This window comes from Cupressus sempervirens, chromosome 5 (assembly GCF_028749045.1).
Source record: "Cupressus sempervirens isolate cs-2001-9-10 chromosome 5, ASM2874904v1, whole genome shotgun sequence".
In the NCBI taxonomy this organism is placed as follows: domain Eukaryota; kingdom Viridiplantae; phylum Streptophyta; class Pinopsida; order Cupressales; family Cupressaceae; genus Cupressus; species Cupressus sempervirens.
Window position 1 is genome coordinate 358,485,751 of NC_143122.1, and position 72,089 is coordinate 358,557,839.

General features: G+C 33.5%; 1 pseudogene; it reads right to left on the bottom strand.

The window, feature by feature from the left end:
- Window positions 1-11,239: 11,239 nt before the first annotated feature.
- Window positions 11,240-24,604, bottom strand: LOC149556209 (tRNA (guanine-N(7)-)-methyltransferase-like; annotated as a pseudogene).
- Between the last annotated feature and the right edge of the window lie 47,485 nt (window positions 24,605-72,089).

The following is a 72,089-nucleotide window of genomic DNA, read 5'->3' on the forward strand; positions in this document are numbered from 1 at the left end:
AAAAAAATCATCATGTTTATTAAAATTCATAGTGTTACCTTGTCCAACTTCCTCCAAAGATACACGTAGGGTGTGGTCAAAGGAAGGTAAAGGTTTAGATGAAGATGCAGGCTAAGAAGAAAGAGAACTAGCTTGAGCCTTAGCTCTATATTGAAGGTTCTTATGAAATTTATAATCATGTTGATTAAAAACAATTTAATGAGGAATAGTATAAGGATCAAGATGAACTACCATAGGCTCCACATAAGGAACATTAATGGGTCAAGATACAAGACCTAAAGAAATGGATATAGAAGGTAACATAGGTGTAGAAGAAGTAGGCAAGATAGGTGTAGGCAAACAACCCTTAGGAAGGCTAAGCTCCATAACCTTAGCTACTTTATGTCATTAATAGTTTCTATAAATATGATTAGGATAAGTAAGTGGTTTTTCAAGACAAGATGACCAATAAAAATCAATCTCTAGGACATTATAATATATAAAGAGAATGATTAACATTAACAATGTCTCCATCACAAGGAAATTTAAGACATTTATGAATATAAGAAGCAACAACTCACATGGAAGAAAGTCATGGCATACCAAGCTTAACTTGAAATTGATCAAAAGTAGGAATAACTAAAATGGTAGTTAAAATAGTTTTCTCTAAAATAGTAATAGATAAAGTGATAGAACCTTCAGGTTGATAAATAAAACCATTACAAGTATAAATCCATATAGGAGTTGAATCATAATTATCTCTATGAAACCCTTTACTAAAAATGTTATCTTCAGTGATAGCATTCATGGTAGAGGAAGGATCAACCAAAGTAACACAAGAAGGAATGTGAGAAACTCTAGTAGTGTCGTAAAGAGAACTGTTAGGTTCCTTAAACATATCAGTTTGACTAAAGCTAATAATAGGTGGTGTTGGTTGAGGATTAGGTGGAGAAGAAATCAGAGGTTGAGACTCTAACTTGACATGATTAACCACATGATTTTCTTCTTCTATCTTCTCATCATAAGAAATATTGAAATCATAAGAAGAAGGTTGATTAATGACACTCATCAAGTGTGAAGGAAAAGGATTAGTGTAAATCTACAAATTCAAATTAGATGGCACAATAGAATTAATCATATGATTAACTTGAGCATTAATAGAAATAACCTTATAATTAATAAGGTGTTGAATAACATGCTCCAAACCATAACAATTTTGAGTATCATGACTTAGTTGATAGTGATATTGACAAAAAGCTTTATAATTAAAATACTTAGGCAGAGGTTTATTAGGATCAATAAGACAAATATGAGGAAGATTAAGAATATGAGTGTGAATCAACTTAGTCATCACCTTAGACAAAGACTTAGACAAGTCAATATATTGATGATTAGGACAAAATATAGAGGAAAAAGTAGTTGTACCTTGAGATGTATTAGTCGCTTTATCACCATCTATATGTGGAGATTTTAGTTTGATAAAGTTGTTAGATTTAGAGAACTTGTTTGATTATCAGGTGGTATCACTCTTATCACTAGAAACATGAGTCATCAAAGTAGATCCCTTGAGTTGACTCATTTGTAAGTAGTAATGGCAAAGAACTCCACATAGTTGTGAAAAGGATGTATACTTAGCATAGATAATCTTATCCTTGATATATTTTTTAAAATTAGAAATAAAAATGCATTGAATATAATGATTAGGCACATGATAAGAAATATGAGCATATAGATGTTTAAATATACCAATAAAATTAGTAACTTTCTCTTTAACATTCTTCTTACAATGCATTAAATCAGTTAAAGAAACTTGTGTACCAATATTATTCCAAAATTGTTGAATAAAACCATTAGCGAGAGCTTGAAAATAATCAATAGAATGATGAGGTAGAGTGTAATACCATTGAAAGGATCTATCTATAAAGGTGCATGGAAAAAACTTAGCCATAAGCCTATAAGCATGAGAAAAATCACTACATATAGTTTGGAAAGTTTTAACATGAATCACAGGGTCTCCCTCACCATTATAAGTCTCAAGGCAAGGTACCTCAACATGTTGTGGAACAACAACACAAGGGATATCTAAGGAAAAGGGATTCTCCAATCACATTTAGGAATATTATACTTAGATTAGATTAAATAAGTAAGTTGTTGTAAAGTAGAGATAGTTTGAACCAAAGTACTAACAGTGGGATCAAAAGACATGCTAGAAACCATAGGTATACTAGATGGATTAGGAAAGGTATAAGAAGCTTAAGGAATATGTAAGGATTTTAGTGGAGAATAAAAGGAATAGGTAAAGGGTTTGAAGAAGTAAAAGGAAATGCATTATATAAAGGCAATGAAGAAGGAATGGAAGTAGGAGAACCACTTACAGGAAGTAGAAGACTAGGAAGGCTAATACTTAAAGGAGTGGAAACTTGTGTAGAAGTAGTCATAAGAGGTAAAGAATATGTCGGTATGCTAGAAAGAGTGGTAGAAATAAGGATAGAAGGTTCAACAGTGATGGAAGAAGGAGGAGGGTATCCCAACTCTTAAGCATATTCTATCAAAGAATTAACATGAGTATTAATAAGGTGAGATATACCATGCTTACAAGATATAAATTGTTATTTATCATTGTTATTAACAAGGTTATTAAGAGCTGCAACAACAACGACGTTATTGAGATTTCAATTTTCTTGAGCAATCCAAGTTTCCAATTTATCAAATTCACTAGAAAGCTTATCAACTTGTGAAGAAGGAAATCTTAAAGCATCATTCTCATCATGAGATGAGTGTTAATAGTTATACTTCATGATAGAGTCATGAGAAAAAAATGAGAGAACCATCAAATGAACCCATGAGTCTATGGCTTTGCCTAGCAAGAATCCTATAGGTAGGACTTTATGTAATTAAACTCATAAAAAGGGAATATAAAAAAAGGAAAACCTACTAAGATCTAACCAAAGTAAAGAAAACTCAATATAAGAGGAAAAGATATGCAAAATAATCCAACATCAAAAAGATAGGGGGTTCATGTTGGGTTCACCAAAATGTTTAGTGGTAAAATGGAAGTACTTTAATAGGATGTAGGCCTCCACTTTATGGCACACTAAGCCTTTCAAATGTGTATATGTGAGGGAAAGAGGGGAATTTATAAGTATGATTCTACTTATTATCCAAATTAGATTAGATAGGACCCAAAGGAAGAGGGGTGCTAATACTAAATTTGGGTTGTAAAGAGGAATGCAATACAAAGAAATACACTCTCTTAGGCCTTTAATAGGATAACATGAATGCAAAATTGAACTAATTGCTTAGGAAATATAAATCTAGATGTTATGTGAATATAATTAGAACAATTAAGATTTAAATCTAGGGTAAGATATGAATAAAATGAAATATGAAAAACTCACCCTAAAATGCATAGAGGAAGATGTGTTTTCACTCAATAATATTCAGATCTGAAACTTTTTTGAACTTCCATCCATGAATCTTGGAATGAAATGATGAAAGAAGCAAAACCCAGAAATCTCCCTAAATTTTGAGATTGAAGGACTAAGTCGACATAGAAGGACATCCTACAACTAGGTTGACATAGATTGTGACTTCAAAACTAATGACTCCAGAAAGCTTGCAAACTTTAGGTTCTAGATCTACAAATCTTTTCTCTCCCAACCTAAAAATCACCACATAAAAGAAGGGTTTGGGGTTGGGGTTTGATGAGGGATTTCCTTGGTCAAGCCCTAGGTTAACAAATTAACTGTTAAAAATATAAATATAAAGGACTACAAAGAACAAGATAAATGTTATGATTTACCTTTTCTATCTATATGTAGTTTGTATGTAATTTAGATCTTGAATTAAAAAAGTAGGATATCTCCACACTTTGCAATGAATCTATTATAACTATGTCATGGTAACATGGATACGTATATGCATCAATGAAGAGGATACATGCTTCAATGTCAATCTCCTCCCTTGATGGAAAACAATATGCTAGATCTTGAAGAGGAAATGCTCACAAAGGATTCTCTAATGATATATAAGAATTACCTTGCTTGAATGTTTGAAAATGCTTGAATGCTTGAAATTCTTGAATGAAAAAAGGAAAAAATATTCACTAGAGATCAAGAGCTTGAATCACTTGAGATGATATATAAATGAGATGATTGAGATATCTAAAAATGAGGCCTCAATGTCTCCTTATATATGAATTTTCAAGTGGAAAAAAAATACAGGCCGACTAGGTAACAATCATAAACTAATTAAATCACCAAAGACTTTTGGCCCCTGAGATCCGTAACTATTAGGCACTAGGTTAGCCTAGGAGGACTATGTCAACCTGGGTCAACCTAGTCTAGGAATACAAGTCCTAGGTGTGATAGAGATCCAAGGAAGATACCATAGAGATAAGGTGGAAAGATGGAATAGAGAAGAGGAAAAGGAGGAAAAGATGAGTGAGCATGAGCATTTTCATGGTTTGAAGAGGGAATCATTAAGAGGAGGGAGCTTAATGGTCTTAAAAGGAAAGTGTGTCCATTTTAAGATGGTATAAATAGTATAGTAAAAAAGTAAATTAAACATCCACACATCAAACACTTGGCACAAGTATTTTTATCATAGAAACCCTTGATTAGAGGGAAGAAACACAATGGTAATTAATACCCACAAATATTCACTACTATAGTAATATTTTTTTTTCCTAGGAGTATTATATCCATCTAGTAAAGGTTCATCCAATTAAGGGTGTTCAATCCTATTAGGAGCTTTATAATGAGATCTATTGGGGTCTACCTAGTTAAGTAATTTTGAAAATCCTTACAAGAGTCTCCTTTTTAGAGGATTTTTTTCTTCAGACATGTTATGATTGTACACACTTAGTTTAGAGTGACCTTGTTAGAGGATTTCTCTTATCAACTTGTTAGAATCAACAAGTAATGACTGATCTAAAAGTTGCACTAAATGCATGACATATACTTGATACTCTTGATCACTTATCTTCTCTAGAGTGCTTCTAACACACTTATTTCCATCCATAATATTAGAAATTACATTTACTCATCATCAACATCAACACACAATGATATTTCAATCATATTCATATTGTTCTAAGTCAGTAGAGTATACCTAAATGTGTTACCATTAGTTGGATTCAAAAGAAATTTTAATTTCATAAGAAAGTGTTATAATCTTGAATTATGTATCTTGTTGTTGGCCCAAACTGACCCAACCACTTTGACTTTTCAACTAACATCATAAACCTTACCGATTTCCTAATCTTTACAAGTATATATTTTTGATTAATTATTCTTTACATACTGACTGATAAAACTTATAAAATATTTATATCTTGTGGATTCTGAATAAATATTATTCCATAAGTCACTTCAAATATGCCGAATAGACATATCTTGTAAGTCATATGTCATAATTCTTCAAACCAATCGCCACATATCTAATTTTCTAAAAGTGTCTTTATTACCCGTTATACATTATACTTGAGAAATCTATCTATTTGATCAATCAAATCACCGATATAATCAATCTTTGACATTTAGATCATATAGTTGCAAGAAAAACTAGTATAATTGGCCTTTATTTTTGACAAAAATTGGTTGAACTTTCTACCCAAGTTGGTCGAATGATCCACAAATGGCCTTGTCAATATTTTCTTGTCAAAATTTTGATGAATCCTTGTTCAGGTCAAACTTTCCATGCAAGTCCTCATTGAAATTGGCACCAACATTTGGCCATTGTGTTTGTCATAAATTCAACCATTACTAGTTGAAAAAAATGTGTCATCTAACCATGATGCCAAACCAATGACAGTATCCTAGTCAGTTGTTCCATCAAAATTACGACAAAGGTTGGTCAAACTTTTGACTAGCCTTGGTTAAGGTTGAGAAATTGGCACCAACATGTAGCTATAGTTGGTTTTCTAACCTTCCACCAATGTTGGTCAAAAAGGGTGGCCCATTTGACTAGAGTGCCAAACCCATGATGGTGACCTTATCAATGTGTTGGTTAGAAGTTTGACTACTTCTAGTCGAAAGTTCCACTAAATTTTGTTAGATTTTGACAAGGATTGGTCAAACATTTGATGAATATAGAAGGTTTTAAAAAATATGCCTAAATATAAATATCCAAACTAATCACCCATGATATCCTGCTTGGTTATTAGTCTGGATATTATCTTCAAGTGTTAATAGGATATGTATGATTTAACATAATAGGATATTAATTACATTATTTAGCCATACATAAAACATCATACATTTAGCCATTAATTGTATTCTCCTCGAATACTACTACATTTTTTGTCAATTTTATCTTGTGGTGGAGATAATGAGTAATCAAGAACACATCCCATACTTCCAAATTTTCTAATTGGTTCATGCTATCATAGATAGTGTTCCTTGTATCCTACTCAAATAATTAATATTCATATAATTTTTAAATGCAATTAGTATTTAACATCACTCATATTGTAATGACCTATACCACTTGAGTAGTACTTTCTTCCATGACCTTTTTGATAGATAATCTCAATAATAGCACCAAAAACATAATCAAAATATCAAGTTGATTTTTTTTTTCAATTTTCTTTTTAATAGATGTAGAAAAATCATGTTGATCCCATAATCAAAAGTGTGAAGAGTCCATATTGATTCCATTAGTTTCATCTTCATTTCATCCATGTAACCAAAAAAATACAATTTAGCTTTACTTTTTTTTACTTTTTTTAAAGTGGAAAGTTTACATTATGTACATTGATTCCTATCAACAAATACACATTATATAAATTACCTTGGTCATTGTCCTTTTGATTAATGAAGGCCATGCAAAGAGTGAGGGATTTAAGATTGTGACGATAATTTTCCATGAACGACAATATAGTAATAATATCATTTTAATTCCTCTTGTTGTCTAATATTGCCAACAAGGTGCACCTGCACTTATAGCTATAAGAAAACCTTAAATTCTACATTGATAATTTCTTTGTGAATATTGATTTTCATATCTATTGTGACAATTGAATGCTTTATACATCTATTTTCACTATTTTTCATTATTATACTCCATCCAAATGTCTAGACTCCAAGAAAACTGAACTAGTGAAGCATTTGGTAGCAAGGTGTGTATACATATACACCTTGCTACCAAATGCTTCACTAGTTCAATTTTCTTAGAGTCTAGACATTTGGATGTACACACCTTGCTACCAAATGCTTCACTAGTTTAGTTTTCTTGGAGTCTAGACATTTGGATGGAGTCTGTAAGTGTTTAAGGAATCCTAAGCCAACATTGAATTCCAGCATTAATCTTTTTCTTACTACAATTAAGTTGTCTTTTACACTTCCTAGCTCACCACATCTGAGTGGTCAACCTAGGGATTCATTGTAAGAATAAAAAATTGATCTTAGCAAGTCCAAAACTAAAATAAAAATATTTGAAATAAACTATCATAGAATTTTAAGAAGGCATTTGGAATTTTGGCCATGGAATATTACGAAATGCCCATTCAAACTTCAAACCCTAGTATTTTGAGGGTTTAAGCCTACTTGAATTTCAAAATTACAACTATCTTCACACAAACAACCTCAAATTATCAAACCAGTCTCTTTTGTGAGCTAAGTCACTAGGCTTGACAATCCAATATAAGCCAAACTTATCAATGTACTATTAACTACAGTATGAGAAAAAAAGAACTAACTAGAAAAGAAAAGCAAATTAAGCACAAAAACATGATTCTTGCCTTGATTGATTCAAAAAATATGAAAATTAGTTTACAAGGCCTTTTATTTTCTCTTGTATCAATTGTTCCTTTTCATAACTAAATTTCAGGCTTAGAGTTGCAATATTAATGCAACAATGTTGCAAAAAAATTTGAGCAACTTTGCAATTTTCAACTTCTAGTGCTCAATTTCACTCCTAGGTGATCCAATTCACCTCTAAACCAATCCTAACTCCTAATTCACCTTGAAATGAATTTCCTATGAAATATTTAAATGATCACCCTTTTGGAAGCTCAAAGTCCCACACTTGAGTAACCCCACCATTCAAGGTTTGCAAACAAAATGGGTCTAACTAGGCTCAATCCCACATGATTTCTTGTGCTTGGACCTTATTGCATCACTTAAATAAATTCTATAGAAAAATAATTAAAAGGTTCTCCTACACCAAGAAGGAAATCCCTCTTAAGGATGGATTAGGTTGATTCCAAAAATTCAAAATATTTTTACAATATAAGTAAGATAGTCCTTGAAGGAAATGATGCTGCTCATGTTATGCAACCAAGTCTAGATTGGCCACAAAATGAGAAAGTGGATACTTTTTCACAATTGAATTTAGTTGCATGGAAAAATAGGACAATTAATATTGAATATAGAAGAGTGAAAAATGTTTTAGAGGAAGAAGAAATAGTTCAAGTTTATGATGAGAATTTGAAAATATTGATTGTTGCTACCAAGAACGTTGCAGTCTGAGGTTGATGATGATTATATAAAAAATCTTATACTAGTGCTTTACATAAGTAGCTCAAAGCCATATTATTTTTAAACAAGCATTGCAATTTTGATATTGCATCATTTTGTCTCCTAAAGTGAATTGGTGACTCTAATTTATAAAAAGAGCAATGTGTTAATAAAGTACATGATACATTTGTGTGTGAGAAGAGAAAGATGATAAGAAAATTTCAAATATTATGAGAAGCATCCTTGGGTGCTTAAGAAAAATCATTGATATGGATGGTATAAGGTCATTGTCGAGGCCCCCTCCAAGAAGTGTTCAACCTGCTAAAGAAAAGAGGTGGATAGCAAAGGAAAGATATTTTGATTCCTTTCATTCTAAAAATTCATTTATTAATAGGGTTGAAATTATGTCACAACTTGTTTTTTCTTGGGAATTTCCATTGATTCCAATATGTCCTTCAGTAGAAAGGGGAAAAGAGAAGTTGGATATCAAATCTAGCAATTCAAGACCAAACCCTTTGTTTAGTGACTTTGAGTTAAGCAATGAAGAATCCCCTTCTCCTTATTTGAATCGGGAACCTAGGACTATTCCAAGGGTAGGTCATACTAAGAAAATGTTTCCATTTCAAGGAAACCCACAAATCAATACACAATCCTTTGATAGGATAGCAAAAGAAAAGATATTTTCTCAAGAGAGGAAAACTCTTAAAGAGAATATAGCTAGGTTGGAAGACAACATGCAATAGAACTAATAATCTTGTCAATTTACTACAAGAATGCCTAGGGAAATTCCATTTGCATCATATCCATCATAATCATCAAATTTCTTCCTTGCTTTCACTTCCCATTTTTATGATGCCAATACATGTGCAACATCTTGTTAAAATTCTTCAAGTGGTGCTTCTACTTCTTTAATATTGTTTGCAACAACATTTCCTAATATATCCAAAGGATCTATGAGGAATATTTTTTTGAGCATGACCAATGCTACTAATATCAATGTTTCATATCCTACTTCTACTGTGTTTGTAAATTGTCCCAGTGCGAGTTTTTTTGTGTCAACCAAAATGTCTCATGATGCCTTAAGTGCAATCATGGTAACTGAAACATTAGTTAATGGATCCCATGTTAAAACAACTAGTACATTACCTTTGCCTAGTACTCACCAATTTACATCCTAAGGTAGGGAAAGTTTAGGTCATAAGCCTTTGGTTTGGCATTTTTTACCACCGTATAACCCTCAATTAATCCAAATGAAAAGAAATGTCCAACAATTGTAAAACCAATACAATTTTTTGTTATCTCAATAGGCCCAAATGTTTTTGAATCCTCCTCCACCCCTATACCAAAACTAGGGTTTACCTAGTTTGAAATTAGAATATTAGAAATGATAGTTATTAAAAAAGAAATGCCAACAAAAAGCCCAACAACAAACCTTGCACTTTCAGACATTTCAACAACCAAATTTGCAGCCCCAAGAACAAGGCCCACCATACCACGTTGCTCACTTACATATGGGTTCAAAATTGCTTATAAATAGAGGAAATCAGATTGATTTCACTATATTCTTGTGTACCCTTGTTAGATCAGTGATGAAGAAAGGAAGGCCTTACCAATATTTGTTGGTAATAATGCTATCTTAAGGGAAGAGAATCTTTGGGTTGTGCAAGATTTCATGAACAATTTTGATGTAATTTATCAAGATGAGATGATGAGAATGTGTGTACAAAATTGGGTTGATGATGCTAGGGATTGGTCTAAATCCTTTCCAAATGGAGCCATAAGAACTTGGAATGATTTTAGCAAAAGGTATGGAGATTAGTCTAGCCCTAAGTTTTCTATCAATGGGCTTACTTCAATAAGGAAAGGACAAAATGAAATCATGATTAATTTTAACGTTAGATTCATGAAAATTCACAATAATATTTCTTAGCATTTAAAACCAAATAATTCTATGTGCTTTATTTTTTATACAAATGTTTTTGAACCTAGATAATGTATGAGTTAAGGACTAGAGATCATGACTCTAATAGAAGCAACTATGTGATGAAAGGCACATTGTTGCATTTCTTCCCAAAGGATGTGAAATTAACAAAGATGGAAAATAGAACAGAAAACATCCAATAATCTTTACATCCTAATTGAATCAACAATGAAATATGTTATTTTGAAGGTATGTTAGCTTGATCTTTACTTGTTTTCAAGAATAGTTTAATATTCTCTACTTAACAAGGTCAACCACGTAAAGGTGGAAGCTCGTCTAGCCTCACCTGTCTCCACCTAAAATCAATCTAAGTTCTCCATTAACATCTAATTACATACTTCATTCATTCACGCATACATCCATTATGAACTATAACATTCAATCAATATGATCACATAAAATTCATTAATATGATATAAAATTCATTAATACGAAAAATTAATCAAGAATCCATTAACACATAACAATATTCATTAACATGACATAAAATTTAATAATTCATAGATAATTATTTAAAACATCGTTCTTTCATTATCCAACAAAGTTTATCAAACAAGGTTTATCAAAGAGCATTTATCTTGGAACTTAAAAAACTCATCAATAAGGGGCTCAATATACACATTCATATCTTTAACTTGGTACTTACCTAGTTTAATGAATATAAACATTACATAATTATTATGACCATTTTGGTGTAGCATATATATATATATATATATATATATATATATATATATATATATATATTTAGATAACTATTAAATGAAAAAATACCTGGTACAATCATTGACAACATTATGTCATCCCTCTTTATGGACATCTAAGGAGGAATAATATTGTTAGTAAGAAAAACAGGCCACACTGAGTAAACAAATCTCATATCTCCAAAAGGATTGAGACCATTTGCTGCCAATGGAAGCTTCAAATTATGAGGTTCTTCTTTAAATATTGGCCACCTATCTTGTATGTCCTTAAATTCATAACTATCCACAGGAATTCATATAATGTCATCTTGAATTCTATTGTGTATATGGTAATCCATACATTGTGCCAAGCTAGTGCACCTGAATAATCGTTCAAGATGTGGAATAATGGGAATGTACTGAAGAACCTTGTGAGGTACCTTTTTTGTTATTTGATCTAACCAATATCTACTAATATGACAATTAGGGAAATTTGTTGCAAATTCTATTGGCATTACAATCATGTTTGTTATTAGTGACATGCAATTATTCAGATTGTAAGCATCTACTGAGCATTTTGTATAGTTAACAGTGTTAACCATGCATTTTAGTTGCTACCGAGTCCCTTGGACAATTTTAGTTTGCACCAAGAATCTTAGTGTAAACCAACCTCTACAGTTTCAACCAAGTTCCCAGTGATAATAGTGAGAATCTAGTGTTGACTGAGGCACTCAGTGTTAACCAAGTGATTAAGTTTGTATACCGAGTTTCACAGTATTTGTTGAGTCACCAGTCTAAACCAAGTTCAAGACTACTTGAAAGTGATTAGTATGGACCAAGCTTCTATGCCTATTGAATGAATGATGATACTGGGCATTGACAATGGATGTCGAGTATCAGAACCTCATTGAGTCAGTCTTCAAAACTTGAGTTCTTGCAATATAGGCTGACTTTGTGCATTTTGTGTAAACTTGTATTTTGGCTAACTTTGTAATATGATTAATTGGATTGGTATTTATGTAATGTATTGTATCTCATCCAAAGTGTGTAAGAGTATAAAAGAAATGTAATAAGCGAAAGAGAGTAGAAGAGAAAAGCACACGGCCAAAAGTAGTATAAGGAGTAAAAAAGATGTATCTATCATAGTAAGGTGATTTTACATTCAAAAGTATCTCATTCAGCAAACCAAGTTGTAGATTAGAGATCAAGTTGTAGTTTCATTCTAACAGGTGGATTAGTCAAATCCTTTAACAAAGTAGTTCTAATAGTCTTATGTAAATATCTTTACCGAGTGCATACTTCATTGTATGTTTGTAAATCCTTTAATAAGGTGGACTTAGTAGTCCTTATTGCTAATAATAGGGTAGATCATCAGAAGTGATCATTGTAAGCCTTAACAAGCCAACTTTATACTACACTACTAAAGCTTGTGGCTATCATCCCCATCCCAATTTTAATTTCTATTTGGAAGGCTTCTGGGTCACCAAATTAAGTGTTAAAGTGTTATGTATTCTTTCATGCTTTTAGTTTCTCATGCATGTAACTATATCAAAATACATATGAAGGATTAATTGGTAATTAAGGAATACATTTTCTTAGTTACTGATTCACCCCTCCCCTCTCAGTAACTTAGCCTTTCATTATATTTTCAATAATTGGTATTAGAGTTTTTGTGTTTCTTAGAGAAAATTTTAATAGCTTGAGCAAAGATCAAAGGCTATGGAGATATTTAGAGTTGACAAGGCTATTGATAATGAGAAGCTAGAATTGGAAATGGCTATTGCACAACTCAAGAAAGCAGTGAAGCAACTCTCTCAATCCCTGAAAAGAAGAAAAGATCTTGCAATCCAAATGAATGACCATCTCTAAATTGAAGACCTTCATTTAAGAAGAAGCCCAAAGGAAGCCAATGAAGAAATCAAATAACATTAGAAAAGAATGGTTCACTTCAAGAGGCAGTAAGAAAACTAAGAAGAGAGAAATAAATTTAGTCAGTAAGACTATCTGAAGTTATGTAAGAGAAAAACAAGATAAAAGAAGACATAGAAGGAAAGAATAATGAGAGTCAACATTTATCTTTTCTGACTTTATTAATCAAATCACCAATGCAAATGAAGAAATCATGAATCTAAGATTAGAGAATGATCTAAACAATGAAAGGCAAACCAATGAGAGAATGATGAAATCTCAATAAGACATAAATAAGTTGAATGAGAAAAGCCATTATAGACAAAAGGGAAAAGAAGGAATTGGATATACAGAAGAAGGTGAATCATCCAAGCAATGAGCTCAAAAGAATCAAAGACCTACTTGTAGTCATTGTGGTAAGATAGGTCATAAATCAAACAAATGTTGGAGCAATGGGAAACAAAAATTCAATGGAAAGTACTACAATTGGAACCAACATGGTCGTAGAACAAATGAATGCAAAGAGAAACCTAAGTTTGAAGGAAAATGTCACAAATGTAACAAGCACAGGCACAAGTCATCAGAATGAAAAACTAAAATACTGAACGTAGCAGAATAGATTGTGAAAGCTATATTTGATTAGGACTTTAACACCTAGTGTAGATGTCATTACTGTGGAGAATTTGGACACAATGGAATGAATTGTGTAAAGTATCATATGAGGACAAGAGATACTACTAGAAGATGTTTCATTTGTACAGAACTTGGTCATCTTGCTAAGAACTGCATGAATACTGGAAAAATTGAAGAAGAAAAGAAGACAAAAGTTGATAACATTAGAAAATAGATGAGACAACAATGAGTTCCAAAATTTTTTGAGAATACAAGTTCGAGCTATGATGAACAAGTCACTCAAGAGTTGGGTAACTCCACCTTTACCACTTGATTTCTCAAAGGAGAACTAAAACTAGGATATTGAAGAAGACATCTAATAGTAGTTCTAGTTAGTAGGATGGAAGATCCAAACCAACATTCAAGATGCAAAGGGATCGCTAATAAAAGATAGAAGTCACTATCGAGTGAGGTCGAGTTACTGTCTTACCGAGCAAGGTTTGGTTGTAGACTCTACTGAGCAAGGTGGGGAGTAACTAAAGTTTTGTGTAGTGACGAAGTCAGAAAAGAGTCTATTGAGCATTCAATGCATGTGACAGTCTGTCGTTTGAAAAAACATTCATACCAAGAATTTATGGTGAAATTTGATAAAAAGGGTGAAATCAAAATCATTTCTCAATGGGAATTCTTGAGAGCTATTTGTGGAGAATGATTTTTGAGCATTCAAATTATTTGAGATAATTATTGTTGAGGATTTTCAAACCCCATTGAGCAAAGATGGCAGCTACCAACAACAAGTCAAAGAAAGTGTAGTGTCTACCCCTAGTTCGCATTTCTGTTATTATTGTCGAACTCTTTTAGGCTAGTTTTATGCTTATGATTAGTAGCATTACTTTGATTTTATCAGTTATTGTTTCACATTCAGTTTATTATATGATGAGATTACTTGGTACTCTATATTTCATGTATGTATGATGATTATTCAGTATTTTCAATTATTGATGATGATTAGTTAGATGGATTATTATGTGTTTTCTTATGGATACTTACCCCATACTGCATGTGTAAGGTGTGCGTGTTTTTTTTCTTTATGTATGGTGTTTTTGATGTGGTTAAGGAAGGGAGTCGTAGTCACCTGCTAGTCAGGATCTACACAATGCACCACTTCCTACCATTGCCTATTTAGCTTAGAATATTGTGTTTGTACATGTGTAAATTTTATGCAGGTTGCAGGTATTGGGTATCGGCTTCCCTGAATTGCGAGAATGAGCATACCCTATCGCATTATCTCAATGGTAAGAGACGGGAGATAAGAATTTAAGTCCAAATCCTAAACCTTTAAGCCATTTGTCTTAATTGAAAATTAGGACAAAGTATCTGAGTCAAGTACCTCTAAATGCGTCGAATGATGTTAATTTGTGATTATAACCCTTTAGTTTGATTTAGTGTGTGGCTTTCTATGATGGGTTTTCATATGTTGTCTTATGAGTCTTTGATGTATTTTCTATTAATTAAGCCTAATTAAAAGATTAATTAATAGGAAATTATTATGATATTTGAATATTTAATTAATTGAGAAATTAATTAAATAAAAAGAATTAAATTTGAAGATAAAAATTATAAGTTTCAATTTAGAACGTGATAATATTTATTTAATTTAATAATAATATATTTAGAGTTCATTTTTAAATAAATGCTAAATATTATTGTTATTTAAGTTAACAAATATTTTATCAATTAATTTTTAAAAAAAATAAATTAAGAAGTGAAAAAGATATTAAATTATTAAAAAGATTCTAGATCACATGATGCGTGCATGAGTTGAAAATAGAAGAAAATTAATTAAAAGATAAAACATATGGACTTAATAAAGATTATTTTTAATTCATAAATATTGCATGATATTAAAGTAATAAATTAATTAAAAATAGAAGTCAAGTGAAAATTAAATAAAGTTATTTAATAATTCACTTAACGTGCATGAAAAGATAAAAAAGAAAGATTAATAAAAGCTAATTTTAGAGTTAACTCTAGTGAGCATGGAGTTCTCCCGGGTGAACATACTGTTAGTTCCCTGATTTATAGAGAGAGAACCCTTTATCACAAGTAGAAGGTTTATTTTCAAAACACATGAATTTTGGAAATGAATTTTAGACACGAATTTTGGGGATGAATTTTGGAGATGAATTTGGACGTGAATTTTGGAAGCTAATCATTTCACAAAACTCGGGTGATTGCGTGTTAGCATCAAGTTCAGGTAGGGTCTTGTGCTTGATCTTTGGTTAAATTATGCAATTTGATTTTTCTATGTACTTTGTGATTGTAAGAGCTTGTCTTCTCAAATTTCATTATATGAATGTGTCAATTCTTCGTTCTAGATCTTTTGTTATTCGAGTTCATCTATAAATTCAGATTGAAAAACTATTTAGGAAACCTCGTTCAACAATTGAAAGAAATTAGAATTAAATTGGGTTTTGGTTTGAATTAAAATGGAATAGAGAGAATTAATCGAGGAGAGTTTTGAGATTAAAAAGAAAATTCTAGATTGGAAATTAAAAAGGTTGTTTGTAATTTCCTATCATATTAATATTGAAAAAAATAATTATTAAATAATTTTTTTTTAAAATTTTAGATTTAATTTTATTAGCTTTTAATAAAACTTAGATTTAAATATATTAAACTTAATTATATTAAATTAGAATTTGAGGAAGTTTAAAATTTAAAGTAAAATATAACATTGAATTAACTATAATTTAATTTAATTAAAATTTAAAAAGTAGATAAATAATGGAGGGCCGTTTGGGTTGTTATTTTAATTCTAAAAAACAATATATATTGAAAAGACATCTTTTGGAAAAGCTCTTAAGGAGCTGCTCAAGGAAATACATGAGAACAAAGGCCCCTTTTCTAATGAAAATGACTTCTTTGCTCACACTCTCGAGCGGAAAAAAGTCATGTGGATGGAAGGAGAGCTGGGATGGACAACTTGGTTCGATGATCATGATGATGTTTTGGAATAGCTTTTCTATCTCCTCTTTTTGTTATCTCGCTAGAACTACTACTTAATGTGTTAGTTAGCTATTTCTAGTTGATTGTTGGACTTTGATCTGGGCGGTTGAGGCTTGCCTCCTCCCCTCTTTTGATATTGTACCTCCTTTTTGTTCTCTCGATTATTTAATTTTAAAAAAGTTTTTATATTAAAAAGAAAATTAAAACACACACACATATAACTTACCACTCTAATCGTACCTACAAGAATTAAGTGGCCGCACGACTATATGAAAGTAAAATCGACAGCCTATTTACGAAGGAATATGTTTAAATTTTTTTCATAAACTTTTATTAAAAGTTATGTTTAAAGTCTATTTTATTAAAAGATATGTTTAAAGTTTTATAGACTTTTATTAATATTGTAATTAAAGCAATTTGTTAATAGTTTTATATATTTTTTAATTTATAATGTTTATCATTAGTTTATTAATATTAATTTATTTATTTATGAATACTTATTTAATAAATGTCATTTAATAATGTTTTATTAATGATCTTTATTTTAATAATTTAAATATTAATGCATTTTAATATAGTTTTTTAATGTAATTATTAATTTTTGGTTAAATATTAGTAAATTGATAATTAATGAAGATATTAATATAAGTTTTTAGATCAATAATTATTAATTAATTTAATGAAAATTAGTTTAATTAAAGTTAATTAATAATGGATATTATTTGATAAAATTATAGAATTAGATGGAAGTTATTAATGAGGGTTTAATTAATGATGTTAAAAATTTATAATTAATGATTTTAATAAAGTCGTAATTGTTTTATTTAAAATCATTAAGGATCATTTTTATAACTTAATAAATAAAAGATTATCTTGAGATCGTTTATAGGGTAATTGTACAATCATTTAAATATAGCAATGGGTTAATTGTAAGGGCTAATTGTAAAAACTTATTACTTGAGACATACTTGAAACTGGAACTTAAAATCTTACATTAACTCAACAATGTATTATCATTCATACCTAACAGTGTGATGATTTTGTTTTCTATGTGACTATTCTATTGTCTATGTTTGGGGTTTGGGTGGTCCTAGAGTGTTGACTAGTTAGGACATTTACTAGAGGCTCGGGAGTTATATGGTTGTGATGTTATGATGATTTATTCTCGATCTTTCTAAACCCAACCATAGTGATGTGTTGATATGCTCTATGGTGTGTGTGGATTATTGATTGTTTTTTCTTTTCAGTTTCCTTGTGTGAAGTTGAGGTGTATGTATATGAGATACCTGACTTAACCATTTTTTAGTCATCGATCAGTTATATTTGATTTACTTTTCAGTTTCTTTGAGAGGACTAAGGTGTTTTGGATGATTTATTCTTAGTGATGTCATGTTGTGACATGCTTGACTTGACCATTTTGGAGTCTTCGATCAAGTATTATTTTGAGATGATTTATGGTTGCTCGTTGAGAACCAATGGATATAGTGGGATACTTTTTGGTTGCTTGTTGGAGAATCGATGGATATTGTGATTTATCATTTGATGCTATTTAGTTTCCCATGGAGAACTGTTTTGATTATTGTAGATTATACTTATGATGCTTTTGCAATCACTTGTATAGGACTGAGGTGATTTTTCTATGATTTATGATTTCATGAACTTAGGGTAGGTAATCTATATGTAGTGTTGAGAAGTGGCTTGCAATGGGGGCCAAGGCCCTAAGTGGCTACTAGGGTAACTCATTGTAAGTTGTTTTTAATAAGTGATAACATTTACACTAAATGAGAGTAAAATGAACCTAATAAGATTAATTGTATGTTCTCGCCCATGCCTCGAGTGCTAGTATATACTAGGATGGGAGTAGAGAGAGCGCTTGGTTACGACCTTACATTTTGTAGTATGCCTCGTCTGTATGAGAGGATACTAGTGGACGCAGGGATCGCTAGGGACCTAGGATTCCTAAGGGATTTCTTAGGTAACTCTGAACATGATTTGTGTGATGACACTTGCCTGCTTATATAGTAGATTCCCTATGTGTCTTTGTGGTGCCTCTAGCTCTAGATGTTGATCTATGTGTTGGAACCCTTGAGTTAGAATACTTTTAGGATTTCCTAGACTTAGAGAGTATTTGTGCTATGTGATTTGATATCGTGTTTGGGACTTGAGACTATCTCCTCAGCGCAGTGGGAGTGGACCATTTAGGTTCCACGCAATCGAGTGGTAGTGCTTTTTACTCTTGTCATTTGAGATCCGTCTGTTGCTACCATGGCTGGAGCTTCTTGGATCTTCTTATGTTGTATTCTGGTATGTTAGATTTCCTTATGATTATGTTGTAGTATGTTATAGGAGTGACATCCCTATTATTATAGTACCGATGATCTTATCGGTGACTTGGGATGTTACACGTGGGGGATGGCTAGGACCCACGATGGTCTAATGATGTTATTGACGATTGGGAGGAACCGTGCACTTTGTTAGTTATGTTTTATGATGGATAGTTGTATTTCATGTTAGATGTTTATTTCTTTTATGATAGATGGATGTATCATGTATGTTATTAGTTTCATTTATTTTACCGTACTTTGTATCATGGATTCGTGGAGGATGATGTATATTTATTTCTATTTCTACATATGTATATTCTTTTAGCCTTTCATACCCTGTGACATGTACAGTGGATGATTGAGCATTCTGAATTAATTTGCCAAGAGGCATTCGAAACAAATGTATATTATGGACTTCGAACTTTTCATTATTCTTTCATATGGATGTGGTAGTTGTTAGACTTAGTATTAGATTAGATTTAAATGTAACTCAACATCTTGGGATCCTTAAGGAATGTAAATTGTTATGTATGCTTATAGTTGTTAGTATGTTATTGCTTCCACTACTATGTGTTTGATGTGTATGATTATCTTTCTTGTTTTAAAAAAAAATGTTTAGCAAAACTTAGTAAAACTTTAGGTCAATTCTTTTGGATCCCTTGGTGGGGCATTACAGAAAGGTTTAGACATGTTGGTTCAAGGTGTGGAATGGAAGGCACCAAATTTCAAGTTAACTCCCGTCATTGTAGAAACCCTAGATTTGAGAGGAGCCCAGCCATAGATCCCTCCCAAGGTACTTTTAATCAATGATATCCATTTTCATTTCAAGTATGTAATTCAAGATATTGGTACATTAGGAATGGATGAAACCCTAGAGAAACTATGTATTAATGGTGTGTTGAAACCAGAACACCAACATTTGGAAGCAAAAGGTTCAACCCACATTCTGCATATGCCATGGGATTTTCAAATAAAATGGGTAAGATACATCCTCAGTCATGTGCACAACTATCAGCTATGGTTGGAGAAATCAATTTTGATAAAGAAGAAGATGATCCATAGGATCACTGGTCTCCCCATGTTAACAAAAGCCAAAATGACTAAAACCCTAAGTCGCATTAAACTAGAAAAGAAAGCCCTTGTTGAGTGGGATGGAAGGGGAATGAAAATCAATAGTGTGACCGACATGGAACTCAAGTTTGGTATCCATATCATCGCACATAAGATATAAAGCTCTAGTAGGTTGAATAGTGTATCATGTGAAGCCGTAGACTTGACATACAAGGTGGTCAAGAATAACCTATCACTTGAACTTGCCAAGTCGATGTTCAACCAGCTCAACAAAAACATGGAGAGAATTAGAACTTCAAAGAAAAATCCATGTAAGTTCAATTCCCTCTTGACATGTTTGGTCTTCTATGTTCAAAATTTCTTCACATTAAAAGGTACAGTAGTTTGGAGGAAGTATGTATTAGTTCTCTATCAAATTAATGAATATACTACCAAATTTGAGAGCGGGATGGAAGGGGAATTAAAATCAATAGTGTGAATGACATGGAACTCAAGTTTGGTATCCATATCATGGCACTTGGACTTGGCATACAAGGTGGTCAAGAATAACCTATCACTTGACCTTGCCGAGTTGATGTTGAACCAGCTCAACAAAAACATGGAGAGAATGAAAACTTCAAAGAACAATCCATGTAAGTTCAATTCCCTCTTGACATGTTTGTTCTTCTCTATTGAAAAGTTCTTCCCATTAAAAGGTATATTAGTTTGGAGAAAGGATGTATCATTTCTCTATCAAATTAATGAATATATTGCCAAAATGCGAGAGAACTATGCTAGTATCATGGACAAATACTTGGATGAATTTAAAGAGAAGATGAACACTAGGTTAAAAATTCTAAAGAAGTTAGTTGAAGATTATAATGATGATATTTGTTTCATGGTTGATAGTGACAAAGTATACATTCAGGCAGTTAGGCCAAGGATAGTTTGGGTGAAACCTCTCGGTTATGAGGTAACCATTGATGAAACCAAAGACATAATTAAGGCATTGATTAATGATTCTATTGATCCCAAAGCTGCATACTTTGGCACCTACAATGAGGCTTAAGCTAGGATAAATTAGAGATCAAGCTACCTTAGGCAATCAACAAGGGTAAAAGGAGAATTGCTAAGCTAAAAGTCATCACCAATCTCCTATTACCAGAATGCAAAGGTGAAGATGAAGAAGTAATAGAAGAAGAAAAATCTTAGGAAGAAGATCCTTTGAAGAAGAAAGGCAAGATAATCATTATCAAGCCTACCAAAACTGTTGTGTTCACCAAAAGGGCATCAAGGAAGAAATTTGATAAGGAACGAGGAGATATAATCTTTAGGAAGCCTTCACCCACCTTCTAAGAAAGATTACAAGATTTAGAATTAGGGGCCGGTATAAAAAATTTCAAAGCATTGAAATATGAAACTAGGACTGACGAAGAGAAAAAACAAATAGAAGACTTGGTTATATTCAAGATAGGTAAGTGGAAGTACTCACCTGACCAGCTTGCACTTCAGATTCCTAATTTCTTGATGGATAAAATAAAGCCAAGATGAGAATTTTCCATAAAAAAAAGAAGAGACATATATGAGCAAACCCTAAGGCAACTCATGTCGAGTTTAGATGACAAGAAAGTCAAGGAATTTCTAAAGAAAAATGGAGAAAAGCTCACTTTGAGATTCAACACTTGTCTTGTATTATTGAATGATAGTGAGCATGTAGTAAGGAATGCTACAAACACTTGGAAGAATGTCTATCTTCTTCACAAAATGAGTGATTTTGTAGTTAGTGTCAGTGGCAAGGAAGAGAGTGACAATGAATAGGAGAAAGATCAAGAGAATGATGATGAAGAAGTCACTCATTTTGATAATATTAATGATGAAGATGAACAAGGCCAGGAAGCTACCAAGGAAGATGTGCAAGATATAGGGGAGACCGACCCAGTTAAAATTGTTATAGAGGTCATAGCCTCACTTCCTCATTCTCCAAGAAAAATTATGAAAACATCTAGCCCAGAGCAAGCTTCAATAGGGTTGATTGTGTCAAACATATCTAGCAAAAGCACTCAATCAATCTTTGCACCTATCTAGCTCAACACCTCATTGACTGAAGTGTTAGCCACTTCATCTACATAGTAGACAACACTCCCTTCTACATCAATTTTGGTAACTTCTACTATTTCAGCTATTTATACTATAGCAACAAGTATTATATCTACTTTTTTGGCAAGCCCTACCATTTCTACAATTTTTTCTATTTCAAGCATGCAAATAACCAATGCAAGGACAGTTGAGACCAAGCCTCAATCGAGCACAAAATTTTTGAGTAAAGGAAAAGAGAAGGAAGAAGACATAGATCTTGATGAGGAGATTGTGATTCCTAATTGGGATATATCCAATCTCAATCTTGATCAGATGCAAACATTTGGAGAACTTTACAAGAAAGCCAAGTGGTAGAGGCAAAGAGAGGAAAGGAATAAAGAATTCCAGATAATAAAGGATGCCAAGAACATCTTTTCAGAAGCTATAGACATAGAGGTTGTTACTTCTCAACCAATTTTGAGTTATTTAGCAGAGGCAGTCCAAAGATACAATGAATATCTAAATGGATAAGAGAAGTTGTTGTAAAGAGCTAAAAAGAAGTTTGAGAATAAAGTTTTGGAACTTATTTCTCAAGAAATTGCTATTCATCAATTATAATTATCTACTATTCTAGGCTCATTGGAGACCTCCTGCAACAATGTATCTTCTTTATTCGGTAAACTCTATGACATACCAATTTTCATCCAGAAAATAAAAGAAAAATTGTCTAAAATTTATGAGGATCTTAAGGCAAGTGCACATCAGTTGCAACTTGACCTGAGCACAAGCTCAGCCCACTTCAATAAAATCATATTTCTAACTGATAAGCAGGAAAAATTGTTGAGAGAAGAGGCAAGAATAAGAGCTACATTGGTAGACATTCAGAACATAATTCTCCCAAACATGGATGCATTGCAAAAACACATTGCACATGCAAAAATGCTCATCCATGAAAATAACTTCTCCATTGTAGATCATATGATTGAGGTATCAATAGAAGTGCATATTGCATTGAACATAAGAAACATGTTGCAAGAGAATTGGGACAAGACTTTGACACTCATTTTGAAGGTACATTCAGACTTCTTGTCACATTTTGGCAGTACTATATAGTATACATAGCATAAATCTTTGGCATTAATGTCAAAAAGGGGGAGAAGATTGGATAATAGAAGACTAGAAGATTGGAGAAGATTGAATAAAGGAGGAGAAGATTGAAGACTATAGATAAGATGTATATATTAGATGTGAAAAGATGTAAAGTATATTGTATATTATGTATGGGGGAGCATTATCATGTTATGCATGTACAAAAATACATCTCTTGCAAAACCAATTTTGAAAAATCTCAAAAATAGTATACTCCACTAAGTTGGAGCCATAAGGTGATGGATAAAGGTGTTAATGAACTTAGTTTTGAATGATAAGTGTTTTTGTCACTAATGCAAAAGGGGGATATTGTTGAAATTATAGTCATGTTTATTATTAGTGACATACACTTATTTAGATTGTAAGCATATACCGAGCATATTGTACAATTAACACTATTAACTAAGCATTTCAATTGCTATTGAGTCCCTTGGATAGTTTTAGTTTGCACCAACCATCTTAGTGTAAACTAAGCTTTACAGTTTCTACCAAGTTCCCAATGATAACAATGAGAATCTAGTGTTGATCGAGGCACTTAGTGTTAACCAAGTGATTCAATTTGTATACCAAATTTCACAATATTCATTGAGTGACCAATGTAGAGCTAGTTCAAGACACTAATAGATTTGGGAGTGTTTTGCGACGTCAATTTGCATTTGGCTTTTTTTTTTTCCTTATAGCCCGACGACATCGCAATTGCGATGTCGTTAGGCTATAAGGCCAAAAAAAAAGAGGCGCATTGCTCATTATCTGCTGATGCCGAATTGAGCTCCGCTGCCGCCGAGAATTATCACTGCCTTCGAATCGCCAAATCGAGCACCCAAGGTATGGAAAAGTTTCTGCTGCTTCTTTCTCCTCCTTTTTCCTTTTTATATACTCTGGAAACAAACTCAGTAGGGACACTACAGAGATATTATCATAATGGCCCGGATTCACTTTTTGCAAAGCCAAAATTCTTTCTTTAACATACTCGCTTACCTTGTCACGGAGCTCCATGCCTATCATCAGGGTCAATGGGAAAATGGGTGAAAGCTGCACCAGAAGCCCACCAAAGCCGCAGCCAATATCTACAAACTGAATTTTCTTTTCTTGACCAGTTGAGGCAGAACATGCGTTCGTTGGTTTCAAATCCTTAGAGTTCGAGACTTCGTGTTCTTCTTGAGCTTCACCATTAGGGTTAGGCGCTGGAGATTTGTTGTCTTGGAGATGTTTTTCAGAGAAATATGAAGGGAAATGGTCGGCATAATCGAATTGAGCCCGATAGAGAGGTACAGGAAAGTGTGAATCACTGAGAGGATTGTTGTGAGCTCACGCTCTGTAAAAATGCTTCCTTGGATGCTTCACAGACGCGCAATGCTCTCTAGCATGCGACATTGCTCAAATTCAAGGGTTTTTCTTCACATTTCTTGACGAGATTGGAGAGAAGCTCTATGGTGAAGAATGGTTGTTGCAGAACCTCCTGGATGAATGGCTGTCGTAACACGCCTCCCGTTGTCTTGCCATATTTCTTCAAGATCTTTGCAACCCCTGTGTAGTCATGGTCTCGCTCAACGAACAAATTTGATAAAATGGGGGTTTTGAATTTGAGAAAGGGGGAAAATTAGGGACATAGTCCATTATTAACCTTACATACCTCTGATAAACACATTTGAAAACCTTTTGTCTTTTCAGGAACCCCATATACATCTGATAAACACATTCGAAAGCATTTCATCTCTTTTGGAACTATTGGAATACTTTCAACAACATTAGTGATACTAGATGATGCTCCAATAGGTCCAAGGCAAATGTTGCAATGACTAATACAAAATGAAGGTGTTGCAATATTTAATGTAGAGAGTCCGTTTGAACTTGATACTGGTATTGTGTTTTCTATGGAAAAAATGAGAAGCAATTATTAGAAAATAAATAAAATATAAACTGTTCAAATGCAGGAAAAAATTAAATGAAAATTTATTGCTTGTTAAATATACTTTCAGATGTAAAATGGAGGTTTTTTAGTGTGTTGATATTTAAAAAATCACATTAAGTATTATTGCCGGCATGTTATCATTGTCTGTTTATTATGATTAGTATTATTTTTCTATCTTCTTTGTGTCATCAATCAACAATATTTTTCTTTCATGTCATTTTAAGTTAGTATTTAATGTTGAAACAATACAATTATGTACAAGGTCTTGAAGGATTGGAGAACAATGGAGTCTATTCGAACAATGTGTGAGAAGGTATATTTGAATTATTATATATTAATGTATTTGATTTAGAGCTCTACTAGAATTGATGTTTTGTTTTTAGATTATAGGCTTGTAATTGAGCTATTAACAGTTTACAATACAGTTACAATTGGATTGAAAAAATGAATTACAAAACTGTCACATAAAATTAGATTTAAAATTTGATACATGCCCAAAAATCTTGAGGAAGATATACCTTTAATTGTCAAAGCCAAAGGTTCTAGAGATCTTGATGAAATTTGACAATCATCATTTGATTTTAAATGAGTTGAAGATTTTCCTTCAGAAAATGACTGGAACTGCTCCACATGCTCTAATATCTTACAAGCTGCCACTCCAGATTGTTGCGACACTAGAAGTTCATATGCCAACAAAACCCCCTGCTTCTTTGTTTCCATTGGTTTCTTGATAACTGCAATCAAAAGAAAAAAAGAAAATACTTTTGTTATAATCTATGATATCAAGTAATGTGTACATGGATTTATAGAAACTTACAGCAATATAAGCATATTCGGTACTTCTCAAAAGAACTATTTAACTGTGTTACAAAGAAGACGTGCATACATGTTTCCTATAAGATTTCAATTTATGACCTCTCACCCATGTATTTAGCCTAAATATATTAAATATAATAAATAAATAATTTATTTGATTGAATTGTTAAGTAGCTGATTGAAATGCACCAAAAGTACCCAATGGGAAGTCAGATCTTGTCCTTTGTCGGTTCATCCTCAACGGCATATAAGAGCGTCTCCCACTTTTTAACAGCTAAGATGCAAATTTTATCATGTCAACAACCAATATTTTATCTCAAATAGCCAGAATCAAAGGCAATCATGGAGGGGAAAATGTTGTGTTGCCCACCTGTCATCCACCTGTAATTGGAAACTGTATGGGCGACCACTTAGATTCTGTAGTGCTTACAAGCACAATAAAAATATTCATGGAATAAAGGACACTATAACTTTTTAGCAATTTTAGAAGTAAAATAGGTATTCATATGGAGGAGATATTTCTTACATATTTAGTATTCATTCTTTTATAAATATGAATAGTAAATTTAGTGGTGATTGCATTTAGAAGATGTTTACAGAAAAGAACATTAGATCTTGCTAACCTCTTTAAAGTGAGAGCTACCATCATCTATATCCCTTCTTGCCCTCTTCCTCATGTGATCTTGCTCTGCATTTTGCATGTTATTTGCTTCCTCTTCAACCTCTTTAAAAGTGCGCTTCCTAGAGATATATGAGTTGAACCATTTCAGTGCATACTCTCTAAGAAGACAACTCTTTTCATTATCTCCTTTGCAACTGCCATTACCCTCTTTGAAATTCTTAACAGAGTTATTTCCTGATTTTGTTCTTTGTGCAACGTGATGCTACAGTAAATGTTTCTTCTTTGTTTGAAATCTAAATTTTATGTAGAATGAACTTTTTAGTTGCAAATTGCTCGTCTAGATAAGCTTCGTCAGGAAAAAATAATCAAACAACAGATATCCGTTGTTAAATTTTGTGGTTTCTAATTTGAACTGCCTTTTCTAATCCAGGTGAAATGGCCTTTAGGAATACAGTTTTGTAGCATCTATCTAGCCAAAATTAAGCATTTTTACAAAAACAATTATTGGTGAATAATTGTATTATGATTTATTCATGGTTTTCACAGTCTGTTCGGTTTTCGTCCTGTAAAATAATCACTCATCAGCGATTGGAAAAATTGGCTTTCAAAAAAGTCATTAAATAGAATGCCAACCGAATCTTAGTCTTGAAATAATGTAGCTCAGAAATAACGGCCGACATTTGAAGACTTAAAACTTTTATTACTCTTAAATACAAAACCTTCATTTAAAATCTAAGTTTCCCTCTTTGTTTTCATCTCTCTTTTATTAATTTCGCCAATCAATTTTTTCAATCCTGAAGTTCATATATTTTCACTTTTATTTTTATTTTTATTTTTAGAGTTATTATTATTTTTAGTAATTTTATTATTCTAACTATTTATCAATAATAATAATATATATATTTTCTATTAAGACAGTTTAATAAATATCTACATCACGAGTTTAGAGTTCCGAAAAGAAAAAGAAAAAAAAAAGGACTTTTCACACCCCCTTGAATATATACAATTACAAAATTAGGGGGTGACGGTATCAGTTCTTTTTAACTAGCTATACTTAGACTACAATCCATTTTCATTACAAATATTAGCAAATTTATAATCTGAAAATTCACTATTGAAATTGACCCCATCCATCCTTGATGTTGGACACCTCTGCTTGAGCCACTTGATCAGCTTCACTCTGTCTATTATCTTGATTGGGCATTGTATTCCAACAATCGTGCTACACTAGTCCCTGCTCTTCATGATTATGGACTAAACCTCCACCAGATTGCTGATCAGCTCCCCAACCGGATTGAACAACATCAACCTGATCCTCCTCTTGATTATACATATTTTCCCAACCTGTTTGAGGAAGCTCAGTTTGAGGGACATCTTGCAACTGACATTCACTAATATATTTGTTCAATTCGTCCATTTCTATTGGAGCCAAGAAGGATTGCAATCTTGAAACATAGTTTGCAGCTTGAACTTGATCTTTCTTTATCATTAAGCACCCTTCATAGATTAGCCTCATAAAGTCTGATCTTTTGATTTGAAGAACCAATGATACTTGTGACATAATATTAAAATGGGTGAGTTTAAAATTAAACTCAGTAAGCTTACTCCTCTCGGCTTGAAAGATTTCTTTATTCCTGTCCTTCCATACAATCCATAACACCTCAATAGTCAGAACAAACCAAAAACTATTGAATTTAGAATCAAATCTATCCACATATCCAGCAAGGATCTCTGACTAGGAAAAACTATTAATACAGTTCTACTTACATGGAGACCCCAAAAAAATAGACCATATCTTACGTGCATATAAACATTCAAAAAATAGGTACTCAAAAGACTCATGAACATTACAAATATTACAACACACAGGAGCAAGACCAATTGATGAAAGGACTTTCCCAAGAGCTAACTTCTTAAATAAGAGCAACCACTTGAAACAAAGTTTTTTTTTGGCTCTGCTTTACTTTTCGACATGTATTCAAAGAAAAAAGACCAAATAGAAAAAGGCTTAATTTTCCCCCAACACTGAGACACCCTGGCTATGAGAGAGGAGTCATTTTTCATACAGAGATAAACATTTTTGTTAGTACTTTCTGACAACAGATTACCATTAATCCATTTAATCTTCTTTAAGGATCCATTAGCATCTAACAATTCTTTTGGCTTACAACTAAGCATTGCTTTCTTAATAAGGGTATATGTCTTTTTCTGCGAGTCAAGAATGTTAAATCTGTATTTGATATCCTCCCACTCCCTTAGTTGCCCACCATCCATAATGTTCTATATCAATGAGATCCCCTTTAAGTTCCAAGCCTTGGCTAAACAACTCTGTGTTAAAGCCAAAGGTTTACCATTATAGGAAAGCCCCCACCAAATAGATCTATCTTTGACCAGATAGTGTGGAGGACCTCCTACTGCTCCAATTTGCAATATCCTCCTCTTCACATGCATAAAACATAAATGAAAATGTTATAATCTATCATAACAATGGTCTTTATGTAATGCGTATACTACCATAGTCCATACACAATTTTGAAAGACTACAATCAAAATCTAGACTCCTATAATTGTGATCTCTCTAGCACTATGATGTCGTTTAATATGTCTTGCTAACACTTGTAAATTTTGTTCCTTTTGCCATGTCATATAATATGTCTTGCCTTGTAGCTTATATGTTTTGAAATTGTTGTTAGGCCTTGTAGCTTGTATGATTTGATTGCTGGAGAGCTTCTACAGATAAGCAAGAAGGTCGTTGCACGAGTTATATAGCCGCACACTCATGTATGAAAATTGCATATTTTTTAATCTAATGTATATTTTAACTAGACTTTTAGCTTATATGTTTTGAAATTGCTATTAGGCCTTGTAGCTTGTATGATTTGATTGCTGGAGAGTTTCTACAGCTAAGCAAGAAGGTCGTTGCACGAGTTATATAGCCGCGTGCTTGGGTATGAAAATTGCATATTTTTTAGTGGCTTAATGTTGTAAGGTCTCTTGAAATAAGACCTTCAAGTGGTTGGTCAAAGTTTTACAAATAATCTTATCCAAAAATTTTCCTAGAGCAATTGATTGAATGTTATAAAAGGTGATTGGATTAAATGTCTTAGGAATAAAGTCAAAGAAAGTATTTTTTAAAATATTAAAGTATTTAGCTAGGTCTAAGAAGATTTGTGTACTTTTGACAGTTTTGCTTAGTTTGTGAAAGTTGTAGACCGAAGTTTTCATAGCCCGATTTTTACTTCTGCAAAGAACGATCATGTCAGATAATATAAGTGAAGAACAAAACAGGGAGACAATCGCTAGATTGTGGTCTAACTTGAAAAGAAAAGGTGATGGAAAATGTTATTGTCCTTGAAAAATTTGTAAGGTCTTAAATCGTAGAAGATTGCTAATCAAAACAGCTAAGAGACATTGCAGGGAGAATGGTCACATTGAAGGGGGGCATGACTATCATCCACTGGTAATTTGTTCATTATATCATTTTAACAATTTATATACATATGAAATCACTTGATGATGAGTTGATGATCATGGTTTATTTATGTTAATCAATTTTATATAGGTTGATCTCCCCAGGGAAGTACATGATATGAACCACAACAATTCGAAGAATATAGTTTTTGAAGTGGAGGAACATGGAGGTGCAAATATCCAAGGTGAAGACAATGATCCCATGGAAGATGACGATCATGCGCTAGAAAACACAATTGAAGATGATGGTATAAATACATTGATCCATGACACATTTAGTCCAAGTGTATCTGATGATGATGATGATGATAGCCTCGATGTACCTCTACTTGAGAAGGCATACGAGCCCCTATATAAAGACTCCCAAACAACTCTTCTCTCTGTTGTATTGTTGTTGTTGAACTTGAAGGTTATGAGTGGTTTATCCAACATAACTATGTCACGTATGTTAAGGTATGTCATATATGTCTTTATAGTTAACAAAGGGTGAATAATGTACCACTAATATTGTTTATATTAACAACTTATATTTTTTCCTGTAGATTGATAGGCGAGTTTCTGTTACCATCATCAAATATTCTACCTAGCACATATTGAGAATTATCTACTATTATGAAAGATATTGGAATGGAGTATCAAGCAATACATGCTTGTCCCAATGATCATATTATATATTGTAAAGAACATGAATTTGCAACACAATGCCCTGTATGTCATACGAGTAGATATCGAAAAGATCGACTAACAAAAAAGGTGCCTCAAAAGGTTCTTTGTTGCATCCCCATTATTCCACCGATGCGACAATTATTCAGGTGTAGTAGCTTGGCTCAATTTATGGATTATCATGCATGCAATAGAAGTCGAGATGACATTATTCGAATCCCTGCGGATGGTTCGACATTTATGCACATAGAGGAAAAGTGGCAACACTTCAAAGAAGAACCTCGTAATCTCAGGCTTTCATTAGCAGTAGATGGTGTCAATCCATTTGGAGAGATGAGATCTGTTTACTCGGTGTGGCCTATTTTTGTTATCAACAATAACATTCCTTTGTGGATGTCAATAAAGAGGGAGCACATTATGTTGGCAATGATTGTTCCAGGTATCTTATCATTTGATAGTTATTAATTTACATGTACTTACAAATCTTGCAGTAAAACGGTCACAATAATTATGTAATGTTACTGTTCATTCAAGTAGGTAAATATCAAGTTAAAGATATGAATGTATATATTGAGCCTCTTATCGACGAGTTGGTGGAGTTATGGAACGGTGTCACTATGTATGACGTGTCTAGACCAATAGGACAAAGACAATTTCAATTCCATGCAATACTTGCATGGACAATACATGATGCCCCAGGGCTAACACATTTTTGTGGTATATTATAGTGAATTCAAGTTGTGCACAATAATTCATTAATGTATAAAAATCAACATATTTAATAATCCAATTATATCATTATCTTGTAGGTCTTCAAACAAAGGGAAAATTTGCATGTCCAGTTTGTGGTCCAAAAATGAAATTTCGTCATTCAAAAAGTTTAAGAAAGTAGGTGTTTGATGAGTGTAGACACTTCCTCCACAGGAATCATAAGTATCGAAGTACGAAAAAACATCTTTTCAATGGGAAAGAAGAGACTACATCAAAGCCACGAAGAATGACACCTCGCCTATGGAAGTTGGAATATAATAGAATTAATCGTCGAGGTAATGTCGTTCCACCTAATGGTTTATGTTTGTAATTTATATATTTCTATTGTGATTTTTGTTTACTAATTGTGTAATTGATGATCGTGAAGGTCGTCAAGGCAGTACTGACAACCTTCCAAAGGGACTAAAAAGCTATCCCAGACAATTTAGCAGGTTGCCCTACTACGAGCACTTACAAATTGTGCATTTGTTTGATTCTATGCATATTGGAAAGAATATAATAGAGACATTGTGGAAAATATTGGATGGAAAGCGTGACAAAGAAAAAATTGTCAAAATTTGTAATGACATTCATGAATCCAATCATGCATTGAAGAATTTCATTCACTCAAATAGCAATAGAGATCAGATTAATATAAGTGCCCTTCCTTGGTTATTAACGGAGCAACAAAGTGATGCCATAAAAGAAGTCATACGAAAAATTTGATTTCCCACAGGATTTGCTGCGAACATAAACAATCTCATATCAAAAAAAAGTGAATTTGGGCCAGGGCTCAAAACGCATGATTGGCATACTTTCATCAAGGTAAGTTATGTTCTTCTGTATTTACAATATATTCATAAACTACGTGTACTGTTCATTATGTTATGTTAGAAAACAATGAAATGATTGGTTTATAATTACTACAGTACATGCTTCCTCTATCTCTCCCAGAGCCCTTCAACAATAACATCAAACAAGTGATATACGATCTTGGAAAATACATGAGGTAAGTAGTAATATCTGTTCAATTTGTTGTATATATTTATTATATTCATGATTTGTTTTTCTTGCTATGTAATCTACTGTATATTATTTTGTAAAGTCTCGTATCTATATATTTTTTGTGACTTGAATCTCTTAATGTAGGTGGTTGTCATCTAAAGAAATCCATAAAGAAGATATAAACTATTGGAAGAGAAGAATTCCTCATTTACTGTGTGAAATGCAAAAGTGTCTACCTCCAACTTTTTTAAATGCACAGGAACACTACCTCATACACCTAGTTGAGGAGATTGAATTGTGTGGACCTGTACACAGTAGGTCAATGTGGATGGTTGAGAGGCACTTGAAATCTTTGAAGGCTTTGGTTCGACAAAGAGCACATCCTAAGGGTTCTATGGTAGAGGGATATATGGTATACCAGACTATGGTGTACATTACTGAATATCTTCCTAAGTTTGCATCAAATATCCGTGTAGATCGGATTTGGGATCTCGAGCCTTTTAAAAAATTAGAAGGGGAGTACTTGATTGGGAAAGGTACATTGAGGAAAGTGAAAGGTGCTCGAGAGTGGGATGCACTACATTTGTATATTGCAAACAATCTTGATTCGATGACGGTATGGATTGAACGATGTCAACATTCTGGTCGGACATTAACATGGGAAGGTGTATCTTCATTGGTTAAAGAAGCTCATCGTAATGGAGATTCCAATGTTACGCAAAGGGAAATAGATTTAGCATGTGGTTTAAGAGATTTCCAGGTACGTACAAATTTATTAATCACCCATATGTTTATCAACTCATGATACAATAATTTTGACATGTTTCACATATTATTGCAGGTTAAACACCACAAGGCTATGTTCTGTAATGGTCAAAAATTTTGCATCAAAGTGTTGGATGACACGAAGAAAACTTGTGATTCAGAAATAACTGCAGTCTTTCAAGTGACTAATATTTCATCTAGAAACGACTTACATCCTCGAGAGTCTGAAAATCAATACTATGGCATTTTGGATGATATACTAGACTGTGATTTTAGTTCCTTCAAATTAGTACTCTTCGTTGTCAAATGGTACAGGCTACGACTTAATCCAAATGATCCTGATAGAACTGTTATTGAACATGATAATGGATTTACAATGGTTAATACAAGGTCGTTTGAGCCAGTTGGGGACGAGCCCTATGTTCTTCCAAGCCAATGTGAGCAGGTATTTTACTCAGAGGTTCCACATAAACCGTGTTGGTCATTTTTTGTTAGACATGAACTAAGAGGAAGGCCAATAAAGTATAATGCAATGGAAGAAGAAGATATCGAAGAAGTAGAAGATGATGTAGATGTTGCTACTGATGATGATGATGAAGATGAAGATAATGTTGATGTTGATGATGATGATGTTGATGATGATGACGACAACGACGACGATGATGATGGTGAGGATGATGATGACAAGGAGGAGGATGATGATGATGATGACGAGGATGATGATGATGACGAGGAGGATGATGATGATGATGACGACGACGAGGATGATGATGATGAAATTTAGAGGTATGCTAATAGAAATAGAATAGAATACTGATAATCTAAATTGACTATTAATCTAAATTAATTAAATAAAACTATTTAAAACACATATTGATGCATGAATGTATTGAGCCTTATTTTCTTTCAGGTCAAAAGCATTTGTAAGTGTTTAGTTTAGAAAAGGGAATTCATTAAATATCTATAAAAGGGAGTTGTAACTAGAATAATATCTATAATGTGAGCCTGATTTAAGTGTTATATTGTGTACCTTTTAATGTTTTTAATTTTTATGTGATGCTTATGATGGATGTGATTATGATTATGATGTGATTATACTCATGATAATTGAATTACATTTGCAGGAAAATGAACCCCTTTCAAGAGCATCCCGCATAGTCTCATGGATCGACAGGTATAAGTCAATACTCCTTATAGACAGTCTATTTAATACACTTATCAATAGTAAGATTGATGTCTTCTAAGATCTCTCCCATTTGCAGGTAGCAGCGAATAGGTATTTGTCAGAAGTGTCTTCCTCGAGTGAGGGAAATATAGGAATAGAAGAGGAAAGCGAGACATGCAGTTTATCTAGAACAGGGAGATTAACTAGAGGTCAAAGGACTAGAAGGAAATTCAATAAACGCATGAAGTTTTTCCTTGCTCAAGGGGGGTCATGTTCTTATGATGAGACGGAAGGTGACATTGACGTGCCCTTAAGGTACCAACATCTACAGAAACATTGGGTACCCAAGGAACTTCCTCCAATAAACACTGATTTTTGTGTTAACAAGAGGATATATCGCATAGCACCATCATCATTACATGGTTTGGGCCTATTTTCTATGGACGACGTAAAGGTGTCTTACAAAAAAGTTTCTGAATTGATGGAGTATGTTGGACCATGTTATGATTACAAAAGTTGGATGCATATTGCTCAATATAAAAAAATTATGCGTAGGTATGCCCTCTCGGCAAATTATATACAGCAGCAAGACAATAATCAAAGTAAAAGTGTGGCTATATACATTGATGGAAGGCCAAAAGCAATAGGGAATATTGCGGGTTTTATAAATAGTACACGACCCAGGTCAACTATAAAGCAACCCAATTGCATATTTGAGGCACGCGAGGGAAATCTTGTATTCATCTGTATGATAAAATCAATACGTGCAAGGGAAGAGCTTCTTATTGATTACAATTTGAATCGCATAGATACAAATGAGGCTACTATCATGAGGGTGGTACATACTATTAAACCAACTTCTAATCAATGATTCCAACATACCATTTAGTCAATAAATTTTTGGCTAACATTTTTATACTTGATCTTTGACACAGAGGCACAATATGGAGCAACCGCCTGGAGGGGATGCTAGCAATGTTCCCAGCTCATCTACACATGAGCAGGTAAAACTCATTGTAATTGTGCAAACTAGATAGAAGCAAAATGTTATTTTTTTAATGTTGATTTCTTCATTGTTTTGGAGTAATTTTGATAATACTAATACTATTGTTGTCACAGAGGGCCAGTGGTCGGAAGGAGGGAAAGGAACCTGCACTCCATCAACAGTCCACCCTTGAGGAGGACCCATTTTATATTGATTTAGTAGAGACCGATGACCCGATCGGTTCGATTAAAAATTTACTAAAGAAAATTGGCAGAGAAATTATATGTTTGGCAACCATTAAGCCTACTACTCAGGAAATAAAAAAATAGGGCATCTGAATTGTTGCACACCTTTGAAACTTTAAAAGTAAGTATTAATGAAATTTTTAATTATAACAAGAGTTCAATAATAGTTTTTATGTTATGCTCTTTTATGCCATTAATTAAAATATGGATGTGTTGTCTTTACAGAGTTTTTTGCGTGATTTCGAGCCTCATTCCCATGATGAGGGTGTTGCAGGTGGTTCAGGTAGATCGCATGTTCCATTCCCCACTTGTGTTTTCCATTGAATATAGATAGAGATTATCATAATCATTGACAATACATGCAATTAAGACTGAATTTATGCACGCGTTCTATATTTATGCATGCTTTAACAATTTTATTCTTTAGCTTCAGATCCTATGATGACACCGCCTCCATCCAGGACAACCACAAATCTCTTTTCGACTACTGAGTCGACAACACACAGTTTACAGGCATCGACTGTTGCACCATCTACTGGTACACAAATCCCTCTTTTTCTCTCTTTTGTCATGCACATGGTGTCAATGTATAATAAAGGAACAATTGATTTGCAATATCTTTCATTTTTACATTTAAAATATTCAAAATGTAGCAAATGAAATGATTTATCCCAAACAGAAACAAAATGAAATGACTTATCCCAAACAGAAACACAAATGAAATGACATTCCCTAACAGAAACACAAATGAGAAGCTGTGCCTAGTTTGCAAATAGTAGAATGTAATCATAAAGGAGAAACTGATATGTTTGAAAGCTTAAAATAAAAAAAAGCTTTAGAACTTAGAAAGAAAATAGTCAACAAAATGTTCTGTTGATATTAGGCATTAAATGCCAAGGTGAAAGGCAGGATGTATTACAGAATCTGCAGAACAGATTAGAGTTGAATCTGGGACCCAGAATTTATTTTCTCTTTGAAGATTTAGCCTCTTTAATAGGTTAGCTAAAAAATATGTCATGTGCGCAATCTCACAAGTATGCTGCAAAATAGCACAATCTCTAGCAGAATGGTACAAAGATGAGGTAAAGTTAAACAATGGCAGGAGACAACACCTTTGCCGCAAAATATATGAAATGAAGTCCCTTTCAAAGTCACTAATGTTGTCCAACACTTGCTGTTAAAATATATTAAAAAACAAAATGGCAAGTTTGATTACTTACAGCTAGAAATACAAAATTGAGCAGTGCCACAAATCTGGGCACCAATCAACAGAGACAGAAACAAACAGTGAAATACCTTTACAAATTTGATTCCATTCTTTTCATTTGAGATTAGGGTAAGCATAATTGTTGTTTTTTTTATACTTTTCTTTAATTTATTTGTAATTTATAACGTTTTTAGATGTAATTTGAAATAATAGATTTAGTCATTTAATGATGAAGAACCAAAGGGATTAGAGCTTTAAACTATCTTTGTATCGCTATCCACTTTATCGGTATGTACAAGGATACTTTCAGCATTTTAGGATATGGGCAACCCTTAATGCCCAACGAGCAAGGAGATGGTTGAATTGATGTCTCTTTTGAATTGACTTGATTAGTTAGTTGATGTTGATTGTTGGAACAACTAATAATAAAAGAGGGTGATCCTTGCAGATGTAGATAAAGTTAAAAACCCATTTCTCTTTGCAATAAATATCTCCAAATTTCTCTTTGCAATAATTTATCTGAAACAGGTTAATTTATCTGAACTTATGAAACTTATGAAACTTTTTGCAATAGGAGCTGCATCATCATTCCCTGGATGTTCCTATGTTCCTAGCACGGGAACGGTGAAGGATGTCATATTGATCGTCAGCGACAATGAAGGCATTCCATTAAAAGTAGCCAAAGTTCCAGGTACTTTAAAGTTATTATTCTATAGTGATATAATAGTAATTTAGTTTTTGATCACTCTTCATCGACTAATGATCCCATGATTGTTTTGTAGGGAATGATGTTTTTTGGAAAAAACTTGGTGATGAGTGTTTGTGAATATTTGGGCCCATCGTGCGTACCTGGTAGAACATCATATCCTAACTAAAACCCCAAACCACTATTTTGATTTCATATCATTGCTAGAATAGTTTTCTTTTTCATCCATTTCTTGAACTATATTAAAGGTAGCTTCACTTCAGTTATGAGTCTAACATGTTTTCTTTTACTTAAAAGGTGGAATCAACAAGACAACAATTTGAAGGATGATCTTCTAGAGAGCATGACCCAACTCTTTGGACCTCGTGCATTCGAGAGAAACAAGCTCCTTGAAAAAGTTGGTTTATGTTTGAAGTATATTAGGGACCAGTACAGAAAAAATTTACGGGATAACCCTAGGTACGAGCATTCGCCCTATGTTCCTGAGGCTGAGTGGCAGGCTCTGATTTTGGATGGAAAGTATAAAGCTAACAAGAAAAATAAAATTACACTAGTAGAGAGTACACTGCCAAGGTATGTGATACTGTTGAGAATGTAATTATGTACTAATTAACCTCTATATTTATATTATCTAACATATTTCAAACTTTTCATAGATTGCCTGACACATCAAAGGCAACAAAGGCAAGACTAGAAAAGCATGGGACACACAAGCTCAGCTCTGGTGGTTTTTCGAAACTTCAAGCACGAGTTGTAAGTATTCTTGATCCTCAACTTTTACAACTTTTGTATTTCATTTTGATATTTTAACTACCCTCCATTGGTTGATGAAACAATGCAAGTAAAATTCACCATACCACACAAAAATGTAGGGCTCAAAGTTCAAGAGATGCCTCACAGAAGAGGATAAGACAATTGGCTTCCAACAAGGCTATAGAGCCGTGGCTGAATGGCTACGATCTGAAATTAGTGTGGAAGGTTTTAATAATGATGCATCTGAGCCACAGGTAAATAAGCTAAATGAAATTTATTTCAAATTGAATACTTTACCAATTAGTCTATTTGATATTAAGAAAGAAATGATAACAATGCGTAGGATGTTGGAATGCAGCCTGATGATCCTTCTACACAATCTGTGAATGCTGAAGGTTCGCATGATGTGCATCCCAGTGGTGGAGGTATACATTTGCTATTAAATTTTTTATATGTAATTTCAATTGGTGTTTGGATTAATGTAACATTTTGTATAGCAGTTGTAGAGGATCGAGGCATCGATGTTCATGAGCGTGTTGACGTTGAGTCCAGACAAAATGATGTGGTCAGATCAGGTAAAGAGCGCCACAGTTATGTTATTTAAAATAATTAAATACTTGTAACAATTATAATAAATTATTTTTAATTTAACTCTTTTATTTGTTATTGCAGAGGACCCCCCTTTGCAACAGCATATGAATTTGAGATCATCAAGAATAGAGAAAAGAACTGATGAGGGGGGAATTGATGATGACACTGATGCTCCTCCTAGAGCTTACATAGAAAAAAGAAATAGAAAGAAAAAAAAAATGATTTTCATCTACATACCTTAATTGATAATGATTGAATTTCATGTCTCAATGAATTTAATTATGTGCTAATGAATGTTCATGAATTATGTGTTAATGCAAAATATTGATGAATGTTGCGTGTTTATGAATCTAATGTGTTAATGAATGTTATCATGTGATATTGATTGAATGTTTCTTAGGTGATAAAGTGTTGACTCTGTGCTCCCTTATTGCCTCTATTTGAGTAGTCTCTTTGTTTTTAAAATAATAGCATTGACATCTTCCTATGAGACCAAAGCCTCAACATCTTAAAAATATTGAAGAGAGTTTTTGCTGGAGCAAAAGAGGCTGCATCTCCTCTTGAACTTGCAAGAGTCAATTGTGGTGATGAGTTTGGACTAGGTGGACTAGGTCCATACTATCTAGGACTTTTGGACCTTGTCTAGGATGTAGGCTCACTTTATCTATGTTGTTGAATCATGGAATAAGTGGCATTGGATGACAAGGAAAAGGAAACTAGGTGGGTTGACAACCTTAGTCACAGATCATGGTCCCAAGAGTCCAAGAACTACTAAAATGCCAAGCTTCTAGAATTAATCTGGGTGATTAGTAAGCTACATTTCATCTTACTCTCCCCTATTTCGTCAATTGGTTTCCTATATTTTCTCTAACAGTTTACTTGTAGACATGTATGTAAAACTTAGAAGCCTGCATATATGATTAAATTTGTGGGGAGCTATTTTTAATTCTTTCCTAAATCTCAAAATGAATTATTGTAAAATTTTGTTTTGAAAACAATTTGTATATCTCTCAACTCCTTTTATCAAAAATGTTAATTTTTTGTTTCTATATTCTCTTGTACTCTACAAGAGAATAGTAGAGAGCTTCCTTAGAAGCCTTGGGTAAAATAGTTGATGATGCTATCTTGGTGCCTATTGTTTTACAGGCACTACCATTCAGATACAAGGCATTTGTGACAACATTGAATGTCACGAAACATATTCCCAGTTTTGAGGAACTAGTAAATCTCCTCCAAAAGGAAGAGTCTATAAGCCAAGATTGTGGTGAGGATGAAGAAGCCTATGAAGCAATTCGGTGGACTTCCCAACATCATTTGCAGAATCAGCTACATATCTTGATGAAGATTGGAGAATAGTTAGAATCCTTTTTCAAAAAGATTGCTGAGTTGAGAGCTTCACAAGCTTTGTTTAAAACAATTAACGATGCTATCTTAAGACCTACTGTTTCACGGGCACTACCATCCAGATACAAGGTGTTTGTATGTCCCCTTTTTGGTATATATGAGACACTACTAAAAATATAAAATTCCTACTTAAATAATTGTTTTATTGATCCAATTTTAATTAACAAGTAGTAAATTATGAAAATGATTCAAATATACAAAGGCATACACAATTATGATCAGAATGAAATGTCTTCCTGGTAAGTCCAAATGCAAATGCTGAATTTCTGTACAGTACAAAATGTAGCATACAAATAAGCGAAGGCTGTGCCAAATATAACAATGTAAAAATATGCTCAATAACCTGAAGGGTTGTCTCTGATCTCTCTATTTAATCCATGCTGCAAATACACATTGGTATGGTGTTCATGGATAGAGATAGGCTGTATCTGGTATATCTTTGAATGGCTTATGCACTGATTCTCTGGATTGTGAAGCTGTCTCTGATATGGAAAATATGGTTTATGCTTCTCTAATGGATGTTGTCTCTGATATACAGTTAAATAACTTGTACCAGTGTTTTTGGTAGTAACCTTTTATGCTCCTAAGTCGAGCACTTTCCGCAAGGGAATATATAAGTTATCAAATGTCAATTCTTCACTGCCTCTTGGAGAGTTGATTGACCTGTATATATATGTGCATCAAACTATGAAATTGTGTGGGTGGAAAGATGCCACCCTTCATAACAACTGCTAATTATATTGTTACCCAATAATCATTCATGATTATTCAGTGAACTAATCATGAGTGATTATTGCTAACAATTGCCAGCCGATTATGCTATTAATCATGAATCACTAATTGCCAGGTGGATAATACTATCAGTGTATGTTATTGTACTATGGTAAACTTATAAGGCCGATATATGAATTGAAAGTGATGGCCGATCATATTTTTCTTTAGTCTAATGATGTATGGTGATTCATTAGTCTTATGATCTATGGTTATTGTTGAATTAGATATGATGATTTTCCTTTTTTCAGAGATATGTGCATACTTATATGATGCTTAATGAAATGTGGATTGGAATGCAATAATGTGACAATGATAACATGATGTGGATGATGCATGATAATGATGCATTTACATCTAGATGGATGTGTCTATATATGGTGTGGGTGTCATGAATATATGTATGCATGTGATGGAACATCATAAATGGATGCATTTATGTGGATGACAATGTATGTATCATGAGTGGATGCATATCTGTGGATGGCAATGCATATGAAGTTTGATGCATATCATGATGATTATCACATAATGGTTGCTACCAGTAATCAAGTCATTGGTCCATCATGCAGCTCACTAGCGTCGACGATATAGACAAGTGATTATCCCAAGTTCACTTCTACATAGCATCAAGGTTAAGTGTCTCCATGGTGGATGGGTGCCTTGTTGATCAATTCTAACTATTATGCGAAGATGCAGATAATGTACGAGACAAGGTATGCTTCTGATCAAAGAATACATTCTTACAATATAAAAAATACATTGTACGAGACAAGATAATGTACGAGACAAGGTATATGATCAAAGAGTACATTCTTACAATATAAAAAATTACTTGTTTATATTGTAAGAATGTATTCTTTGATCATATCATTTATCAACATTCAATTTTTTGGATTTGTGGTTAGATAAGTTCAATTTTTTAATGGCTTTGGTAGGTAGAAAGAGAAATTTTGGTTTAGATTTTTGTTTAAACATCTTAGTGTAATATGCTTATTTAAAAATTTCTTATTTTTCATAAACAAAATGTCACAATTTAGAAAGTGTATTTAATTATTTTATTTATGTTGCAATAAATTATGGATAGTAATTTAAAGGTCAAGTAATTTTTAAAAAATTATTAGTTTCGAGCCAATATTTTTTTTTTGGTTTAACTTCCACATCCGTCGCAATTGTGACGGGGTTGCCGTCGCATGTACAGCAACCCCGTCGCAATTGCTAGGGATTTCGTCGCTATTGTGACAGTAACCCCAGACATTGCGACGGGGTTGCTGTACATGCGATGGCAACCCCTTCGCAATTGGAGTCGCAATTATGACGGTTGTGGAAGTTAAACCAAAAATATATGGTTGCATAGCGACGGATGGGCATCGCAAATGCGACAGAAACCCCATCGCAATGTCGACGAAAAGAAGAGGAATTGTGACAGGGTTGGTGTGACAATAAGGTGGTTGCAGAGTGACGGATGGGCATCGCAAATGTGACGGAAAGGGTAGACGTCGTAAATTGCGACTAAATAACTACGACGTCTATGTCTGTCGTAGTCACGACACATTTTTGTCGTAATTGCGACACATAGCCGTCGCAAATCGGTGCCAAATGTATTAGTGAGACTACTTGGAAGTGATCAGTATGGACTAATCTTCTAGGTTTACCAAGTGCATGACGATGCCAAGCATTGACAGTGGATACCGAGTATTAGAACCTCACCAAGTCAGTCTTCAAAACTTAAGTTCCTGTAGTATGGGCCAACTTTGTGCATTTTGTGTAAATTTATATTTTGGTTGATTTTGTAATATGATTAATTGGATTGGTATATATGTGATGTATTGTATCACATCCAAAGGGTTTAAGAGTATAAATGCAATGTAATAAGAAGAAGAGAGTAGAAGAGCGAAGTACAAGGCCAAAAGTAGTATCAGGAGCAACAAAGATTTATCTATCACAGTAAGGTGATTTTACACTCAAAAGTATCTCATTCAGCAAACCAAGTTGTCGATTAGAGATCAAGCTACTATTTCATCCTAATAGGTGGATCAATCAAATCCTTTAACAAGCTAGACCTAAAATTCTTGTGTAATCTCTTTACTAAGTGCATACTTCATTGTATATTTGTAAATTCTTTCACAAGGTGGACCTAACAGTCCTTATTGCTCCTACCAAGGTAGATCATTAGAAGTGATCATTGTAAGCCTTAACAGGCCAAATTTATATTGTATTACTAAAGCTTGTGGGTATCATCCCCACCCCAATTTTACTTTTTATTTGGAAGGTTTCTGGGTCACCAAATTATGTGTTAAAGTGTTATGTATGCTTTCATATTTTCAATTTCTCATGCATGCAACTAGATCAGAATACATATGAAGGATTAATTCGTAATTAAGGAATAAATTTTCTCAGTTACTGATTCACCCCTTCCCTATTAGTAATTTAGCCTTTCATAATATTTCCAACAAATTCATGTTGTTTATGATTTAGGATGCGATCATTGGGACATGCATGTATTGTCAGATAATTCATTTCAATTTAATTCATAATAGTAGATAATTGTTGATACAAATGAGGGAGAATTTTTGATGGTGGTAATAAAAACTCACCTATCAACCTATAAAAAAAAATATGATTTCTTAATATAATGATTAGTAATGTTATGCTAACATTGAAGATGACAAAAATGGCATACCTTAGCATACATGACATTGCTACATTGGATAAACCATTCATAACCTTTAAGTTCACCAACAACACTATAGTAGAAAGAATAGTTGTTTGGGAGCCTTGGTATAGGGGCTTGTATGCCTTCCTAAGTATAGGTATATCAAGACCATCTTCATCATCATTATTAGAGGTGCTAGTACCATCATCATGATCATCTTGATCAACTATGCCAATACCATCTTCTTCAATCATGTCCTTTGGCACATTATTAGTTATGCCACTACCATCATCTTCAATTGTGTTATCTATCGTAGGATCATTTTCTTCCATGGGAGTGTTATCCTCAGCTTGGATATTCACACCTCCATGTTCCTCCAATTAGAATTTCACATTGACCAATAGATGAAAAATTCTGACTTCCTTCAATGTGACTATATTGCCTACAATGACTTTGGGATGTTGTGATTAGAATTCTTTGATTCTTTAAGCCCTTACACTTTTTGCAAGGATAATCACATTTATCAAATTTTCTATGAAACTGAGACCACAATCTAGCAATTGTCTCGTTAGGCATGGTCTTTCTTCATAGGAAAATATTTTGGCTATAAATATACAAAATGTAAACATACAAGTATTAGTGGTATCTTTTATATAATAAAAAATAACAAAATATTACAAATTTACAAATACATACACAAATCGTGCTCACAAGACTAGGCCAATCAACTTGCATATTCCTTCCCCAATCATCTTTATTTTCCCTTTATTTTTGAAAATGCCTTTCCACAATTTACAAAGCTTACACATTTGTACATCTAGTTTCAACAAACTCTTTATAGTGATCTGTTCTAGTGTTTATGTAGTCTCTTGAGGTCTAGTCCTCTTTCAGACCCCATTGATCAGCCATATGACTGCATGTATCCCTTAGAATGACTACTTTAGACATTTCTACTCACAAAATCATTATTATTGAAATTATGATGCTAGTACTTTCATCCAGTGGATAGTTTTTATCTTATAAGCACATGGAATCCCCCAAACTCATTTACTCCCACACACTAACCTAGGGTTTTCTCTATAAATGACTACTTGGAACAATTTTCTAAGATTGTCCTTTAATCTTAACACCTACCATCTTGGCCACACCTAGCTGCTCTGCTTTCACTCTATTGGTCTTTCACTCTAAAGGTGTAAAAATACCATGCAAGGTCATTGATGGATTAAAATGTAATGTTAAAATGATCATTATAACCCTTTGGACCTATTTAAGGTGCCAAGTAGGCATGTGGTAGCATAAAATGTCAAAAATGAAAAAGTTTTAAAATATTTTAAAGTTGTGAAAAATGTTGTTGATAACATTTTCTTGCAAAATGACAATTTTGGAATGTGAAGGGTCATCAAGATTGTACACTTGAATAGAAGTATTTAGGAAGTTGAAAAGTCATTTTCTATGGCATATATTATGCAATCCATTGTAATAAAGAGGGGTAGAAGGATATGGTGTGATTTTTGAATAAGTTAATCAATTTTTGGTTATGGTGAAATTAGATTGGGTACTTGTATTTGAATGCATTTTTTGTACTTTCTCCCTTACCTTGTGGATATGATGGTCCTTAAGCTTTCTATATAGTTGAACGAAGTCTAGAACTTATGTTAATGTTAAAGGTGTACCTAGCATTATTAGTTTATTGTCAAGATCTCATTGCTCACTAGTTAGATAACAAAATATTTATATTTCCAGAGTGATGTACCCCAGTGACTATATGATCCCATTGTGTTGAGTTAGGGAAGGATTAAATGTATTCCTTGTTGTTTGATATTTCCCTCTCATAGATTCACACCATAACCTTGATCTTGATAAACGATTTGGACAAGAACCTATAAAATATTTATTGTTGCATGAAATGGGAAAATTTGTAAAGTTGGCCAATTGCGAAGTTACTTTCACCATTTGCATATCCAACCTTGAGCTTAGATTTATGTGTTGATAGTAAAGGCTTGTTCGAATTGATTAATTTGAAGAGTAGTTCTTGCAGTTATGCATTTTGTAAAAGCTCTTGAGAATTTAACAATGATGGATCCAAGTGCTAGCACAAGATCCAAGGTTGGAAATTTTTTTGAAGAACTTGTGTAGCTTCTATCAAAGACTTATGATAGTATCTCTCAAAATGATCACACATGGAAGGACACATGCTACTAGTATAGATTTTTTTTAGTGGTACTTCATTGTTTATGTATTTCTTGGATAATGGAGTGAGGGAAGTATCAATGTGCAACCCTTGGAAAATAAACTTGGGGAAATTGATTATGATTAATCCATTCATGGATGTGGACCTAGTTAGGGACCTAACAAAGTATTACTGCCCTCTAACCAAAGTGATAAGGAAATGGGACAAGTCCAACCTAGTAAAGATTTATAGAGTGAGTTTCATATAATCTTTTTGAATAAATGGTGCACCCTATATTGATATCATTTGAAGGAGGAAATAAGGAAATATAACCTCCACAAGACTATGCTAAAGAGAGATTTTATACCTAGGTACATGCTTAGACTTGGTAGAGGGATAGCCCTAATTGCAAATGATGTCGAACCACCATTTGAGTTGGACACTTTCCACAATCATATGAGATACATTGTATATGGACTAGATAAAGTCCTTGGAATGGATTTTGATAAGAGTGAGTTAAGATTTTCGAACAATGAAAATGAATATTCAACAAGATTCCACTAAGGTAGAATTCGTGCATTATTCTATCCTTATGCATCTATTTTTTTTATCATTCTAATATCATATATGATGAATTGATTTTAATGAAAGTAAATATAGGTATACCTATGCTAGTTAAATAATGGACCAATATTTTGGGGAGTGGTACTCATGTGTCTTCTTTCCTTAATTTTAGTAATTGGATAGTTATTCCTATCATAATTGTGTTAGGGTATCTCCCATTTCTGTGGCAGTGTCCAATAGCTTACTAAAGTGCTATACGAAGGGGAAAAAATGGTACAATATCAATTGTAAATTATTTAATTGCACACATGTTGTTTTTAAATTTGCTTTTATCAAAGTCTAAAGAAAAAATTTAACTATACATTGGATGTGATTCTGATTTTGATATACTTGTCTTGACATTTGGAGATACTGATGTCTTATCATTTTGTATACTCATTTCACAAGGAATAAGTTATATCCTACCCACAATTATTTTAACAATTGATTCTTCTAAGTGTCAAATTTTTGATACTAAAGTTTTTTTGTCCTTTGATGCAGTGTTAACAAATGCAAATGCAAGTTAGCAGGGATTACTGTCAAAGCAGTTCTTGTTATTGTAGATTTGGAAATAAAATATGTTTAAATTGGATTTGATTAAAGTTGAAGGAAAATTTGGTAGAAGGTTGGAGGATACATAGCTAGTTGAAGGCATTGTTATTGATAAAGATATGAGTCATCCACAAATGGCTAAAAAAATTGAAGATGCGAAGACCTAGAAATGATTGGCAATGTTGTTGCTTCTGCAAGTTTTCTTAGATATATATTATATACTAATACTCTGGAAGAGAGTATTCCTGCAAGGCTGAAGAGAATAATCAAACCATTGCATATAGATAGTAATTTTTCATATAAACATAATCGAGGGGATATCTTTATGTTTTAACATTTCGCTATTATAAGGGATTATCCCTATCCAATGCCACCCCACATTTTTTCCATGGGTCTACTGAGTATTTCAAACATATAAGAAAAATATTGAGGGAAGCTCAAATACCTCCACCATAGGATACCGTCATCAGGTTGACTAATCAGGGAACTATGCAAAATGGGACTTCACAAATCTCTAGCCAATATGCATCTCTGCATCATTGTGTATTGCACCCAATGATCTAGATTTGGGGCGGAAGACTATTTTGACTCCGTGTTCTTGCATTTACTGGGGTTAATAAATGTTCATGTCCAATATAATCAACCTATACCTATGCTAGTTAAATAATGGACCAATATTTGGGGGAGTGGTATTTGTGTCTAAATGATGTGTTAATGAAATCACTAAGTCCCACAATTTGTTTACATACCAGTATAGTTGTGCTTAACCCTTTCTCCCACCTGCACATAGCTAGAATGAAATGAAATGAGAATCAATTTTCTTTCTTTTGTTTATATCCCATGTTGGTCAAAATTTTGACCTTAAATTTTACAAAGGTCAAAATTTTGACCTTTTCAGGACATATACAAAAAAGATAAAAATCATAAGCCAAAATAGCCTTTGGTCAAAACTCAAGGGCAAATACACTAGTGCAACAAGAACATATGAATGATGATACAACCAAATAACTTATCCAATCTTGTTGCACATCATCATCATCATCTTGCCAATAGTAATTTTTATGGTTTATCATAGGCCCTAAGGCAGATGCATATTGTTTTAAAATCTTCTCAAAACGTATTTATTCCCTTTTTTTCCAACCCCAAAGAGTGTGGTATTTTCTATGAATTATAAGTGGGAAAGATCCTACACTGAGTTAATAACCTTTACTCCCTTAGTCAAACCCAAATCTTGTGATTTTTTTTGCAATTTTCCAAGTGATTCTATCATTATTATGAAGAGGAAGGGAGAAATTGGGTCTTCTTGTCTCAAACCTTTAGATGCTTCAAAGAATCTTTGGAGTTTCATTTATTATTAAAAATCTCAAGCTAGAAACCTAGTAGATTAGCTAATTTATCCATTGTCTACATAAACCAAAATCCTCTAAACCCTTGCATAGGAACCTCCAATATACCATATCATATGTCATTTTATGTCTCACTTAATCAACATGCAAGGATTTTTCCTACTTTGAATTGAATGTCTTCCCTAGCTTCTATTACACCATCTAGAATGGATCTTCCTAGCATAAAACTAGTAGCATCCTCTGAGATATTGATTTAGAGAATCCTTTTAAGTCTATTTTTTGGTTTTTACCATTATCTTGTAAATGGTATGCTCATGAAATCTTCTTTTTTGGCAATGACAGTAATAAAAAGTATTGTTAATCTCTCTCAGAAAGCTCCCTAGGTCTCTTGGTGCCTCTTCTATCTCTGCCATTTCTTCTCCTAAAAGATACTAACATTTCTTAAAGGGCCCAACAAATAAGACATCTAATCTAAGAGCCCTATGTAGATGCAATTGTTTGAGGACATCCTCAATACCTTTTGTTTTTAACATTTTTTAACATGTTATCTTGTGTTTCTAATACTAGGTTTGGGATGTTTTCCTAAAGGGCTTACTGAGCTCTAAAATTTAAACCATCCCAATTATTTAGTAAATTGGTAAAAAATTGGATTCATTCCCTAAAAATATCCTCAGGGTCTATTGTACCATTACTATTTCCTTTTCTTTGCTTGAAGATCCTATTCAGATCCTTTGGTTGATTGGTTCAATTATGAAAGAATTTGAAATTTGTGTCTTCTTTAGCAAGCCATGTTTCTTTGGTTGTTATTCTTTGAGATATTTCTTCTTTTTTTCTACATATTCATATAATTTTAAGAGTTATTTATCTTTTAGAATCTATCTTAGTCCATTTCCTGCTAAATGATCTTATCATTTAAAGTCTCCATTGCTTCCTTAATATTGTTCTTAGTGGAGAATATATTTTTGGAGTGCTCAAGTTATTATTATTATTATTATTATTTTCCATATTGAATTTAGTTTAGCTATAAATGAAACCAAACTTTATCATTTAAATTATTCCTCCTTCCAATTGAATTCTACAAGCTTAGAAATACTTATCCTTCATCCAAGTGCTTTCAAATTTGAAGGAGCAATTTTGGGGTTTCTTATCCCCTTCCAATACTTTGGAGAATAAATTTTTGACGTACTCCTTTTTCCATTTAAACACTTTTTCTTGATTGATTTTAGTTTAGATATAAAGGAAAACAAAATTTATCCTAGAAATTGTTCCTCCTTCCAATCAAATTCTAAAAGCTTAAAAACTCATCTATCCTTTGGCCACGTGTTTTCAAATTTGAAGTTATAGTTTTGGGGTTTCTTATTCTCTATCACTAAAAATTGAACTGGATAGTGATGTAATCCAAGACAAGGTAGACTAAAGGATTTAAGACCAAAGGAGTAGGTCTTAAACCTCATTAATAGAGAAACCTTTTAAGTTTCTCATGATCTATATGATTGAATTCGATCCTCATGGTGTAAAAGATATATTCAAAATTCTATGACTAAATCATTAGGAGGTTGTTTCTATATAAACACTTCCTAAAATATACTTGGGGTTAAGTTGTTCTCTAGATGCCACTGGTTATATTTGAGATATGCAAGATGACATTGAAGTGTTCATAAAAACCATATGTTGGTAAGTAAAATTATTCATGAAGTATATGGGGCTAGAGATATTTACCACCACAAGGTTTAGATCAGTGGTGGAACTTTTAAACAAACCCACTAACCAATTCCTTATGTTAGCTAATCTATCAAATAAAATACTCATATTCTAGAAGACAACTAATATGTTTGAGACTCCATCCAACTAGATAACTTCCACTTTCCAACGTCCTAATTTTTTGTTACATAAGGCCATTTCATCTTTGGTCAAATTTAGCTCTTGTAATAGTATTATTTATAATTTAGCTAAGAAGACTCTATGCTTACCCAAATGCTTCTTTTTAAGATCATTGAGCCCCTAACATTCCATGTTAGAAGCATCATGGCTCTTGGGGAAGGGTGTTTACCTTTCCACCATTCAATAAAGAAGTGATTTTAGCCTAATCTTTTGCTTCCCCATATATGGATTTGATTTTTTCTATAGAATTTCTTACCTATGCTTGGCATTTTCCCGCAATCTAGTTTCTCTTGCTTTGGAAAATTTTGGCAAATTCTTAGATTCTCACTAAAAGTCACCCCTTCTCTTTTCTTGGGTCATATTATCCTCCAAAGAGAAGGTCTTGCATTGCATCTTCAGATTCATCTAACTCCAATAATAATTTGATTAAGAACTACTTTTCTTTTTTTATTGCTTCATCTTCTTGTTCTTGTGTTGGTGAAACCCCAAAAATCATACACTTCTTCTAGTTCTAGTTGGATAAGATTCTCACTTAGTTTTCTCTCAATTACTTTTGCCTTGCTCACATTATTATCTTCTAAATCCTTTAGTGATTTTTTCCTTTGGGTTATCCGATGGATCAAACCCTAACATACTTTGGGGAAATTTTCTTTTCTTGGCTATATTTTTTTGGGGTCTAGGGAAACCACGTGTTCTTCACCATTACAATTTGCATCTCAAATGGGTAAATTAGTCATTTTGTTTCTTGGAATAATTTTATTTTTATTGTTTCCTAATGCAAGAAGACGGTTTATTAGTGTTAGACTCCTTTATACAATGCTTTGGTATCTTCTAGGAGTTAATTGATTTGCTTCTACTCAATTACTTCTACTCAATTGCTTCTACTCAAGTTGCTTCTACTTAGTGTCTACTATATTATAATTTGGATCGTGGTTAGGATGTTAATATGGTCTCCCTCCATAATTTCAACTTCTTCTATGGTTTTATTTGTCTCAATCAATATTCAGTTTTGGCCTATTTAGGATTTATCTCTTAGATCATTGTTGGTTTTTTTATTAACTGATTAATGTACTCCTTATCCCTTTCTGCCCTTGCTTTTGAACAACTTGTGGCAAAATCTTTCCCAAAATGTATTTCCTCACAAATTTTCCCAGTGTCAACATTGATTTTTTGAAATCACTTCTCTTTCTCAATTATGATCTCCAAATTGTCCAAATATCATATTTGTGCCTAAATTAACTATAAATTTTGCATTTTTTTCTAGTTTATTGAAGAAACAATCTACACCAATAAAGATGTGTAGGGCATCTCCTATTTTCCCCAAGTCTTCTAAGTTCCAAGATTCCATGAGATGATTTTCTAATTGTATCCATTTGGGCAATTTCTTGGGTGTGTTTGTGTATGTAACGATCAAATTTGGTTTCCAATCAATGCAAGATGGGATAAACAACCTAAAAAATGGGTTTTTATCAAACAATGTCTCTTGATTGAGAGACTTGCTAACACAATCAATAAGGAAAAATCTATCAAAGAGAGATCTAGCACTTAACTAACCTTAAAAAAGTCTTTGCTCCAATGCTGATCAAGTGACTTCCATTTTCCATTGTCTACATTACTTCCTTTATGTAATTCATGATTATGCATTCCCCATGCCTTAGCTTTCCCATCATCTTTGCAATTAGGGTTTCACTTTTCTACTTGTACTAAGAATATTTACTTCTCTTTGCACTCGCCCCTACTAAGTGTCATCTTATTAGCTCTAGTGGAAAATTGGCATATGTCTTATACATTATCAACATAGTTACTAGGTCTTTCATGCCACCTAGCTGAGAGTCTATCATCCCACCTACAAGGGGTTTTCCACAATCAAGCTTGTGGATTCCACCACATTTTGTACGTGTGTTCCCAATATTTACTCTTATCATCAAAATTTTAATTGTAAGTACTTTCATTTTATTAGATTTATTCTTAATACACATTTTTATTACTAATTAATTTAAATTATTAGTTGTACTAGTATTTAGATTTTGACATATTCCACTTTACATTTAGTTAGTTTTTGAATCATAAATCTTGAAAATATCAATTGACTTCTTATTTTTTACTATATTATATTACATTTGTTAATTTCTATAACTTAATTTTATAAAAATAATAATTTAGGTTTAAAAAATCATTTACTATTACCTTTTAATATTTTAATTGAAATATAATTTAATTTCTAATAATTTATTTATTTATTTATGCAATGTAAAAAACTAATAGCTATTTTATTTGTGGGTACAATACAATCAATTGAAACATTAATGCATATTAAAATATTTTTATCTTTACTTGTATTATTGTTTTTCAAAATATTTTTAAAGTTAAATTGCATAATATTTTTTTGTATTATTTCTATATTTTTAATAGTATTTTTTTTAAATTTATAAAAATAGCTTTCTGTTATTTTAAAAAAAATGAATGTATAGTTCAATTTTTGAATATTTTTATATTAAAAAGCAACCAAAATGGGGGTTGGCCCAAAGACAAAAACTCATTGAAATTCAATTGTAAGTCATTACCAATAAACTAACCTACTACCTTCTTTAATATCGAAAGCCCCCAAACTAACATATTTCAATAACTGTAGCTACTATGGTCAGAGATTAACATGTGAACATAATTACATATAATACCTGCCCAATATAAATTTCTGGGCATAAAAGAGGTCCAACATGTTTTAACCAAAGAGGCCCTATGGGCACATAAGTAAACAGTAAACATCAAAACACAAAAAATAAAAGCCAAAGGTCTAGAAGCCAACACTCTGAAGTTATTAGTTGGAGGTTAGGTTTGATTGTGGACCAGATTCATAATTTGTGTACTTATTTGGAGTCTATTACTTTCACTCATATTCCTAGGGAATGGAATAGTGTTGTTGATTGTTTGGTGAAGTGGGCTTTTGACCATATGTGTAATTGGAACATTGTTGATAAGACTCAACTTTCGATGGGCTTGTCCCATCAACTTGATCACTTGGTTGATCTTGACAGGGCTATCTGATACCCTTTCTCTGTTTGTTCTTGGTTCTCTTTCAAATTGAATCAATTTTTCACCCCTCCTTTATTTCAATTTCTCTTTTGCTTATCCAAATTCTCCAACAAGAGCCGTAGCCAATCATCAACAAGAAAACCATAGGAGTGTGTAGTCTCCATGTCCTTCACATCTTTGAGCTCCTTATCAGCTTGAAGAAGGCGAAGGGTACTAGACGCAAAGTGCATGAGACACACTGAGAAGTTCATCACCTGATCAAACTTAGCTTCTAGGTTTGTGCTCTTCTTAATTAGGGCAATGATAGTCTCCTCCAATCTGGCACTATCTTCTTTCACACGGGGATTCTTTTCAACAGTTTTCTAGGGCACGAGGTTCACTTCCTTTTGACTTTCTCCTTCAGTGGGATCCTTCTGTTGATTGTTGACAAGATTCCTTTTCCCCTTATTTTGAGGTTCCATATTTAGGTTCCTAACTAGGGAGGTGTTTGTCCACTAATCCCCCATCTTATCCCCCAACTTAGAATCAAGGGTGTTTGTTTCAATCTTAAAGGTGTCTGACACACGAGATGGCATAAGGCTTTCTCGACCAGTAATAGTGGTGTCCTCACCTCTATCTTCACTAGTAGTCTCCTTGTCAACCTATTCCCCATAATTTCTCCTAGTAGCTTTCATTTTAGGCCTACACTTGTTTTTCTTCTCAGTATTCCTAATTGAGTCGAAACTAAGCAATTTCTTTCGACCTGGGGGGTAGAGGGATTCTTCTCTCTTAATCTCTTGCTAGTCCCAGGAATTTTCTTTCTTAACAATGGAAGAGGGACCCTATTTCCCATGGACTAGCCAAAAGGGAACCCTTGTTTTCAAATTGTGAATGTTAGATCTCAAAGCTTTATGCAATTTTTTAGTAGATATCTACTATTTAAATTTAAAATCTATCTTTAAATTGTAATTGCAACATGAACTACTTAATGACACCTAATCCTAACTCCGAAAACACTCTTGAAAGAGAACTTAAACACATTATCCTGTTCTTGATGAAATCAATACAAAGGCATGGACAAATATACTTTTCCTTTACATAAGACAAATGCAACCAGTCAAATACACTTGGTAATACGAGTCATTTTTAGTTTTCTACAAACACCATATGAGCTAATTTTTATAAGCAATATTTAAGTTCTAATCTTAATCCTTATAATTTACTCACATTAACTTGGTAGCTGACTGAAGGAGCAATTGTCTCTCACCCATAAATTCTTTGGAAAAAAGGTGACGATTCAAATTAGAGTTAGGGATAGGGTCTTATAGGGGACTTCAAAATCTACTTCAAGTAGGGGAGAGGACTTATTACTAAAGCACCCTAATTTCAGCTTATTGAAATTTTACATGTAAATTTCAAATAAGTCTTAAATTTTTACAGTAGGTTATTTGGCAAGTTATCTACTTATAACTGGGGTTTGGAGTCCACATCATCAATTATGATGCCAAAACAACCCAAATAAAAAGTGAGACCGATGGTCGTGCAAAAAGAGTACCCATACTTGCATTGTTGATGTGGCATCACATTATTGGTTTCTTTTCACATTCAAGTATAGAGTCCCTTCCCCTAGCATGGTGTTTTATGAAGTGAAAAAAGAAAAAATTTACAAGATCAATTGACATTTTATCTAAGAATAATGGTGCCTACTTTTTAGGACTGAAGATTTGAGAGGGTGGTAAAGGTAGGGGTTATAAATTGCACCACTAGCTAAGGCTTTTTATCACCCATTTCAACACTTACAAGCTTGAACTACAATACAAAATTTATAGCACCATCGACTTTAAAATAATCTTTAAACATCTCACCAATACTTGCTAATTTTTTTAAGGAAATCCTTCTCTATATTCATGTTTTGTTCATTTTCATTTCTACATTGCATTACTCCTTGCAACCAATCCAGATCTAGAGTGATGTCATAATATCCTGGATACTTACACTACTTCAGTATAGATTTCATACTTAGATATACGACAAATATTTTTAGTGTTTGGATATGAAAGTTTTCATAAAAATCTATAAGGCAACAAAGGATTAAAAGAAAATATCATGGAGGAATGTCACGCAAGTCATACTAGAGAACTATCTCAGTTCACAACATCATTATTTCGGCAAGGAAATTACAAGAACATAATGATGACATATAACAATTTTTTCAATTCATATCATCTCGTTCAACACCAATCAATTTTCCAAAATTAGGGAGCACATAACAATCTTTTTGAAGAAAGAAGTTGCATCATTCTCACCTCTAGGAAAAATCAGCCAGAAAGGGCAAAAAAAGTAGATAATCTGTGTAAACTAGAAAAATCAGCCGGAAAGGGCCAAAAACATGCAAATAATAGCAATAAAATTTAAAAAATTGTAAAATTTTGGAAGAAAGTGTTCATTGTACAGGGTAAAGGGATACTTATCACATGTAGTACAGTAAGATATAACATAGAACATATACTTTATTCATAAACGCAATATGCACTCCAATGCTTACAATATGATTATGATCATTACAATGATTCTCATGATTCTCCAAAAGTCCCCACGGACAATGTACATATACTTTCCTGAAGGGGTGACTCAATCGTCCTGCGCCCTTTCAGATACAATTTTACTTGTCGGCTACAATATAGAATTTACCAACAAAATCATCCCCCAAAAAAGAAAAGTTGTCTTTGGATGACAATTATAAAATTACTGATACAAATTAACAAAATGGAATACATTAACTGTGACTAACCATAACAGGATAGATCTTTTTCCATCACATCACATTTACATTCCTCTTGTGCCTGCACCAAAATGATCTCAAAAAATACGTTGCATTTATAGCCCCTGCTAACACAATACTGTCTCCCTAGCCAATCTGACCTTGATAGCCACCTATGCCGCCTTCTCTGCTTCCAACTCTTGGGTACGCTGAGCCAGTGTTGCTCTATTGCCTCCAACTAGAGGGTCATCTCCTCTCTAGCTCTCTATGCATCCACCAAGACATCCAACACCTACTCTAAGTGCCTCAAAACATAGCACCTCTAGCAGACAGACACTCTATGCTTGCGATAACTCTAGGTCTCATCAACTGGTCACACTTCTCACGACTGATAACTGAATTGACCGGGATCAGGGTCGAGGGGCAGTGCCCCTACGGGGTCTTGAGGTAGAGCCCCAAGTGCGCTCCTTGCCATGCTACAGGGTGGGGTTGAGGGGCAACGCCCCCACTGCTAAGACCAAATTAGCATTCTCAAACCCACATAGAAGTCCATGGAACACAGAAGTCCGGCAATGGCGGGAAATGTTCACCGTACAAGGTAATGGGATACTTATTGCAAGTAGTATAGTAAGATATAACACAGAACAGATACTTTATTCATATACACAATATGCACTCCAATGCTTACAATATGATTATGATAATTACAATGATTCTCCAAAAGTCCCTACAGATGATGTACAGGTACTTTCCTGAAGGGGTAACTCAATCATCATGCGCCCTTTCGGATACAATTTTACCCATCGGCTACAATATATAATTTACCGACAACGGAAAGAGCCACTAATAAACAATTGTAGAAAGGAAAACCATTGTGAACAATTCAAATGATACAACCTTGATGTTTTCACATATATTTTACTTGTAACCAAAATAATGTACACATGCAAAGCACTTGAATAACTCATTCTACAGTGAATTTCTAAACAAGTGTATGTACACACAGTTTGCCCACCAAAATTTATGATTTATTTTGGCAAAGGTTTCATCACCAGTAAAACAAACTGTTAAAGATCTTGAACAAACATAAAATGAAACTAAACAAACTAAACAATTTGAACAACAATAAATGAGAAAGTGTAATCTTTTACTCCGAATACTTATCCAAAACAAAATTTCTTACAAACCAAACTTTAGACAGTTTGGTAGTCCTACTTAAAAAACATAGACATACATAGAGCCAAAATAAACTGAAATTCATACATAGAAAGGTCCAGAGCATCTTTGTATATATCATTACTTATGCAAACACATACTGTAAAAATGAGGTCACATCCTATCATTTCTTACTGAACATTTCCTGGAACCAGAAAGCTAGGTTGAATTATAACCCCTTCTATAAGAAGTCCATCTTTCCAATCTCCACCAACCACTTCTTTCATCTTAAATGTCACTTACTTTGGACCATCCTCATTTTCTTGCACAGAAAACACACCTGCATCAAACTCCATCCAACCGTCCCCGGCATGTCTAAAAGAAGTCATATCATATCCTTCACTATCAACGTGATTCTCAGTGATTTGCAAAAACTGAGCAGATCGCTGTTGTTGTTCCCAAGGATTTGTAAATAGAAATTCGACTGGTTCAAAATACCAACCATATGGGCCATCATCCGATTCCTTGAACTTCAGTCTAAATGAGAAAGTGTAGTCTATACCAGGAGACAAAAGTGTGCTGTCAAAATTGCCTTCCACTTCAAACCAGCATACATCAATTAGTTCAGCTACTTTCTCAAAAAAAATGCTGTCAAATGAATGAAATTTTTTTATTAGCTTTGCTTGACCATTGTTTTCGTGTTCACCTAAATATAAAACATTTAAAGAATTCAACAACTATGCAGTAGCTTACCTAACGTTATCTTCAGAATTCCACTTCTAGTATCGATCATCACTTCCCCAAACTATACCCAACTCTCTTGCAGACAATATAAAGCATAGTTTCCCTGTGGGTTTGTGCAGCCAAAACTTCTGAATTAATCAAAGATTCAAAACAAATTCATTTAAGATTTAAAAGAAAGATGTTCTAAATACAAATCTCTGCAAATAAAAGATGTTCTAAATAACAATCTAGTGACTTTTAGCTACAGCTTCTAACTTCATTAAGCCATGAGGCCATTGCAAATAAGATGTTCTGCATGAAAATCTCTGAATTAGCTAACCTACTGAAATGAAGGAAAGCGAGAACCCTAGAGGACTAGAGTCAAGTCTCCCTAAATAGTATTTTAACAGTGTTTGGGATCACGTAGTATTGTCACTAAGGGAAACCAAGCAATTGAGTCAGTATTTGTCTTAAGTTTTCAATACAAACTGATTTGGTGGCTAAACTTGAAAGACTAATTCTAGAATTATTTTCTGTTACACCATTTTACTATCAAGCATCAGCCAAAAACCTTTGGGTTACAGCGCTCTTATAAAAAAACCCTTACAAACTCAGTTCCATTAACTAATTTCTCAAGGCTAAACTGTATGCTTGACTACCAACCTATTATTACAGTTCTTATCTAACGCATGAAACACTTTGCCTGGATATAAAGCGGCAAGGTATATATTCAAGAAGTCTGGGGGAGATGTAAGTAGATGAGTATGTGGTATGATTGATAAAATCTGCAGAACCTCTGAAAAGTTGTTTTCAGCTAATAATGTAGTCCTTGTGTTATGGACTCCATCAATGACAAGTTGCTATAAGTAATGACACGTTGACATCCACCAATGACATATCAATTCAAAAATAATTCTTAAGAGTGTAAATCTCAGACTCCTGTACAAAATATATTAACACAAATATACAGAAGGAAAGAAAGTTGAAAGTTATGAATACAAGACAGTGTTCAGTATAGGTTGCTTTCAATGGAAAACGTGCATCATAAATTATAATAAACATTAGTAAGTGTTGCATGACAGTAATCACATTTTCTATGTTGCTCTTGTGATTATCTACTGGCAATATATAAATATTGATTTGGTGTGTCTGTACACACACACACACACACACACACACACACACAGATAGAGAGAGAGAGAGATCTAAAAGGTAATGACCAGCAGTATAACAGCAGCTATATGGCATGACAATGTTAAATAATGTTGGATGATGCCTGCAGACATTTACATGCCAACCACATTCCAAAAATAAATTATTTGTTTGTACTTACACAATACCACATTATACCAAACCATCGTAAATGCACCTTCAATCTCTTTTGCAACTGACAATAATAACTGCTCTAATACCATAGCAAGAATTTTGAAGTTAATATTTTTTGAACAAAGAAATCAGAAAATCATTTTTGTGGGTACTAATTCTCATGTAAGTATATCATAATCTATCTCAGTTGGAGGGTATGCACCTTCTGCACTATGCACTCAGACCGGGTTCGCTTGGGTGCACCAGGTGTGCTAAGGTTGTGTGCCCACATACCCACAGCACACCCAAGGTACCTGGGGAGTATCCAGGCATACCCTCAGGTGTACCACATGGCATGAAAAGTAAAATTTTAGCTAATCTTAATGAGGGTATTAAACTATGGGAGCAGAGGGTGAATCATTCTTCATCAGCTCCTCAGTTTTTGCCAACAGGTCCCTCAGCAGTTTTCGCCAACAGGTCCCGTTATTTGCAGCCCCTGTCAATGTCATCAATGATGCCTTGTACATGACTAATGAGCTAATAAACCTTTGGCTCCATTAATTTTCAACTCAATCAAGGAATGCTCCACCAAACCCAGATTTTGGTAACTGATGGTTGGCCAATGAAGAATCTGAAATTGTAGAATCGGATTGATATTCTTGTCACTTGGCCTATTAAATCTCTTTAAATCAGTAAAAAATACAGCATTGTGTTGCAGGTCTTTAATTACATTAGGATAAAGTATAACTTTATAACACCACATATGATGCCAAAAATGATATATTTCAGGGTATAATACTGTGAGCAGCATTCTGTATGATAACTTTAAGTTTCTAACTGATGCAATTCTGTATATTTATCTAGATTTTTTGTACACACACACGTACCCAAGGAAAAAACTTATTTTGCCTATACCGACGTATTGGATGGACACATACCCATACTGGCAACTTAGTTAACTATGACATGATATATTTATTTCTATTATACTTAAGTTGTTGCTGTTACTGCAGTCATGATTAATCCAGTTTATATTATAGTGCTCTCGTGAAATCCACTGCTGCTGTTATGATGTCGTTATGTTATACTAATGATTCAAAACTGTCATGTTATACTCTTTTATTATGGTGTCATGATATATTTAACAGTCTATTTTAATGTTGCGATGACTGTCTTAAAACATTATTAAAAACTGCTTTTCAACAGGGGACGCCTGGGTATCCCTGGAGAGTCAAAGAGCATCTAGATGTCACTGTCTAGCTCAAGGATGACCAGGCATCCCCTACACATTTCTTGCTATCCCCAATTTGAGGGATGTATTCTGGAATGTTTGTGTGTTCAATTGGTTGGCAGGGGATGATTAGGGACATCTGTCATCCCCAAAACATCTTGGGCCATGAGCCCAATGGTTTGAAGGATGGAGACAACCTCTTGTCTAACACAGCTTCATTCATGTTTCTTTGTGTTGTGGGAAACAAGTTATCAAAATTATTTGACTTGTCTGTGGATATATACTTGAGGCATCTGATATGCTGTGAAAAGTCTTACCCATGCTTGGATAATCATTACTCCCAACCAAGGAGTATATTCCATACAGGGCTTGGGAAGTTTTAAAGAAACAGCATTCCTACTCTTGAAGTCTCATTTAAGTGTGCACTGTGACAAACAGATTGTTTTCCTTGGCAAGAACTATGGTGCCTAATATTTTCCTTGTCTCAGTTATTAATACATTGTGCCCTGATTTTAGCTTGAATTCCCAATAGGCATTTTCAAATTCAGTACATAATATATGTTTTTCCACCAAATACAGTAACATCAATCATGCTGCTGGATATAACTACACATCTAATGCAGTCTCTTCCTTTTCTAATTTAATGGCCTAGCCTAGTAGCCTTGATTTGTTAACGACAAAACTATAAATGGATTAGAAAGACCCAAGGCCACATTTACTAGCAACTACCTTTTGTGGTGGAACACTAGGGATCAAATAATAGCATATCATCACAGGGTAGGCTTCTGTTCAAATGTAAGTTCACCCATCATCAGTCAATATTTTCAAATTTCACTATTTGAGTTGTACACTATCATCTAATTTAACTACACTTAGATACTGACAGATCTAACACATGTAACTAGTGATTTTTCTTAACTAAAAGTAATCACCCGGTAACTATCTCATGCTATGCTACTCGGTTGGCACTTTGGACATGCAGACCGATGCACATAGGGTGCACACCAAGCACACTGGGTGTGTTGTGGGTACACAACCTCTGTACCCATAGCACACTCAGGGCATTTTGCATGCAACTATAGGCACCCATAGGGAACCAGCAAAGGGCCCAACCCACACACCTAAAACCAATGTTCCGTGACTCGCCGTGAGTCGGGAGTCATTTGTGTTGCCAGGCCAAGCCAATCTTGGCAGGTCAGGATGACCCTAACTCATGACTCATTGAGTCAAACCCTCTGATTCGCAGACTTGCCAAGTCAGTGAGACAAGGGTTGTCTCACCAGTTCCGAGCTTTCTCACTTAGCCAGCATCGATGTAAAGTAAACATTAAAAAAATTACTTTTATTTTGACTTACTTCCCCTTAAAACATTCAATTTCAAATGCAAAAGTCTCATCTAGAAATTACATTTTTCAGCTTGATCAATATTGTTTTTGGCATCTTAAGGACTCAAGAAAATAATGCACATCATGGAGTTTTGGTTCTCAAGGTGCTGATTTGGTCTTGGCTACAGGATCACTGCCCCTTGACCCACCTTGTACTGGAATAGGAAGTGTGCCTAGGGCACTGCCTCGCAACCCTAGAGGGGCATTACCCCTAGACCCCCGTTGGGGGCATTGTCCCTTGACCTTGCTAGGGCTGTTTCCACCAAACCCCCATTTTATTTGTTAAGTACACTGTAACTTTGAATTTAGTAGTACAAGTCATTATCTATGCCGAGCACTCTTGTCATTTGGAAGATGACTATTCCTTTCGGGGGGGATGATGTATTCAGCATAAAATGTTTTCATTGTGCTTGATAATATTGGTTATCTCTAGAGTATTAATTGTCGTCAATGTATTAAATTGTGTTTGTACTTAAGTGATTAATGTATATTTATGTATTTGATCAAATTAGCTTCTATTTGATGATGTTATAGTGTCTTTAAGCTTTATTTAATAATGGATGCTTGAAGCAAGTTTTAAATCCTTAAAATTCTCTAAATTGTACCATCTTAATATGGATGCACTTCATTTTGAGACCTTCGATTCGTAAAATGAATCCGATTCGGACACGAGAAACGGATCCATGGATCTGAGATTTTTTTTCCCAATTATGATTCATGGAGGATTCGTGTGTGTGTGTGTGTACTAAAAAAATTTAAGATGAGAGAAATATACATAATTCTAAAACTAAATCATTTCATAGTATGAATTTATGATTCTAGCATGGATCTATGAATCTAGTATACTTGATCATTGATTTATTTTCACAATTATACAGATAGTCAACACATTCACATTGAATTACTGAATTAAAAAATGAAATTATGATCCTTGAAGATCCGAGCAGATCCTTGATTCTGCATGTGGATCCTCAAGCTTTGGGTTGGATCCTTGAGGATCCTTAATATTGCCTATGGATCTGTTAGGATCCACGAGCCGCAAATCCTGATGCATCTACAAGCAGATTCAAGGATCCAAGCATGAATCCAGATCCGGATTGAATCTGAACATACATACATACATACATACATACATACATATATATATATATATACTAAAAGAATTTAAAATGAGAGAAATTTACATAATTCTAAAACTAAATTATTTCATAGTATGAATCTATGATTGTAGTATAGATCTATGAATCTAGTATACTTGATAATTGATTTATTTTCATGATTATACAGAAAATCAACACATTCACATTGAATTACTAAATTACAAAATCAAATTATGATCCTTGAGGATCCTCGGGCTATAGCTTGGGTCCTTGAAGATCCGAGCAGGATCCTTGATTCTGCATGTGGATCCTCAGACTTTGGCTTGGATCCTTAAGGATCCGAGCAGGATCCTTGATTTCGCCTATGGATTTGTCAAGATCCGTGAGCCATGGATCCTAATGCATCCATAGGTAGAATCAAGAATCTTGCCCGGATCCTTAAAAGCATGAATCCGGATCCAAATCGGATCCGAATCCACATCCAACCTTCTAGGACAAACCCAACAACTAAGCCTTTTGGCCCTCCTTAGTGTGGTTTCGATCTCGTTTTCTCCTCTCCTCTTCCATTCCATGCTCCTTCATTATCTCTTGCTTTCCAACATGGTCTTCTAGGTACTGTCTTCATACCCTTTTTACCATATCACCCATTCTGTCCATTATCTTCTAGTTTCATCTACGCCACATTCTGGAGTTTTCTATGGCTTTTTTGACCTGTCCACTAGGACTAGGTCAACCCAAGTCGACCTAGTTCTCGGTGATCACAGAGTTAGAGGCTCAAAAGTTCTTGAATTTACCAATTAAATTATTTACTTCCCTAGTCGGCTTGAGTTGTTTTGCCACCCGAAAACTAGTATAAAAGGAGGCTTGGGGGCTTCATTTTCATATCTCATTCTCAAGGTATCTTGTCTCCACAAGCAAGCATTCAAGGCATTCTTCAAGCAAGTATGTTCAAGCATTCAAGTCCAAGCATCTCCTTCTTGCATCAAGTTTCTTCCTTCAAGGTGGTAGTGGAGTTTGGCTCTAAGGAGAAGATCCATCATCCCAATCCATAGCGTGTCACATACATTTGCATACATGAGGTTTTGGCTTCTCTAATTTCCTTATGGTTTCTTTGAGTCAATGCTATTACACTTACATACTTGATCACATATCAAAGGCAATTGCATCTACGGAGGTAATTGTATCTTTCACTTGATATTATTCAGATCTACTATATGCAAGTATTTCACTTACATTTACATTTCTCAATTATGGTTAATTCCTTAACTTGGGGCTTGACCGGGCTTGACCAAGGCAAGCCCTCATCAAACCCCAACTTCCAAACCTTTCTTTTCTGTGTTGATTTGTAGGTTGGGAGCGAAAAGGATTAGATATCTGGAACCTATAGTTCGCAAGCTTTCTGGAGTCGTCAGTTTCAGAGTCGTGGACTACATCAACCTAGTTTTAGGACATCCTTCCAAGTCGACCTAGTCCTTCAGTCTCGTACTCCGGGGAGACTTCTGGGTTTTGTTCCTTTCGTCATTTTATTCCAATAACTGCGATCAAAATTTTAGAAAAGATTTAGATCCAAAAGTCCTTGAGTGAAAAAACATCTTTCTCTACACATTTCAAGGTGAGTCTTTCATATTCCTTTCATATCTTTACCCTAGATTTGCATCTTAATTGAGCTAGTTGTATTTACATAGCATCTAGATTTACATTTCCTAAGCAAATAGTTCAATTTCACATTCACATTATCCTATTAAGGGCCTAAGAGAGTGTATTCCTTTGTATTGTATTCCCCTTTACAACCCGGATTTAGTATTAGCACCCCTTTTCCTTTGGGTCCTAGCTAATCTAATTCAGATCATAAGTGGAATCATACTTAGAATTCCCCTCTTTCCCTCACACACATATTTGAATGGTTTAGTGTTCCCGTAAAGTGGAAGTCTACATCCTTATTAAAGTGCTTCTATTTTACCACTAAACATAAATTTCAAGGGCCTTTTTCATTTTGTTAAGTCACTGCCAAGTCACAAGTTGAGTCATTCTTGCTAAGTCCGAACCAAGTCCGAGTCTAGGAATTTTGCCTAAAAAACACTAAAAATAATTTTTTTTTCTTGTTTTTTAACAAAACCCTAAATGGCCCTTTATGAGGCCATTCAACCCAAAAACATATCATTTTGTTTTCTCTTTGCTCTCAACTCATTTGGTTTCCATTTTGGCATTTTGAAAGGCAAATGGTATTTTTTTGAAGGGATCATCTGTGTAGTGCTAGAGAGCTTCCACAAAGAAGATTTAAGCATCTAAGGTATACATTTAACTCTATTCTTTAGTCTTTTAACAATTTTTGTTTGAAGACTTTAATAAATTTTTTTGTTACAGATGAATTTTCTCAAGTTTTTTGCTATTTTATTTTAGGAAAAAAGATATAGGTCTAACTCTTTTCTTTTTATATTAATAAGAAACAAAACAAGGGTCTTATCTCTATAAAACAACAGCTCATAAGGTGTGAAGTCATCCACAAAAAAACAGTCTCAACACATTATCAACATACTAACATCAATAACTAAAAGTTCAGCAGCATAATATGAAAAAAGTTTTAATTTGGAACCATAGTCTAGTGAGCTAGCCACCTAAGTCCATAAAAAGAACTAAATCGTTGTTATAATGTTTTTGTATCTCTATTTTGCTCTTGTCTGCTTGCATTTATTAATTTTTACTAATTTGAAATTATGTAATTTCTTATAATAGCAAAAAATTCAAATAAAAAAAATGGTTAGGCAAAGTTTAGTGGGTGTGGAAAGAAACCAAGGTGTCAGATTTTTAGGATCATTGGAAATGTACTAAGCACTGCCATAATGTCTAGTATGTCATTTCCAAATGGCAGTCACCTCTTATTTAAATTGAGAATAAGCAAAGAAGAAACATGTCCCTTTATGGGACATGTCTATTCATTAATTAGATAATTAATATAATAAAAACTTAATCACAGTTATATATATACAATATTAATTTCTCTCATATAAACTTATATCTCATATATGATGAACATTTATATATAAATTATATCTCATAAATAACTATATATAGATTTATCCAACAGAAGCTACCAAACATCAACACTCCCTCTTAGCTAGGGAGGATAAACACAAGACACATATTATACCGTAAGTAATATTAGGCATGACAAATTTTAAGGATATCTTTGATCAAAAGATATCCATCATTTTAATATCACATTTGATATCATGAGTATTGGCCTTTAGAATATATGATATCTACCGAATACTTTGAGTAGTGGTCTCCACTTCCAAAATATCAACACTTGATACTCACCATGTACTCAATAAGGTAATAGCCTCCAGAATATCAACACATGATAGATCACCATTTTGATATCACATTTGAGTATAGATCTACAGGAAATCAACATATGATATTCACCAAATACTCCTCAAGTAATGGCTTCCAAAATGTCGAGATGCAAAATATTCACCAAGTACCGTGAGTAATGGTCCAGAACATCAAGTTGCATGATATTCACCAAGTACTCTGTATAATGACCTTCCAAAACATCAAGTTGCATAACATTCACCACATACTCAAAAAAATGTTTATAAGGTATGTGCACACTCATTCTCATAGTGCTTACCACATAAAGATCCACTGTGCAAAGTATAATCTATTATGATCTGCATAGATATCGTAAGATATCCATCATAATAGAAAATTAAGTTATTATAAGATCGTCACCTTTCAATAAATTCTGCAAATACAAGTGACATCATATGGAAGTCATCACATCCTTATGATGTATAAAAGGGGGTAGGCACATTAAAATCACATAGTCACGAGATATATTCATGAATCACAATTGTCTCTTCTTCTACAATTTATTAATCATTGAAGAAACCATCTCAGCATGGTTTACTCCCTCTAAATCAATATGATCGAGATCATCAAAGGTTGATTGAATCATATCCTCTATCTGCTCCCTCTCTTTCAAGGTTGCCTGAAATGTCAAACTCCCTTTGAATCTCAATCTCTTTTTCCTACAAGAACATTCTCAGGGGAAAAGATCAAGTTATATAGCTCAAATAGAAATATAAATAATAAAATAACTATATTAGGAATACCATATTTAGAAATAATACTCAAAATATATTTATCTCATGTAGTCAAAGGATAATACCCTCCAAATGACTTCTATTAAGTCATTGTTTTGTTATAAGTCACTATTGCATTCCCTTCTCCAACACATATTTTTTGGTTGTAATGATATAACCACTAACCTTATAATATTGAGTATACATCTACAATCATCGATTAGTTATTATACTAAACTGAGCTACTTTTAATTAGTATTCGTTCCCAACCAATGAACTCTATATCATATGCGGGGCCCAATGTCTATATTATACCCAATTCATTTTAATTCCTTCCTTGGTACGTGTTGGGACACTCTTTCCCTCATGGCATGAGACTAACTACGAGTGGGCACCTATTTTTGCATTCCTTATACCATTTGTGTATAGTGGCAATTCCTCGTGTTAGCCTTTATTAGCATTCCCATCTTATCTATTTGTTGATGTCATCCATGAATGGGTTTGGTTGTTTAAGTGGCTATGTTAGACTTTACTTTCAATTTTTCTACTGTAATGTAAGACAAAATTTATTGGAGTCGGCTTGTCAATATAGTCACACGCAACACCATAACTATTCAATGTATCCTTTATGTTGATTATATCTCTCTCCAATAATGTCCACATGGGATGGTTGTGAATCAATGAATTTGATCATTCCCTATCTTATCTTTCCCCAATGGTATCCACGTGGGTACATTTTGAAGGTTAGGAATGTCACAGATCCCATAATACGAAGCCTTGTTTGCAAACATCATCATCCCATTGTTGTTGCCGATGTCAACCTTGTTTTGTTTGATAAAAGCAAAATCTTTTACTTTACTGAATAGGGCTTACAAATGTAATTCCTCTTCTCTTTTATTATTATATTTCACCATGTAGTTGAATTCTACCAAATGGTGATGCTCAATGAAGCAATTCTAACATGACTTACCAACTGAACATTAAGCATTTCTCAATAAAGTCATGAATAATGTTCTAAGCCATATATTGTTATAGTGCTCTTTCGAATTCCTAATATCCACCAGTATTCCTTTTATATACTCTCTTTATTCTTGATTCTATTGACTTAGATGTTGACTATCCTCTTCTTTTTTCATCTATTCTATTTCAAATATCTGCGAGTACGACTTGCCACTTGGATTAAATTATGTTAAGTGTGGACTCGACTCTTTGTCGATTCTGAATGTAAGGGAATGACATCTATTATGTTCTCATAATATATCTACATCCATTCATTGTCAAGAACAAACTAACAAAGTGTTTCCTATTGAATATTGATCTCCCGAAAGGGCAAAACTGTGTTCGATGGTGCTTGCTCGCTATTGATTGGCTGCTTATTCCATGCAATTTGCCTTGTATCTTTAATAGGGTTACCGGCTTTTTATATTGATTCTCTGCATAACTGCCAGATGCTATATATTCAAGACTTGATATAGTTTCCCTGATGATTGTTTCCTTTTTCTTCCATCATTCTCCTTAGTGATTCCTCCCATTTCTCTGAAACATAAATGCTCCTCTGCATAGACACCTCATACTGGATGAAGATATATAGGAACAACCTTCCATGATCATTGATTTTCTTAGCATCTGCTGTGTTTGCTATATTAATTGCTAGCTATATACGTCAAACTTCCCCTTCTCTAATAAAACTTTGCTGCTAACCAGTTTCTTTTCCATTGTGCTAGTCAATTTGCAATGGCTGCATGTATTTTATATCTTTCTTTGACTCGCAAAGTTTGTCTTCTCCTTTAAATGCTCAGTATATTGATCTTCTAATCGTTTCCCTTTTATATCCAACCTATATCATAATTTTGTATCCAATGTACTCTCTGATTGATGGTTTTGTGATGAGTATTGGCAATGATTCCTAAGTGTATGAAATTGTACTGAAAATGACAAGTATGAATATGTACTCCATCTATTTATTACTCTTTCTTACTTTTGCAGTGTGGCTCTGATACCATGTAAGATTTTCGGGATCGCTGCAAATGTAGTAAGCATTGCCATAATTTCCGGTATGTCTTTTCCAAATGATAGCAACCTCTTATTTAAATATTTAAATTAAGAATAAGCGATGAAGAGACATCTCCGTTTACGAGACATGTCTATTCATTAATTAGATAATTAATATAATAAAAACTTAATCATAGTTATATATATAATATTAATCTCTATCATATAAACTTATATCTCATATATGATGAACATGTATATATAAATTATATCTCATAAATAATTATATATAGATTTATCCAGCAGAAGCTACCAAACATCAACAGAAAGCTTCAAATTTGAAAAAGGATCTCCTTTATGGAGGCATGCCACAAGGACTGAACAAATTCCAGGAGGTGGGGGTTATATTTGAAGTGAAATTTGTGTACTAATTAATTTAAAAGATTGCATTATTGAGTGAAACTTATGAGTCCTTCTGGAAAAGGCATTGGATTTTGTGAAGGACCATTAAGGAAGGGGTTGTTTTCTGTAGAAATAGTGGTATTCATAGGAAAACAAGAAGATGCTAATAAAATGTAAGCAAGAGGAAAACAAAGAGCTCATCCTTTCACAAAGCAAAAAACAAGGAATTTACCCATTGATATAGTAATGGTCTCCCAACATCCCTTCTTGCATATACCCTATATGGAAGTCAAAGATGGGGTAGAAATTCCCGTCTGAAAAAAATGGTCTATTGAAATGGAATCAAGAGACATTGTTGAACAAAAAATTGCATGTTGCATCTATGCCAATGGTGTTTCATCCAACTTGATTAGATCACCATATTGGTAAGAAATGGTCTTGGCAATTAATAGTGCACCTACCAGATTCACAAGTTCTAGGTATGAAAAGGTTTGTACGACCTTATTACAAAGAGAAGAGGTCTCAATGAAACCAATTAGAGAGTCTTGCGTGGAATCAGGAGTTTCTGTTGATTCCAATGGATGAAAAAATTGCAAAACCCGTCCGCTGGTAAATGTTTATTGTAGGGTTCCCCAAGGGGGCAATGTTTTTTAGAGAAACTGATTGTGAGGGGCAAGTTAAAGATGCAAAGTTTATTTCTAGAATCTTCATTGAGCCCATAGAGATGGTATGTTATGAGAATGTGATCCAAGTCATTACAAACAATGCAAAAACTTGTAGGGCTGCAAGTACTTTCGTTGAGCAAAGATGTGAGCAGACTTTTTGGGCACCATGTACCATGCATTCCTCAAATTGGTGGTACAAGAAATTGACACTTAAATAGAGTGGGTAAAACAAATATACCAAGAGGGTGAGGAGATCCAAATGTCAGAGACAAACCACCAGAGTCACAAGCAATTTTCACAACTTTCTTGATATTGGAATTGTTTAATTAATTAATTTTATTTTATTTACATCATGTTCGAGATATATATAATTTTTTTAATTTTTAATATGTTATTAACTTATTGTTAACGTATCCTAGGTGGCTAAGACCCACTTTGTATCTCATACAAATGTTATGAGACAACTTTTAAAGGTACTAGAGTTATTGGGTCAAATGGTCTCGAGCAACCAATGGGGTGTGTTAGTTTTATAGGATGTTGCAAATGTAATGGCATTGCCTTCTTTTACTGTATGTGTTTTTCAAGTGCAGCGAGCTCTTGCATTTATACATGGTTTAAGACAAGAACAAACATGTCCCTTCAAAGGGCATGTCTATTTATTAATTTAATATTTAAGATTAATAATTAGACAATAGTTATTATGAGATTACATACACACACACACATTAATTGTCTAATGATTATTAATCATAATAGCCATACCAATGTATCTCATGATTAAATCAATCCGATTGAAGCTACAACATTAATGCTCCCTCTTAGTTTAGGAGGATAAATACATGACCATTTATTACCTTAATGTAATATAAGACCATCTTTGATCAGAAGATATTCAGCATTTTGATATCATGAGTATTGGTCTTTCAGAATATCAACACATGATATTTACCAAATACTCAAATAAGGTTTGATATCACATTTGATATTATGAGTATAGGTCTTCCAGAATATCAACACATGATATTCATCAAGTACTCAAATAAGGTTTGATATCACATTTGATTTCATGAGTATTGGTCTTCCAGAATATCAAGACACGATATTCACCAAGTACTCAAATAAGGTTTGATGTACATCAGATATCATGAGTATCTGTCTTCCAAAATGTCAACACATGATATTCACCAAATACTCTTAAAGTAATGGGCTCCAAAATGTTGAGATGCAAGATGTTCACCAATTACTGTGAGTAATGGCCTCCAAAACATCAAGTTGCATGACATTCACCATATACTCAAAAATGTTTAAAAGGTACGTGTACACGCATTCTCAAAATGCATACCATATAAACATCCACCATGTAAAATATAATATATCACAATCTACATAGACTTCGTAAGATATCCATCATGATAGAAAATTAAGTTATTGTAAGATCGTCACTTTTCAATAACTCCTACAAATACAAGTGATGATCATTTGGAAGTCGTCACTTCCTCATGATGTACAAAAGGGGTAGGCCCATTAAATCATGCAATCACACACATGATACAAAAAGTTTACATGAAGTCAAAACTCCCTTTGATTCTAATATGATCAAGATCTTCAAAGATCAGCTGAAAGATATCCTCTATCTGCTTCTTCAGATGGATGTGTCAGACTCCCTTTGAACATCAATCTTTTGAGCTCCTTTACCTTTGAAGGAAGTGTCAGACTTTCTCTGATCAGATATCAATTTCCCTTTTCTTGCACTAACATTCTTGAAGGAAAAGATGAAGGCAAATAGCTCTTATAGAAATATGAATAAAATTTGACTACAAATAATAAATAAAGTTGGTTCTCAAGATATAATAATCACAAGGACTTATCTCTCTCCCTATCTTGAGTTTATTTTAATAATATGTAATATTTTCAATAATTCATTATTTCTTCATTATGAAGATCCAAAGTATCCTATATATTCTCCTATGGATATTCTCTTTTATATAAATATATATACTTT